The sequence below is a fragment of the Crinia signifera genome, chromosome 2 (assembly GCF_055691185.1).
Source record: "Crinia signifera chromosome 2, ASM5569118v1, whole genome shotgun sequence".
Taxonomy (NCBI): Eukaryota; Metazoa; Chordata; class Amphibia; order Anura; family Myobatrachidae; genus Crinia; species Crinia signifera.
The window spans coordinates 158,759,202-158,831,290 of NC_139218.1; positions in this window are offsets into that span (position 1 = coordinate 158,759,202).

Genomic DNA, 72,089 nt, shown 5'->3' on the forward strand with positions numbered 1-72,089 from the left:
AATGCCCATTTTTGTGGGGCCAGAAAGGTGCGTCTTTAAAAGGCGATTTCTACGATACCCCACTTTTGCGCGTCGGACCGTGACTTTTTCCGGAAACGCTGAAAAACCGCAATTTTCAGGAGAAACGAGACGTACATCCTCCCCCTCTGCCGCCCACCCACCCAACTGACAGCCAGCCAGCAGACAAGCACAGAGAGTTCCGTGGGTCTGTCTGTGATGTCATAAAGGGCCTGCTGATCAATGGCCAGCTCTCTGATTGGCTGCTGTGTTTGATTGACAGATTGAATCTGGCAGCTGATTGGCTGTCTACCCTAAAGTGCATTACACACCCCTGATGGTACCACTGGCTAAGACTCCACCTCAGCTCATTGATTAATTATAAATTTAGAACAAATGATGGATGAAAGCAGGCAGGCCGGCCATTTTTTTCACACTCATTGGACTTGTTTAATGCAATGCACCTTTGTATATTCACATGCATTCGCTTCATGCTGTAACCACTGTGCATACAAATTTGGAAACATGGCATACAGTGTATCATTTGCTGTCTAAGTCATGTTTCCCATATTTTCCATTGCAAGATACAAGCCGGTTTGAGTGTTTGGGGCACATTTTAGCTAAAATCATCCTACGGGGCCTAACTGCTTATGCCAAAGCCTGCCTATTTTGAATGGCGTAGTGGTCAATGCAACCTCCAAAAAAATCAGGACTTACTACCCCAATGACCTGCTAACTCACCCCTGAAATACTTACTTATTCACACTATTTTGTTCATTTGACTTGTTTCTAATTTGAAATGCCCATTTTTGTGGGGCCAGAAAGGTGCGTCTTTAAAAGGCGATTTCTACGATACCCCACTTTTGCGCGTCGGACCGCGACTTTTTCCGGAAACGCCGAAAAACCGCAATTTTCAGGAGAAACGAGACGTACATCCTCCCCCTCTGCCGCCCACCCACCCAACTGACAGCCAGCCAGCAGACAAGCACAGAGAGTTCCGTGGGTCTGTCTGTGATGTCATAAAGGGCCTGCTGATCAATGGCCAGCTCTCTGATTGGCTGCTGTGTTTGATTGACAGATTGAATCTGGCAGCTGATTGGTTGTCTACCCTAAAGTGCATTACACACCCCTGATGGTACCACTGGCTAAGACTCCACCTCAGCTCATTGATTAATTATAAATTTAAAACAAATGATGGATGAAAGCAGGCAGGCCGGCCATTTTTTTCACGCTCATTGGACTTGTTTAATGCAATGCACCTTTGTATATTCACATGCATTCGCTTCATGCTGTAACCACTGTGCATAAAAATTTGGAAACATGGCATACAGTGTATCATTTGCTGTCTAAGTCATGTTTCCCATATTTTCCATTGCAAGATACAAGCCGGTTTGAGTGTTTGGGGCACATTTTAGCTAAAATCATCCTACGGGGCCTAACTGCTTATGCCAAAGCCTGCCTATTTTGAATGGCGTAGTGGTCAATGCAACCTCCAAAAAAATCAGGACTTACTACCCCAATAACCTGCTAACTCACCCCTGAAATACTTACTTATTCACACTATTTTGTTCATTTGACTTGTTTCTAATTTGAAATGCCCATTTTTGTGGGGCCAGAAAGGTGCGTCTTTAAAAGGCGATTTCTACGATACCCCACTTTTGCGCGTCGGACCGCGACTTTTTCCGGAAACGCCGAAAAACCGCAATTTTCAGGAGAAACGAGACGTACATCCTCCCCCTCTGCCGCCCACCCACCCAACTGACAGCCAGCCAGCAGACAAGCACAGAGAGTTCCGTGGGTCTGTCTGTGATGTCATAAAGGGCCTGCTGATCAATGGCCAGCTCTCTGATTGGCTGATGTGTTTGATTGACAGATTGAATCTGGCAGCTGATTGGCTGTCTACCCTAAAGTGCATTACACACCCCTGATGGTACCACTGGCTAAGACTCCACCTCAGCTCATTGATTAATTATAAATTTAGAACAAATGATGGATGAAAGCAGGCAGGCCGGCCATTTTTTTCACGCTCATTGGACTTGTTTAATGCAATGCACCTTTGTATATTCACATGCATTCGCTTCATGCTGTAACCACTGTGCATAAAAATTTGGAAACATGGCATACAGTGTATCATTTGCTGTCTAAGTCATGTTTCCCATATTTTCCATTGCAAGATACAAGCCGGTTTGAGTGTTTGGGGCACATTTTAGCTAAAATCATCCTACGGGGCCTAACTGCTTATGCTAAAGCCTGCCTATTTTGAATGGCGTAGTGGTCACTGCAACCTCCAAAAAAATCAGGACTTACTACCCCAATAACCTGCTAACTCACCCCTGAAATACTTACTTATTCACACTATTTTGTTCATTTGACTTGTTTCTAATTTGAAATGCCCATTTTTGTGGGGCCAGAAAGGTGCGTCTTTAAAAGGCGATTTCTACGATACCCCACTTTTGCGCGTCGGACCGCGACTTTTTCCGGAAACGCAGAAAAACCGCAATTTTCAGGAGAAACGAGACGTACATCCACCCCCTCTGCCGCCCACCCACCCAACTGACAGCCAGCCAGCAGACAAGCACAGAGAGTTCCGTGGGTCTGTCTGTGATGTCATAAAGGGCCTGCTGATCAATGGCCAGCTCTCTGATTGGCTGCTGTGTTTGATTGACAGATTGAATCTGGCAGCTGATTGGCTGTCTACCCTAAAGTGCATTACACACCCCTGATGGTACCACTGGCTAAGACTCCACCTCAGCTCATTGATTAATTATAAATTTAGAACAAATGATGGATGAAAGCAGGCAGGCCGGCCATTTTTTTCACGCTCATTGGACTTGTTTAATGCAATGCACCTGTGTATATTCACATGCATTCACTTCATGCTGTAACCACTGTGCATAAAAATTTGGAAACATGGCATACAGTGTATCATTTGCTGTCTAAGTCATGTTTCCCATATTTTCCATTGCAAGATACAAGCCGGTTTGAGTGTTTGGGGCACATTTTAGCTAAAATCATCCTACGGGGCCTAACTGCTTATGCTAAAGCCTGCCTATTTTGAATGGCGTAGTGGTCACTGCAACCTCCAAAAAAATCAGGACTTACTACCCCAATAACCTGCTAACTCACCCCTGAAATACTTACTTATTCACACTATTTTGTTCATTTGACTTGTTTCTAATTTGAAATGCCCATTTTTGTGGGGCCAGAAAGGTGCGTCTTTAAAAGGCGATTTCTACGATACCCCACTTTTGCGTGTCGGACCGCGACTTTTTCCGGAAACGCCGAAAAAACGCAATTTTCAGGAGAAACGAGACGTACATCCTCCCCCTCTGCCGCCCACCCACCCAACTGACAGCCAGCCAGCAGACAAGCACAGAGAGTTCCGTGGGTCTGTCTGTGATGTCATAAAGTGCCTGCTGATCAATGGCCAGCTCTCTGATTGGCTGCTGTGTTTGATTGACAGATTGAATCTGGCAGCTGATTGGCTGTCTACCCTAAAGTGCATTACACACCCCTGATGGTACCACTGGCTAAGACTCCACCTCAGCTCATTGATTAATTATAAATTTAGAACAAATGATGGATGAAAGCAGGCAGGCCGGCCATTTTTTTCACGCTCATTGGACTTGTTTAATGCAATGCACCTTTGTATATTCACATGCATTCGCTTCATGCTGTAACCACTGTGCATAAAAATTTGGAAACATGGCATACAGTGTATCATTTGCTGTCTAAGTCATGTTTCCCATATTTTCCATTGCAAGATACAAGCCGGTTTGAGTGTTTGGGGCACATTTTAGCTAAAATCATCCTACGGGGCCTAACTGCTTATGCTAAAGCCTGCCTATTTTGAATGGCGTAGTGGTCACTGCAACCTCCAAAAAAATCAGGACTTACTACCCCAATAACCTGCTAACTCACCCCTGAAATACTTACTTATTCACACTATTTTGTTCATTTGACTTGTTTCTAATTTGAAATGCCCATTTTTGTGGGGCCAGAAAGGTGCGTCTTTAAAAGGCGATTTCTACGATACCCCACTTTTGCGCGACGGACCGCGACTTTTTCCGGAAACGCAGAAAAACCGCAATTTTCAGGAGAAACGAGACGTACATCCACCCCCTCTGCCGCCCACCCACCCAACTGACAGCCAGCCAGCAGACAAGCACAGAGAGTTCCGTGGGTCTGTCTGTGATGTCATAAAGGGCCTGCTGATCAATGGCCAGCTCTCTGATTGGCTGCTGTGTTTGATTGACAGATTGAATCTGGCAGCTGATTGGCTGTCTACCCTAAAGTGCATTACACACCCCTGATGGTACCACTGGCTAAGACTCCACCTCAGCTCATTGATTAATTATAAATTTAGAACAAATGATGGATGAAAGCAGGCAGGCCGGCCATTTTTTTCACGCTCATTGGACTTGTTTAATGCAATGCACCTGTGTATATTCACATGCATTCACTTCATGCTGTAACCACTGTGCATAAAAATTTGGAAACATGGCATACAGTGTATCATTTGCTGTCTAAGTCATGTTTCCCATATTTTCCATTGCAAGATACAAGCCGGTTTGAGTGTTTGGGGCACATTTTAGCTAAAATCATCCTACGGGGCCTAACTGCTTATGCTAAAGCCTGCCTATTTTGAATGGCGTAGTGGTCACTGCAACCTCCAAAAAAATCAGGACTTACTACCCCAATAACCTGCTAACTCACCCCTGAAATACTTACTTATTCACACTATTTTGTTCATTTGACTTGTTTCTAATTTGAAATGCCCATTTTTGTGGGGCCAGAAAGGTGCGTCTTTAAAAGGCGATTTCTACGATACCCCACTTTTGCGCGTCGGACCGCGACTTTTTCTGGAAACGCTGAAAAACCGCAATTTTCAGGAGAAACGAGACGTACATCCTCCCCCTCTGCCGCCCACCCACCCAACTGACAGCCAGCCAGCAGACAAGCACAGAGAGTTCCGTGGGTCTGTCTGTGATGTCATAAAGGGCCTGCTGATCAATGGCCAGCTCTCTGATTGGCTGCTGTGTTTGATTGACAGATTGAATCTGGCAGCTGATTGGCTGTCTACCCTAAAGTGCATTACACACCCCTGATGGTACCACTGGCTAAGACTCCACCTCAGCTCATTGATTAATTATAAATTTAGAACAAATGATGGATGAAAGCAGGCAGGCCGGCCATTTTTTTCACGCTCATTGGACTTGTTTAATGCAATGCACCTTTGTATATTCACATGCATTCGCTTCATGCTGTAACCACTGTGCATAAAAATTTGGAAACATGGCATACAGTGTATCATTTGCAGTCTAAGTCATGTTTCCCATATTTTCCATTGCAAGATACAAGCCGGTTTGAGTGTTTGGGGCACATTTTAGCTAAAATCATCCTACGGGGCCTAACTGCTTATGCCAAAGCCTGCCTATTTTGAATGGCGTAGTGGTCACTGCAACCTCCAAAAAAATCAGGACTTACTACCCCAATAACCTGCTAACTCACCCCTGAAATACTTACTTATTCACACTATTTTGTTCATTTGACTTGTTTCTAATTTGAAATGCCCATTTTTGTGGGGCCAGAAAGGTGCGTCTTTAAAAGGCGATTTCTACGATACCCCACTTTTGCGCGTCGGACCGCGACTTTTTCCGGAAACGCCGAAAAACCGCAATTTTCAGGAGAAACGAGACGTACATCCTCCCCCTCTGCCGCCCACCCACCCAACTGACAGCCAGCCAGCAGACAAGCACAGAGAGTTCCGTGGGTCTGTCTGTGATGTCATAAAGGGCCTGCTGATCAATGGCCAGCTCTCTGATTGGCTGCTGTGTTTGATTGACAGATTGAATCTGGCAGCTGATTGGCTGTCTACCCTAAAGTGCATTACACACCCCTGATGGTACCACTGGCTAAGACTCCACCTCAGCTCATTGATTAATTATAAATTTAGAACAAATGATGGATGAAAGCAGGCAGGCCGGCCATTTTTTTCACGCTCATTGGACTTGTTTAATGCAATGCACCTGTGTATATTCACATGCATTCACTTCATGCTGTAACCACTGTGCATAAAAATTTGGAAACATGGCATACAGTGTATCATTTGCTGTCTAAGTCATGTTTCCCATATTTTCCATTGCAAGATACAAGCCGGTTTGAGTGTTTGGGGCACATTTTAGCTAAAATCATCCTACGGGGCCTAACTGCTTATGCTAAAGCCTGCCTATTTTGAATGGCGTAGTGGTCACTGCAACCTCCAAAAAAATCAGGACTTACTACCCCAATAACCTGCTAACTCACCCCTGAAATACTTACTTATTCACACTATTTTGTTCATTTGACTTGTTTCTAATTTGAAATGCCCATTTTTGTGGGGCCAGAAAGGTGCGTCTTTAAAAGGCGATTTCTACGATACCCCACTTTTGCGCGTCGGACCGCTACTTTTTCCGGAAACGCTGAAAAACCGCAATTTTCAGGAGAAACGAGACGTACATCCTCCCCCTCTGCCGCCCACCCACCCAACTGACAGCCAGCCAGCAGACAAGCACAGAGAGTTCCGTGGGTCTGTCTGTGATGTCATAAAGGGCCTGCTGATCAATGGCCAGCTCTCTGATTGGCTGCTGTGTTTGATTGACAGATTGAATCTGGCAGCTGATTGGCTGTCTACCCTAAAGTGCATTACACACCCCTGATGGTACCACTGGCTAAGACTCCACCTCAGCTCATTGATTAATTATAAATTTAGAACAAATGATGGATGAAAGCAGGCAGGCCGGCCATTTTTTTCACGCTCATTGGACTTGTTTAATGCAATGCACCTTTGTATATTCACATGCATTCGCTTCATGCTGTAACCACTGTGCATAAAAATTTGGAAACATGGCATACAGTGTATCATTTGCTGTCTAAGTCATGTTTCCCATATTTTCCATTGCAAGATACAAGCCGGTTTGAGTGTTTGGGGCACATTTTAGCTAAAATCATCCTACGGGGCCTAACTGCTTATGCCAAAGCCTGCCTATTTTGAATGGCGTAGTGGTCAATGCAACCTCCAAAAAAATCAGGACTTACTACCCCAATAACCTGCTAACTCACCCCTGAAATACTTACTTATTCACACTATTTTGTTCATTTGACTTGTTTCTAATTTGAAATGCCCATTTTTGTGGGGCCAGAAAGGTGCGTCTTTAAAAGGCGATTTCTACGATACCCCACTTTTGCGAGTCGGACCGCGACTTTTTCCGGAAACGCCGAAAAACCGCAATTTTCAGGAGAAACGAGACGTACATCCTCCCCCTCTGCCGCCCACCCACCCAACTGACAGCCAGCCAGCAGACAAGCACAGAGAGTTCCGTGGGTCTGTCTGTGATGTCATAAAGGGCCTGCTGATCAATGGCCAGCTCTCTGATTGGCTGCTGTGTTTGATTGACAGATTGAATCTGGCAGCTGATTGGCTGTCTACCCTAAAGTGCATTACACACCCCTGATGGTATCACTGGCTAAGACTCCACCTCAGCTCATTGATTAATTATAAATTTAGAACAAATGATGGATGAAAGCAGGCAGGCCAGCCATTTTTTTCACGCTCATTGGACTTGTTTAATGTAATGCACCTTTGTATATTCACATGCATTCGCTTCATGCTGTAACCACTGTGCATAAAAATTTGGAAACATGGCATACAGTGTATCATTTGCTGTCTAAGTCATGTTTCCCATATTTTCCATTGCAAGATACAAGCCGGTTTGAGTGTTTGGGGCACATTTTAGCTAAAATCATCCTACGGGGCCTAACTGCTTATGCCAAAGCCTGCCTATTTTGAATGGCGTAGTGGTCACTGCAACCTCCAAAAAAATCAGGACTTACTACCCCAATAACCTGCTAACTCACCCCTGAAATACTTACTTATTCACACTATTTTGTTCATTTGACTTGTTTCTAATTTGAAATGCCCATTTTTGTGGGGCCAGAAAGGTGCGTCTTTAAAAGGCGATTTCTACGATACCCCACTTTTGCGCGTCGGACCGCGACTTTTTCCGGAAACGCCGAAAAACCGCAATTTTCAGGAGAAACGAGACGTACATCCTCCCCCTCTGCCGCCCACCCACCCAACTGACAGCCAGCCAGCAGACAAGCACAGAGAGTTCCGTGGGTCTGTCTGTGATGTCATAAAGGGCCTGCTGATCAATGGCCAGCTCTCTGATTGGCTGCTGTGTTTGATTGACAGATTGAATCTGGCAGCTGATTGGCTGTCTACCCTAAAGTGCATTACACACCCCTGATGGTACCACTGGCTAAGACTCCACCTCAGCTCATTGATTAATTATAAATTTAGAACAAATGATGGATGAAAGCAGGCAGGCCGGCCATTTTTTTCACGCTCATTGGACTTGTTTAATGCAATGCACCTGTGTATATTCACATGCATTCGCTTCATGCTGTAACCACTGTGCATAAAAATTTGGAAACATGGCATACAGTGTATCATTTGCTGTCTAAGTCATGTTTCCCATATTTTCCATTGCAAGATACAAGCCGGTTTGAGTGTTTGGGGCACATTTTAGCTAAAATCATCCTACGGGGCCTAAATGCTTATGCTAAAGCCTGCCTATTTTGAATGGCGTAGTGGTCACTGCAACCTCCAAAAAAATCAGGACTTACTACCCCAATAACCTGCTAACTCACCCCTGAAATACTTACTTATTCACACTATTTTGTTCATTTGACTTGTTTCTAATTTGAAATGCCCATTTTTGTGGGGCCAGAAAGGTGCGTCTTTAAAAGGCGATTTCTACGATACCCCACTTTTGCGCGTCGGACCGCGACTTTTTCCGGAAACGCTGAAAAACCGCAATTTTCAGGAGAAACGAGACGTACATCCTCCCCCTCTGCCGCCCACCCACCCAACTGACAGCCAGCCAGCAGACAAGCACAGAGAGTTCCGTGGGTCTTTCTGTGATGTCATAAAGGGCCTGCTGATCAATGGCCAGCTCTCTGATTGGCTGCTGTGTTTGATTGACAGATTGAATCTGGCAGCTGATTGGCTGTCTACCCTAAAGTGCATTACACACCCCTGATGGTACCACTGGCTAAGACTCCACCTCAGCTCATTGATTAATTATAAATTTAGAACAAATGATGGATGAAAGCAGGCAGGCCGGCCATTTTTTTCACGCTCATTGGACTTGTTTAATGCAATGCACCTTTGTATATTCACATGCATTCGCTTCATGCTGTAACCACTGTGCATAAAAATTTGGAAACATGGCATACAGTGTATCATTTGCTGTCTAAGTCATGTTTCCCATATTTTCCATTGCAAGATACAAGCCGGTTTGAGTGTTTGGGGCACATTTTAGCTAAAATCATCCTACGGGGCCTAACTGCTTATGCCAAAGCCTGCCTATTTTGAATGGCGTAGTGGTCACTGCAACCTCCAAAAAAATCAGGACTTACTACCCCAATAACCTGCTAACTCACCCCTGAAATACTTACTTATTCACACTATTTTGTTCATTTGACTTGTTTCTAATTTGAAATGCCCATTTTTGTGGGGCCAGAAAGGTGCGTCTTTAAAAGGCGATTTCTACGATACCCCACTTTTGCGCGTCGGACCGCGACTTTTTCCGGAAACGCCGAAAAACCGCAATTTTCAGGAGAAACGAGACGTACATCCTCCCCCTCTGCCGCCCACCCACCCAACTGACAGCCAGCCAGCAGACAAGCACAGAGAGTTCCGTGGGTCTGTCTGTGATGTCATAAAGGGCCTGCTGATCAATGGCCAGCTCTCTGATTGGCTGCTGTGTTTGATTGACAGATTGAATCTGGCAGCTGATTGGCTGTCTACCCTAAAGTGCATTACACACCCCTGATGGTACCACTGGCTAAGACTCCACCTCAGCTCATTGATTAATTATAAATTTAGAACAAATGATGGATGAAAGCAGGCAGGCCGGCCATTTTTTTCACGCTCATTGGACTTGTTTAATGCAATGCACCTGTGTATATTCACATGCATTCACTTCATGCTGTAACCACTGTGCATAAAAATTTGGAAACATGGCATACAGTGTATCATTTGCTGTCTAAGTCATGTTTCCCATATTTTCCATTGCAAGATACAAGCCGGTTTGAGTGTTTGGGGCACATTTTAGCTAAAATCATCCTACGGGGCCTAACTGCTTATGCCAAAGCCTGCCTATTTTGAATGGCGTAGTGGTCACTACAACCTCCAAAAAAATCAGGACTTACTACCCCAATAACCTGCTAACTCACCCCTGAAATACTTACTTATTCACACTATTTTGTTCATTTGACTTGTTTCTAATTTGAAATGCCCATTTTTGTGGGGCCAGAAAGGTGCGTCTTTAAAAGGCGATTTCTACGATACCCCACTTTTGCGCGTCGGACCGCGACTTTTTCCGGAAACGCCGAAAAACCGCAATTTTCAGGAGAAACGAGACGTACATCCTCCCCCTCTGCCGCCCACCCACCCAACTGACAGCCAGCCAGCAGACAAGCACAGAGAGTTCCGTGGGTCTGTCTGTGATGTCATAAAGGGCCTGCTGATCAATGGCCAGCTCTCTGATTGGCTGCTGTGTTTGATTGACAGATTGAATCTGGCAGCTGATTGGCTGTCTACCCTAAAGTGCATTACACACCCCTGATGGTACCACTGGCTAAGACTCCACCTCAGCTCATTGATTAATTATAAATTTAGAACAAATGATGGATGAAAGCAGGCAGGCCGGCCATTTTTTTCACGCTCATTGGACTTGTTTAATGCAATGCACCTTTGTATATTCACATGCATTCGCTTCATGCTGTAACCACTGTGCATAAAAATTTGGTAACATGGCATACAGTGTATCATTTGCTGTCTAAGTCATGTTTCCCATATTTTCCATTGCAAGATACAAGCCGGTTTGAGTGTTTGGGGCACATTTTAGCTAAAATCATCCTACGGGGCCTAACTGCTTATGCCAAAGCCTGCCTATTTTGAATGGCGTAGTGGTCAATGCAACCTCCAAAAAAATCAGGACTTACTACCCCAATAACCTGCTAACTCACCCCTGAAATACTTACTTATTCACACTATTTTGTTCATTTGACTTGTTTCTAATTTGAAATGCCCATTTTTGTGGGGCCAGAAAGGTGCGTCTTTAAAAGGCGATTTCTACGATACCCCACTTTTGCGCGTCGGACCGCGACTTTTTCCGGAAACGCCGAAAAACCGCAATTTTCAGGAGAAACGAGACGTACATCCTCCCCCTCTGCCGCCCACCCACCCAACTGACAGCCAGCCAGCAGACAAGCACAGAGAGTTCCGTGGGTCTGTCTGTGATGTCATAAAGGGCCTGCTGATCAATGGCCAGCTCTCTGATTGGCTGCTGTGTTTGATTGACAGATTGAATCTGGCAGCTGATTGGCTGTCTACCCTAAAGTGCATTACACACCCCTGATGGTACCACTGGCTAAGACTCCACCTCAGCTCATTGATTAATTATAAATTTAGAACAAATGATGGATGAAAGCAGGCAGGCCGGCCATTTTTTTCACGCTCATTGGACTTGTTTAATGCAATGCACCTGTGTATATTCACATGCATTCACTTCATGCTGTAACCACTGTGCATAAAAATTTGGAAACATGGCATACAGTGTATCATTTGCTGTCTAAGTCATGTTTCCCATATTTTCCATTGCAAGATACAAGCCGGTTTGAGTGTTTGGGGCACATTTTAGCTAAAATCATCCTACGGGGCCTAAATGCTTATGCTAAAGCCTGCCTATTTTGAATGGCGTAGTGGTCACTGCAACCTCCAAAAAAATCAGGACTTACTACCCCAATAACCTGCTAACTCACCCCTGAAATACTTACTTATTCACACTATTTTGTTCATTTGACTTGTTTCTAATTTGAAATGCCCATTTTTGTGGGGCCAGAAAGGTGCGTCTTTAAAAGGCGATTTCTACGATACCCCACTTTTGCGCGTCGGACCGCGACTTTTTCCGGAAACGCTGAAAAACCGCAATTTTCAGGAGAAACGAGACGTACATCCTCCCCCTCTGCCGCCCACCCACCCAACTGACAGCCAGCCAGCAGACAAGCACAGAGAGTTCCGTGGGTCTGTCTGTGATGTCATAAAGGGCCTGCTGATCAATGGCCAGCTCTCTGATTGGCTGCTGTGTTTGATTGACAGATTGAATCTGGCAGCTGATTGGCTGTCTACCCTAAAGTGCATTACACACCCCTGATGGTACCACTGGCTAAGACTCCACCTCAGCTCATTGATTAATTATAAATTTAGAACAAATGATGGATGAAAGCAGGCAGGCCGGCCATTTTTTTCACGCTCATTGGACTTGTTTAATGCAATGCACCTTTGTATATTCACATGCATTCGCTTCATGCTGTAACCACTGTGCATAAAAATTTGGAAACATGGCATACAGTGTATCATTTGCTGTCTAAGTCATGTTTCCCATATTTTCCATTGCAAGATACAAGCCGGTTTGAGTGTTTGGGGCACATTTTAGCTAAAATCATCCTACGGGGCCTAACTGCTTATGCCAAAGCCTGCCTATTTTGAATGGCGTAGTGGTCACTGCAACCTCCAAAAAAATCAGGACTTACTACCCCAATAACCTGCTAACTCACCCCTGAAATACTTACTTATTCACACTATTTTGTTCATTTGACTTGTTTCTAATTTGAAATGCCCATTTTTGTGGGGCCAGAAAGGTGCGTCTTTAAAAGGCGATTTCTACGATACCCCACTTTTGCGCGTCGGACCGCGACTTTTTCCGGAAACGCCGAAAAACCGCAATTTTCAGGAGAAACGAGACGTACATCCTCCCCCTCTGCCGCCCACCCACCCAACTGACAGCCAGCCAGCAGACAAGCACAGAGAGTTCCGTGGGTCTGTCTGTGATGTCATAAAGGGCCTGCTGATCAATGGCCAGCTCTCTGATTGGCTGCTGTGTTTGATTGACAGATTGAATCTGGCAGCTGATTGGCTGTCTACCCTAAAGTGCATTACACACCCCTGATGGTACCACTGGCTAAGACTCCACCTCAGCTCATTGATTAATTATAAATTTAGAACAAATGATGGATGAAAGCAGGCAGGCCGGCCATTTTTTTCACGCTCATTGGACTTGTTTAATGCAATGCACCTGTGTATATTCACATGCATTCACTTCATGCTGTAACCACTGTGCATAAAAATTTGGAAACATGGCATACAGTGTATCATTTGCTGTCTAAGTCATGTTTCCCATATTTTCCATTGCAAGATACAAGCCGGTTTGAGTGTTTGGGGCACATTTTAGCTAAAATCATCCTACGGGGCCTAAATGCTTATGCTAAAGCCTGCCTATTTTGAATGGCGTAGTGGTCACTGCAACCTCCAAAAAAATCAGGACTTACTACCCCAATAACCTGCTAACTCACCCCTGAAATACTTACTTATTCACACTATTTTGTTCATTTGACTTGTTTCTAATTTGAAATGCCCATTTTTGTGGGGCCAGAAAGGTGCGTCTTTAAAAGGCGATTTCTACGATACCCCACTTTTGCGCGTCGGACCGCGACTTTTTCCGGAAACGCTGAAAAACCGCAATTTTCAGGAGAAACGAGACGTACATCCTCCCCCTCTGCCGCCCACCCACCCAACTGACAGCCAGCCAGCAGACAAGCACAGAGAGTTCCGTGGGTCTGTCTGTGATGTCATAAAGGGCCTGCTGATCAATGGCCAGCTCTCTGATTGGCTGCTGTGTTTGATTGACAGATTGAATCTGGCAGCTGATTGGCTGTCTACCCTAAAGTGCATTACACACCCCTGATGGTACCACTGGCTAAGACTCCACCTCAGCTCATTGATTAATTATAAATTTAGAACAAATGATGGATGAAAGCAGGCAGGCCGGCCATTTTTTTCACGCTCATTGGACTTGTTTAATGCAATGCACCTTTGTATATTCACATGCATTCGCTTCATGCTGTAACCACTGTGCATAAAAATTTGGAAACATGGCATACAGTGTATCATTTGCTGTCTAAGTCATGTTTCCCATATTTTCCATTGCAAGATACAAGCCGGTTTGAGTGTTTGGGGCACATTTTAGCTAAAATCATCCTACGGGGCCTAACTGCTTATGCCAAAGCCTGCCTATTTTGAATGGCGTAGTGGTCACTGCAACCTCCAAAAAAATCAGGACTTACTACCCCAATAACCTGCTAACTCACCCCTGAAATACTTACTTATTCACACTATTTTGTTCATTTGACTTGTTTCTAATTTGAAATGCCCATTTTTGTGGGGCCAGAAAGGTGCGTCTTTAAAAGGCGATTTCTACGATACCCCACTTTTGCGCGTCGGACCGCGACTTTTTCCGGAAACGCCGAAAAACCGCAATTTTCAGGAGAAACGAGACGTACATCCTCCCCCTCTGCCGCCCACCCACCCAACTGACAGCCAGCCAGCAGACAAGCACAGAGAGTTCCGTGGGTCTGTCTGTGATGTCATAAAGGGCCTGCTGATCAATGGCCAGCTCTCTGATTGGCTGCTGTGTTTGATTGACAGATTGAATCTGGCAGCTGATTGGCTGTCTACCCTAAAGTGCATTACACACCCCTGATGGTACCACTGGCTAAGACTCCACCTCAGCTCATTGATTAATTATAAATTTAGAACAAATGATGGATGAAAGCAGGCAGGCCGGCCATTTTTTTCACGCTCATTGGACTTGTTTAATGCAATGCACCTTTGTATATTCACATGCATTTGCTTCATGCTGTAACCACTGTGCATAAAAATTTGGAAACATGGCATACAGTGTATCATTTGCTGTCTAAGTCATGTTTCCCATATTTTCCATTGCAAGATACAAGCCGGTTTGAGTGTTTGGGGCACATTTTAGCTAAAATCATCCTACGGGGCCTAACTGCTTATGCCAAAGCCTGCCTATTTTGAATGGCGTAGTGGTCAATGCAACCTCCAAAAAAATCAGGACTTACTACCCCAATAACCTGCTAACTCACCCCTGAAATACTTACTTATTCACACTATTTTGTTCATTTGACTTGTTTCTAATTTGAAATGCCCATTTTTGTGGGGCCAGAAAGGTGCGTCTTTAAAAGGCGATTTCTACGATACCCCACTTTTGCGCGTCGGACCGCGACTTTTTCCGGAAACGCCGAAAAACCGCAATTTTCAGGAGAAACGAGACGTACATCCTCCCCCTCTGCCGCCCACCCACCCAACTGACAGCCAGCCAGCAGACAAGCACAGAGAGTTCCGTGGGTCTGTCTGTGATGTCATAAAGGGCCTGCTGATCAATGGCCAGCTCTCTGATTGGCTGCTGTGTTTGATTGACAGATTGAATCTGGCAGCTGATTGGCTGTCTACCCTAAAGTGCATTACACACCCCTGATGGTACCACTGGCTAAGACTCCACCTCAGCTCATTGATTAATTATAAATTTAGAACAAATGATGGATGAAAGCAGGCAGGCCGGCCATTTTTTTCACGCTCATTGGACTTGTTTAATGCAATGCACCTTTGTATATTCACATGCATTCGCTTCATGCTGTAACCACTGTGCATAAAAATTTGGAAACATGGCATACAGTGTATCATTTGCTGTCTAAGTCATGTTTCCCATATTTTCCATTGCAAGATACAAGCCGGTTTGAGTGTTTGGGGCACATTTTAGCTAAAATCATCCTACGGGGCCTAACTGCTTATGCCAAAGCCTGCCTATTTTGAATGGCGTAGTGGTCAATGCAACCTCCAAAAAAATCAGGACTTACTACCCCAATAACCTGCTAAATCACCCCTGAAATACTTACTTATTCACACTATTTTGTTCATTTGACTTGTTTCTAATTTGAAATGCCCATTTTTGTGGGGCCAGAAAGGTGCGTCTTTAAAAGGCGATTTCTACGATACCCCACTTTTGCGCGTCGGACCGCGACTTTTTCCGGAAACGCCGAAAAACCGCAATTTTCAGGAGAAACGAGACGTACATCCTCCCCCTCTGCCGCCCACCCACCCAACTGACAGCCAGCCAGCAGACAAGCACAGAGAGTTCCGTGGGTCTGTCTGTGATGTCATAAAGGGCCTGCTGATCAATGGCCAGCTCTCTGATTGGCTGCTGTGTTTGATTGACAGATTGAATCTGGCAGCTGATTGGCTGTCTACCCTAAAGTGCATTACACACCCCTGATGGTACCACTGGCTAAGACTCCACCTCAGCTCATTGATTAATTATAAATTTAGAACAAATGATGGATGAAAGCAGGCAGGCCGGCCATTTTTTTCACGCTCATTGGACTTGTTTAATGCAATGCACCTGTGTATATTCACATGCATTCACTTCATGCTGTAACCACTGTGCATAAAAATTTGGAAACATGGCATACAGTGTATCATTTGCTGTCTAAGTCATGTTTCCCATATTTTCCATTGCAAGATACAAGCCGGTTTGAGTGTTTGGGGCACATTTTAGCTAAAATCATCCTACGGGGCCTAAATGCTTATGCTAAAGCCTGCCTATTTTGAATGGCGTAGTGGTCACTGCAACCTCCAAAAAAATCAGGACTTACTACCCCAATAACCTGCTAACTCACCCCTGAAATACTTACTTATTCACACTATTTTGTTCATTTGACTTGTTTCTAATTTGAAATGCCCATTTTTGTGGGGCCAGAAAGGTGCGTCTTTAAAATGCGATTTCTACGATACCCCACTTTTGCGCGTCGGACCGTGACTTTTTCCGGAAACGCTGAAAAACCGCAATTTTCAGGAGAAACGAGACGTACATCCTCCCCCTCTGCCGCCCACCCACCCAACTGACAGCCAGCCAGCAGACAAGCACAGAGAGTTCCGTGGGTCTGTCTGTGATGTCATAAAGGGCCTGCTGATCAATGGCCAGCTCTCTGATTGGCTGCTGTGTTTGATTGACAGATTGAATCTGGCAGCTGATTGGCTGTCTACCCTAAAGTGCATTACACACCCCTGATGGTACCACTAGCTAAGACTCCACCTCAGCTCATTGATTAATTATAAATTTAGAACAAATGATGGATGAAAGCAGGCAGGCCCGCCATTTTTTTCACGCTCATTGGACTTGTTTAATGCAATGCACCTTTGTATATTCACATGCATTCGCTTCATGCTGTAACCACTGTGCATAAAAATTTGGAAACATGGCATACAGTGTATCATTTGCTGTCTAAGTCATGTTTCCCATATTTTCCATTGCAAGATACAAGCCGGTTTGAGTGTTTGGGGCACATTTTAGCTAAAATCATCCTACGGGGCCTAAATGCTTATGCTAAAGCCTGCCTATTTTGAATGGCGTAGTGGTTACTGCAACCTCCAAAAAAATCAGGACTTACTACCCCAATAACCTGCTAACTCACCCCTGAAATACTTACTTATTCACACTATTTTGTTCATTTGACTTGTTTCTAATTTGAAATGCCCATTTTTGTGGGGCCAGAAAGGTGCGTCTTTAAAAGGCGATTTCTACGATACCCCACTTTTGCGCGTCGGACCGCGACTTTTTCCGGAAACGCTGAAAAACCGCAATTTTCAGGAGAAACGAGACGTACATCCTCCCCCTCTGCCGCCCACCCACCCAACTGACAGCCAGCCAGCAGACAAGCACAGAGAGTTCCGTGGGTCTGTCTGTGATGTCATAAAGGGCCTGCTGATCAATGGCCAGCTCTCTGATTGGCTGCTGTGTTTGATTGACAGATTGAATCTGGCAGCTGATTGGCTGTCTACCCTAAAGTGCATTACACACCCCTGATGGTACCACTGGCTAAGACTCCACCTCAGCTCATTGATTAATTATAAATTTAGAACAAATGATGGATGAAAGCAGGCAGGCCGGCCATTTTTTTCACACTCATTGGACTTGTTTAATGCAATGCACCTTTGTATATTCACATGCATTCGCTTCATGCTGTAACCACTGTGCATACAAATTTGGAAACATGGCATACAGTGTATCATTTGCTGTCTAAGTCATGTTTCCCATATTTTCCATTGCAAGATACAAGCCGGTTTGAGTGTTTGGGGCACATTTTAGCTAAAATCATCCTACGGGGCCTAACTGCTTATGCCAAAGCCTGCCTATTTTGAATGGCGTAGTGGTCAATGCAACCTCCAAAAAAATCAGGACTTACTACCCCAATGACCTGCTAACTCACCCCTGAAATACTTACTTATTCACACTATTTTGTTCATTTGACTTGTTTCTAATTTGAAATGCCCATTTTTGTGGGGCCAGAAAGGTGCGTCTTTAAAAGGCGATTTCTACGATACCCCACTTTTGCGCGTCGGACCGCGACTTTTTCCGGAAACGCCGAAAAACCGCAATTTTCAGGAGAAACGAGACGTACATCCTCCCCCTCTGCCGCCCACCCACCCAACTGACAGCCAGCCAGCAGACAAGCACAGAGAGTTCCGTGGGTCTGTCTGTGATGTCATAAAGGGCCTGCTGATCAATGGCCAGCTCTCTGATTGGCTGCTGTGTTTGATTGACAGATTGAATCTGGCAGCTGATTGGCTGTCTACCCTAAAGTGCATTACACACCCCTGATGGTACCACTGGCTAAGACTCCACCTCAGCTCATTGATTAATTATAAATTTAGAACAAATGATGGATGAAAGCAGGCAGGCCGGCCATTTTTTTCACGCTCATTGGACTTGTTTAATGCAATGCACCTTTGTATATTCACATGCATTCGCTTCATGCTGTAACCACTGTGCATAAAAATTTGGAAACATGGCATACAGTGTATCATTTGCTGTCTAAGTCATGTTTCCCATATTTTCCATTGCAAGATACAAGCCGGTTTGAGTGTTTGGGGAACATTTTAGCTAAAATCATCCTACGGGGCCTAACTGCTTATGCTAAAGCCTGCCTATTTTAAATGGCGTAGTGGTCACTGCAACCTCCAAAAAAATCAGGACTTACTACCCCAATAACCTGCTAACTCACCCCTGAAATACTTACTTATTCACACTATTTTGTTCATTTGACTTGTTTCTAATTTGAAATGCCCATTTTTGTGGGGCCAGAAAGGTGCGTCTTTAAAAGGCGATTTCTACGATACCCCACTTTTGCGCGTCGGACCGCGACTTTTTCCGGAAACGCCGAAAAACCGCAATTTTCAGGAGAAACGAGACGTACATCCTCCCCCTCTGCCGCCCACCCACCCAACTGACAGCCAGCCAGCAGACAAGCACAGAGAGTTCCGTGGGTCTGTCTGTGATGTCATAAAGGGCCTGCTGATCAATGGCCAGCTCTCTGATTGGCTGCTGTGTTTGATTGACAGATTGAATCTGGCAGCTGATTGGCTGTCTACCCTAAAGTGCATTACACACCCCTGATGGTACCACTGGCTAAGACTCCACCTCAGCTCATTGATTAATTATAAATTTAGAACAAATGATGGATGAAAGCAGGCAGGCCGGCCATTTTTTTCACGCTCATTGGACTTGTTTAATGCAATGCACCTGTGTATATTCACATGCATTCGCTTCATGCTGTAACCACTGTGCATAAAAATTTGGAAACATGGCATACAGTGTATCATTTGCTGTCTAAGTCATGTTTCCCATATTTTCCATTGCAAGATACAAGCCGGTTTGAGTGTTTGGGGCACATTTTAGCTAAAATCATCCTACGGGGCCTAAATGCTTATGCTAAAGCCTGCCTATTTTGAATGGCGTAGTGGTCACTGCAACCTCCAAAAAAATCAGGACTTACTACCCCAATAACCTGCTAACTCACCCCTGAAATACTTACTTATTCACACTATTTTGTTCATTTGACTTGTTTCTAATTTGAAATGCCCATTTTTGTGGGGCCAGAAAGGTGCGTCTTTAAAAGGCGATTTCTACGATACCCCACTTTTGCGCGTCGGACCGTGACTTTTTCCGGAAACGCTGAAAAACCGCAATTTTCAGGAGAAACGAGACGTACATCCTCCCCCTCTGCCGCCCACCCACCCAACTGACAGCCAGCCAGCAGACAAGCACAGAGAGTTCCGTGGGTCTGTCTGTGATGTCATAAAGGGCCTGCTGATCAATGGCCAGCTCTCTGATTGGCTGATGTGTTTGATTGACAGATTGAATCTGGCAGCTGATTGGCTGTCTACCCTAAAGTGCATTACACACCCCTGATGGTACCACTGGCTAAGACTCCACCTCAGCTCATTGATTAATTATAAATTTAGAACAAATGATGGATGAAAGCAGGCAGGCCGGCCATTTTTTTCACACTCATTGGACTTGTTTAATGCAATGCACCTTTGTATATTCACATGCATTCGCTTCATGCTGTAACCACTGTGCATACAAATTTGGAAACATGGCATACAGTGTATCATTTGCTGTCTAAGTCATGTTTCCCATATTTTCCATTGCAAGATACAAGCCGGTTTGAGTGTTTGGGGCACATTTTAGCTAAAATCATCCTACGGGGCCTAACTGCTTATGCCAAAGCCTGCCTATTTTGAATGGCGTAGTGGTCAATGCAACCTCCAAAAAAATCAGGACTTACTACCCCAATGACCTGCTAACTCACCCCTGAAATACTTACTTATTCACACTATTTTGTTCATTTGACTTGTTTCTAATTTGAAATGCCCATTTTTGTGGGACCAGAAAGGTGCGTCTTTAAAAGGCGATTTCTACGATACCCCACTTTTGCGCGTCGGACCGCGACTTTTTCCGGAAACGCCGAAAAACCGCAATTTTCAGGAGAAACGAGACGTACATCCTCCCCCTCTGCCGCCCACCCACCCAACTGACAGCCAGCCAGCAGACAAGCACAGAGAGTTCCGTGGGTCTGTCTGTGATGTCATAAAGGGCCTGCTGATCAATGGCCAGCTCTCTGATTGGCTGCTGTGTTTGATTGACAGATTGAATCTGGCAGCTGATTGGTTGTCTACCCTAAAGTGCATTACACACCCCTGATGGTACCACTGGCTAAGACTCCACCTCAGCTCATTGATTAATTATAAATTTAAAACAAATGATGGATGAAAGCAGGCAGGCCCAGAGGCAGAACTCTGGGAGGCAATGGAGTCATCTGCCGCCGGGCTCCTGCTCCCAAGGGGGCACCTCTCCTCTACCTGGAAGTTTAAATCAGTTATTTAAAAGACATTGCTTCTGTGGCTGAGTTCTGGAACATATGTTATCTATCTATCTATCTATCTATCTATCTATCTATCTATCTATCTATCTATCTGAACAGAAATATTTTATATGTAGGGTTGTATGTGTGTGGGGGGGCACCAATATATATCTTGCCTCCGGGCAACTGCAACGAACTTACGCCACTGGGCAGGCCGGCCATTTTTTTCACGCTCATTGGACTTGTTTAATGCAATGCACCTTTGTATATTCACATGCATTCGCTTCATGCTGTAACCACTGTGCATAAAAATTTGGAAACATGGCATACAGTGTATCATTTGCTGTCTAAGTCATGTTTCCCATATTTTCCATTGCAAGATACAAGCCGGTTTGAGTGTTTGGGGAACATTTTAGCTAAAATCATCCTACGGGGCCTAACTGCTTATGCTAAAGCCTGCCTATTTTAAATGGCGTAGTGGTCACTGCAACCTCCAAAAAAATCAGGACTTACTACCCCAATAACCTGCTAACTCACCCCTGAAATACTTACTTATTCACACTATTTTGTTCATTTGACTTGTTTCTAATTTGAAATGCCCATTTTTGTGGGGCCAGAAAGGTGCGTCTTTAAAAGGCGATTTCTACGATACCCCACTTTTGCGCGTCGGACCGCGACTTTTTCCGGAAACGCCGAAAAACCGCAATTTTCAGGAGAAACGAGACGTACATCCTCCCCCTCTGCCGCCCACCCACCCAACTGACAGCCAGCCAGCAGACAAGCACAGAGAGTTCCGTGGGTCTGTCTGTGATGTCATAAAGGGCCTGCTGATCAATGGCCAGCTATCTGATTGGCTGCTGTGTTTGATTGACAGATTGAATCTGGCAGCTGATTGGCTGTCTACCCTAAAGTGCATTACACACCCCTGATGGTACCACTGGCTAAGACTCCACCTCAGCTCATTGATTAATTATAAATTTAGAACAAATGATGGATGAAAACAGGCAGGCCGGCCATTTTTTTCACGCTCATTGGACTTGTTTAATGCAATGCACCTTTGTATATTCACATGCATTCGCTTCATGCTGTAACCACTGTGCATAAAAATTTGGAAACATGGCATACAGTGTATCATTTGCTGTCTAAGTCATGTTTCCCATATTTTCCATTGCAAGATACAAGCCGGTTTGAGTGTTTGGGGCACATTTTAGCTAAAATCATCCTACGGGGCCTAACTGCTTATGCTAAAGCCTGCCTATTTTGAATGGCGTAGTGGTCACTGCAACCTCCAAAAAAATCAGGACTTACTACCCCAATAACCTGCTAACTCACCCCTGAAATACTTACTTATTCACACTATTTTGTTCATTTGACTTGTTTCTAATTTGAAATGCCCATTTTTGTGGGGCCAGAAAGGTGCGTCTTTAAAAGGCGATTTCTACGATACCCCACTTTTGCGCGTCGGACCGCGACTTTTTCCGGAAACGCCGAAAAACCGCAATTTTCAGGAGAAACGAGACGTACATCCTCCCCCTCTGCCGCCCACCCACCCAACTGACAGCCAGCCAGCAGACAAGCACAGAGAGTTCCGTGGGTCTGTCTGTGATGTCATAAAGGGCCTGCTGATCAATGGCCAGCTCTCTGATTGGCTGCTGTGTTTGATTGACAGATTGAATCTGGCAGCTGATTGGCTGTCTACCCTAAAGTGCATTACACACCCCTGATGGTACCACTGGCTAAGACTCCACCTCAGCTCATTGATTAATTATAAATTTAGAACAAATGATGGATGAAAACAGGCAGGCCGGCCATTTTTTTCACGCTCATTGGACTTGTTTAATGCAATGCACCTTTGTATATTCACATGCATTCGCTTCATGCTGTAACCACTGTGCATAAAAATTTGGAAACATGGCATACAGTGTATCATTTGCTGTCTAAGTCATGTTTCCCATATTTTCCATTGCAAGATACAAGCCGGTTTGAGTGTTTGGGGCACATTTTAGCTAAAATCATCCTACGGGGCCTAACTGCTTATGCTAAAGCCTGCCTATTTTGAATGGCGTAGTGGTCACTGCAACCTCCAAAAAAATCAGGACTTACTACCCCAATAACCTGCTAACTCACCCCTGAAATACTTACTTATTCACACTATTTTGTTCATTTGACTTGTTTCTAATTTGAAATGCCCATTTTTGTGGGGCCAGAAAGGTGCGTCTTTAAAAGGCGATTTCTACGATACCCCACTTTTGCGCGTCGGACCGCGACTTTTTCCGGAAACGCCGAAAAACCGCAATTTTCAGGAGAAACGAGACGTACATCCTCCCCCTCTGCCGCCCACCCACCCAACTGACAGCCAGCCAGCAGACAAGCACAGAGAGTTCCGTGGGTCTGTCTGTGATGTCATAAAGGGCCTGCTGATCAATGGCCAGCTCTCTGATTGGCTGCTGTGTTTGATTGACAGATTGAATCTGGCAGCTGATTGGCTGTCTACCCTAAAGTGCATTACACACCCCTGATGGTACCACTGGCTAAGACTCCACCTCAGCTCATTGATTAATTATAAATTTAGAACAAATGATGGATGAAAGCGGGCAGGCCGGCCATTTTTTTCACGCTCATTGGACTTGTTTAATGCAATGCACCTGTGTATATTCACATGCATTCACTTCATGCTGTAACCACTGTGCATAAAAATTTGGAAACATGGCATACAGTGTATCATTTGCTGTCTAAGTCATGTTTCCCATATTTTCCATTGCAAGATACAAGCCGGTTTGAGTGTTTGGGGCACATTTTAGCTAAAATCATCCTACGGGGTCTAACTGCTTATGCTAAAGCCTGCCTATTTTGAATGGCGTAGTGGTCACTGCAACTTCCAAAAAAATCAGGACTTACTACCCCAATAACCTGCTAACTCACCCCTGAAATACTTACTTATTCACACTATTTTGTTCATTTGACTTGTTTCTAATTTGAAATGCCCATTTTTGTGGGGCCAGAAAGGTGCGTCTTTAAAAGGCGATTTCTACGATACCCCACTTTTGCGCGTCGGACCGCGACTTTTTCCGGAAACGCTGAAAAACCGCAATTTTCAGGAGAAACGAGACGTACATCCTCCCCCTCTGCCGCCCACCCACCCAACTGACAGCCAGCCAGCAGACAAGCACAGAGAGTTCCGTGGGTCTGTCTGTGATGTCATAAAGGGCCTGCTGATCAATGGCCAGCTCTCTGATTGGCTGCTGTGTTTGATTGACAGATTGAATCTGGCAGCTGATTGGCTGTCTACCCTAAAGTGCATTACACACCCCTGATGGTACCACTGGCTAAGACTCCACCTCAGCTCATTGATTAATTATAAATTTAGAACAAATGATGGATGAAAGCAGGCAGGCCGGCCATTTTTTTCACGCTCATTGGACTTGTTTATCGCAATGCACCTTTGTATATTCACATGCATTCGCTTCATGCTGTAACCACTGTGCATAAAAATTTGGAAACATGGCATACAGTGTATCATTTGCTGTCTAAGTCATGTTTCCCATATTTTCCATTGCAAGATACAAGCCGGTTTGAGTGTTTGGGGCACATTTTAGCTAAAATCATCCTACGGGGCCTAACTGCTTATGCCAAAGCCTGCCTATTTTGAATGGCGTAGTGGTCAATGCAACCTCCAAAAAAATCAGGACTTACTACCCCAATAACCTGCTAACTCACCCCTGAAATACTTACTTATTCACACTATTTTGTTCATTTGACTTGTTTCTAATTTGAAATGCCCATTTTTGTGGGGCCAGAAAGGTGCGTCTTTAAAAGGCGATTTCTACGATACCCCACTTTTGCGCGTCGGACCGCGACTTTTTCCGGAAACGCAGAAAAAACGCAATTTTCAGGAGAAACGAGACGTACATCCTCCCCCTCTGCCGCCCACCCACCCAACTGACAGCCAGCCAGCAGACAAGCACAGAGAGTTCCGTGGGTCTGTCTGTGATGTCATAAAGGGCCTGCTGATCAATGGCCAGCTCTCTGATTGGCTGCTGTGTTTGATTGACAGATTGAATCTGGCAGCTGATTGGCTGCCTACCCTAAAGTGCATTACACACCCCTGATGGTACCACTGGCTAAGACTCCACCTCAGCTCATTGATTAATTATAAATTTAGAACAAATGATGGATGAAAGCAGGCAGGCCGGCCATTTTTTTCACGCTCATTGGACTTGTTTAATGCAATGCACCTGTGTATATTCACATGCATTCACTTCATGCTGTAACCACTGTGCATAAAAATTTGGAAACATGGCATACAGTGTATCATTTGCTGTCTAAGTCATGTTTCCCATATTTTCCATTGCAAGATACAAGCCGGTTTGAGTGTTTGGGGCACATTTTAGCTAAAATCATCCTACGGGGCCTAACTGCTTATGCTAAAGCCTGCCTATTTTGAATGGCGTAGTGGTCACTGCAACCTCCAAAAAAATCAGGACTTACTACCCCAATAACCTGCTAACTCACCCCTGAAATACTTACTTATTCACACTATTTTGTTCATTTGACTTGTTTCTAATTTGAAATGCCCATTTTTGTGGGGCCAGAAAGGTGCGTCTTTAAAAGGCGATTTCTACGATACCCCACTTTTGCGTGTCGGACCGCGACTTTTTCCGGAAACGCCGAAAAACCGCAATTTTCAGGAGAAACGAGACGTACATCCTCCCCCTCTGCCGCCCACCCACCCAACTGACAGCCAGCCAGCAGACAAGCACAGAGAGTTCCGTGGGTCTGTCTGTGATGTCATAAAGGGCCTGCTGATCAATGGCCAGCTCTCTGATTGGCTGCTGTGTTTGATTGACAGATTGAATCTGGCAGCTGATTGGCTGTCTACCCTAAAGTGCATTACACACCCCTGATGGTACCACTGGCTAAGACTCCACCTCAGCTCATTGATTAATTATAAATTTAGAACAAATGATGGATGAAAGCAGGCAGGCCGGCCATTTTTTTCACGCTCATTGGACTTGTTTAATACAATGCACCTTTGTATATTCACATGCATTCGCTTCATGCTGTAACCACTGTGCATAAAAATTTGGAAACATGGCATACAGTGTATCATTTGCTGTCTAAGTCATGTTTCCCATATTTTCCATTGCAAGATACAAGCCGGTTTGAGTGTTTGGGGCACATTTTAGCTAAAATCATCCTACGGGGCCTAACTGCTTATGCTAAAGCCTGCCTATTTTGAATGGCGTAGTGGTCACTGCAACCTCCAAAAAAATCAGGACTTACTACCCCAATAACCTGCTAACTCACCCCTGAAATACTTACTTATTCACACTATTTTGTTCATTTGACTTGTTTCTAATTTGAAATGCCCATTTTTGTGGGGCCAGAAAGGTGCGTCTTTAAAAGGCGATTTCTACGATACCCCACTTTTGCGTGTCGGACCGCGACTTTTTCCGGAAACGCCGAAAAACCGCAATTTTCAGGAGAAACGAGACGTACATCCTCCCCCTCTGCCGCCCACCCACCCAACTGACAGCCAGCCAGCAGACAAGCACAGAGAGTTCCGTGGGTCTGTCTGTGATGTCATAAAGGGCCTGCTGATCAATGGCCAGCTCTCTGATTGGCTGCTGTGTTTGATTGACAGATTGAATCTGGCAGCTGATTGGCTGTCTACCCTAAAGTGCATTACACACCCCTGATGGTACCACTGGCTAAGACTCCACCTCAGCTCATTGATTAATTATAAATTTAGAACAAATGATGGATGAAAGCAGGCAGGCCGGCCATTTTTTTCACGCTCATTGGACTTGTTTAATACAATGCACCTTTGTATATTCACATGCATTCGCTTCATGCTGTAACCACTGTGCATAAAAATTTGGAAACATGGCATACAGTGTATCATTTGCTGTCTAAGTCATGTTTCCCATATTTTCCATTGCAAGATACAAGCCGGTTTGAGTGTTTGGGGCACATTTTAGCTAAAATCATCCTACGGGGCCTAACTGCTTATGCCAAAGCCTGCCTATTTTGAATGGCGTAGTGGTCAATGCAACCTCCAAAAAAATCAGGACTTACTACCCCAATAACCTGCTAACTCACCCCTGAAATACTTACTTATTCACACTATTTTGTTCATTTGACTTGTTTCTAATTTGAAATGCCCATTTTTGTGGGGCCAGAAAGGTGCGTCTTTAAAAGGCGATTTCTACGATACCCCACTTTTGCGCGTCGGACCGCGACTTTTTCCGGAAACGCCAAAAAACCGCAATTTTCAGGAGAAACGAGACGTACATCCTCCCCCTCTGCCGCCCACCCACCCAACTGACAGCCAGCCAGCAGACAAGCACAGAGAGTTCCGTGGGTCTGTCTGTGATGTCATAAAGGGCCTGCTGATCAATGGCCAGCTCTCTGATTGGCTGATGTGTTTGATTGACAGATTGAATCTGGCAGCTGATTGGCTGTCTACCCTAAAGTGCATTACACACCCCTGATGGTACCACTGGCTAAGACTCCACCTCAGCTCATTGATTAATTATAAATTTAGAACAAATGATGGATGAAAGCAGGCAGGCCGGCCATTTTTTTCACGCTCATTGGACTTGTTTAATGCAATGCACCTGTGTATATTCACATGCATTCACTTCATGCTGTAACCACTGTGCATAAAAATTTGGAAACATGGCATACAGTGTATCATTTGCTGTCTAAGTCATGTTTCCCATATTTTCCATTGCAAGATACAAGCCGGTTTGAGTGTTTGGGGCACATTTTAGCTAAAATCATCCTACGGGGCCTAAATGCTTATGCTAAAGCCTGCCTATTTTGAATGGCGTAGTGGTCACTGCAACCTCCAAAAAAATCAGGACTTACTACCCCAATAACCTGCTAACTCACCCCTGAAATACTTACTTATTCACACTATTTTGTTCATTTGACTTGTTTCTAATTTGAAATGCCCATTTTTGTGGGGCCAGAAAGGTGCGTCTTTAAAAGGCGATTTCTACGATACCCCACTTTTGCGTGTCGGACCGCGACTTTTTCCGGAAACGCCGAAAAACCGCAATTTTCAGGAGAAACGAGACGTACATCCTCCCCCTCTGCCGCCCACCCACCCAACTGACAGCCAGCCAGCAGACAAGCACAGAGAGTTCCGTGGGTCTGTCTGTGATGTCATAAAGGGCCTGCTGATCAATGGCCAGCTCTCTGATTGGCTGCTGTGTTTGATTGACAGATTGAATCTGGCAGCTGATTGGCTGTCTACCCTAAAGTGCATTACACACCCCTGATGGTACCACTGGCTAAGACTCCACCTCAGCTCATTGATTAATTATAAATTTAGAACAAATGATGGATGAAAGCAGGCAGGCCGGCCATTTTTTTCACGCTCATTGGACTTGTTTAATGCAATGCACCTTTGTATATTCACATGCATTCGCTTCATGCTGTAACCACTGTGCATAAAAATTTGGAAACATGGCATACAGTGTATCATTTGCTGTCTAAGTCATGTTTCCCATATTTTCCATTGCAAGATACAAGCCGGTTTGAGTGTTTGGGGCACATTTTAGCTAAAATCATCCTACGGGGCCTAACTGCTTATGCCAAAGCCTGCCTATTTTGAATGGCGTAGTGGTCACTGCAACCTCCAAAAAAATCAGGACTTACTACCCCAATAACCTGCTAACTCACCCCTGAAATACTTACTTATTCACACTATTTTGTTCATTTGACTTGTTTCTAATTTGAAATGCCCATTTTTGTGGGGCCAGAAAGGTGCGTCTTTAAAAGGCGATTTCTACGATACCCCACTTTTGCGCGTCGGACCGCGACTTTTTCCGGAAACGCCGAAAAACCGCAATTTTCAGGAGAAACGAGACGTACATCCTCCCCCTCTGCCGCCCACCCACCCAACTGACAGCCAGCCAGCAGACAAGCACAGAGAGTTCCGTGGGTCTGTCTATGATGTCATAAAGGGCCTGCTGATCAATGGCCAGCTCTCTGATTGGCTGCTGTGTTTGATTGACAGATTGAATCTGGCAGCTGATTGGCTGTCTACCCTAAAGTGCATTACACACCCCTGATGGTACCACTGGCTAAGACTCCACCTCAGCTCATTGATTAATTATAAATTTAGAACAAATGATGGATGAAAGCAGGCGGGCCGGCCATTTTTTTCACGCTCATTGGACTTGTTTAATGCAATGCACCTTTGTATATTCACATGCATTCGCTTCATGCTGTAACCACTGTGCATAAAAATTTGGAAACATGGCATACAGTGTATCATTTGCTGTCTAAGTCATGTTTCCCATATTTTCCATTGCAAGATACAAGCCGGTTTGAGTGTTTGGGGCACATTTTAGCTAAAATCATCCTACGGGGCCTAACTGCTTATGCCAAAGCCTGCCTATTTTGAATGGCGTAGTGGTCAATGCAACCTCCAAAAAAATCAGGACTTACTACCCCAATAACCTGCTAACTCACCCCTGAAATACTTACTTATTCACACTATTTTGTTCATTTGACTTGTTTCTAATTTGAAATGCCCATTTTTGTGGGGCCAGAAAGGTGCGTCTTTAAAAGGCGATTTCTACGATACCCCACTTTTGCGCGTCGGACCGCGACTTTTTCCGGAAACGCCGAAAAACCGCAATTTTCAGGAGAAACGAGACGTACATCCTCCCCCTCTGCCGCCCACCCACCCAACTGACAGCCAGCCAGCAGACAAGCACAGAGAGTTCCGTGGGTCTGTCTGTGTTGTCATAAAGGGCCTGCTGATCAATGGCCAGCTCTCTGATTGGCTGCTGTGTTTGATTGACAGATTGAATCTGGCAGCTGATTGGCTGTCTACCCTAAAGTGCATTACACACCCCTGATGGTACCACTGGCTAAGACTCCACCTCAGCTCATTGATTAATTATAAATTTAGAACAAATGATGGATGAAAGCAGGCAGGCCGGCCATTTTTTTCACGCTCATTGGACTTGTTTAATGCAATGCACCTGTGTATATTCACATGCATTCACTTCATGCTGTAACCACTGTGCATAAAAATTTGGAAACATGGCATACAGTGTATCATTTGCTGTCTAAGTCATGTTTCCCATATTTTCCATTGCAAGATACAAGCCGGTTTGAGTGTTTGGGGCACATTTTAGCTAAAATCATCCTACGGGGCCTAAATGCTTATGCTAAAGCCTGCCTATTTTGAATGGCGTAGTGGTCACTGCAACCTCCAAAAAAATCAGGACTTACTACCCCAATAACCTGCTAACTCACCCCTGAAATTCTTACTTATTCACACTATTTTGTTCATTTGACTTGTTTCTAATTTGAAATGCCCATTTTTGTGGGGCCAGAAAGGTGCGTCTTTAAAAGGCGATTTCTACGATACCCCAATTTTGCGCGTCGGACCGCGACTTTTTCCGGAAACGCTGAAAAACCGCAATTTTCAGGAGAAACGAGACGTACATCCTCCCCCTCTGCCGCCCACCCACCCAACTGACAGCCAGCCAGCAGACAAGCACAGAGAGTTCCGTGGGTCTGTCTGTGATGTCATAAAGGGCCTGCTGATCAATGGCCAGCTCTCTGATTGGCTGCTGTGTTTGATTGACAGATTGAATCTGGCAGCTGATTGGCTGTCTACCCTAAAGTGCATTACACACCCCTGATGGTACCACTGGCTAAGACTCCACCTCAGCTCATTGATTAATTATAAATTTAGAACAAATGATGGATGAAAGCAGGCAGGCCGGACATTTTTTTCACGCTCATTGGACTTGTTTAATGCAATGCACCTTTGTATATTCACATGCATTCGCTTCATGCTGTAACCACTGTGCATAAAAATTTGGAAACATGGCATACAGTGTATCATTTGCTGTCTAAGTCATGTTTCCCATATTTTCCATTGCAAGATACAAGCCGGTTTGAGTGTTTGGGGCACATTTTAGCTAAAATCATCCTACGGGCCCTAACTGCTTATGCTAAAGCCTGCCTATTTTGAATGGCGTAGTGGTCACTGCAACCTCCAAAAAAATCAGGACTTACTACCCCAATAACCTGCTAACTCACCCCTGAAATACTTACTTATTCACACTATTTTGTTCATTTGACTTGTTTCTAATTTGAAATGCCCATTTTTGTGGGGCCAGAAAGGTGCGTCTTTAAAAGGCGATTTCTACGATACCCCACTTTTGCGCGTCGGACCGCGACTTTTTCCGGAAACGCCGAAAAACCGCAATTTTCAGGAGAAACGAGACGTACATCCTCCCCCTCTGCCGCCCACCCACCCAACTGACAGCCAGCCAGCAGACAAGCACAGAGAGTTCCGTGGGTCTGTCTGTGATGTCATAAAGGGCCTGCTGATCAATGGCCAGCTCTCTGATTGGCTGCTGTGTTTGATTGACAGATTGAATCTGGCAGCTGATTGGCTGTCTACCCTAAAGTGCATTACACACCCCTGATGGTACCACTGGCTGACTCCACCTCAGCTCATTGATTAATTATAAATTTAGAACAAATGATGGATGAAAACAGGCAGGCCGGCCATTTTTTTCACGCTCATTGGACTTGTTTAATGCAATGCACCTTTGTATATTCACATGCATTCGCTTCATGCTGTAACCACTGTGCATAAAAATTTGGAAACATGGCATACAGTGTATCATTTGCTGTCTAAGTCATTTTTCCCATATTTTCCATTGCAAGATACAAGCCGGTTTGAGTGTTTGGGGCACATTTTAGCTAAAATCATCCTACGGGGCCTAACTGCTTATGCTAAAGCCTGCCTATTTTGAATGGCGTAGTGGTCACTGCAACCTCCAAAAAAATCAGGACTTACTTCCCCAATAACCTGCTAACTCACCCCTGAAATACTTACTTATTCACACTATTTTGTTCATTTGACTTGTTTCTAATTTGAAATGCCCATTTTTGTGGGGCCAGAAAGGTGCGTCTTTAAAAGGCGATTTCTACGATACCCCACTTTTGCGCGTCGGACCGCGACTTTTTCCGGAAACGCCGAAAAAACGCAATTTTCAGGAGAAACGAGACGTATATCCTCCCCCTCTGCCGCCCACCCACCCAACTGACAGCCAGTCAGCAGACAAGCACAGAGAGTTCCGTGGGTCTGTCTGTGATGTCATAAAGGGCCTGCTGATCAATGGCCAGCTCTCTGATTGGCTGCTGTGTTTGATTGACAGATTGAATCTGGCAGCTGATTGGCTGTCTACCCTAAAGTGCATTACACACCCCTGATGGTACCACTGGCTAAGACTCCACCTCAGCTCATTGATTAATTATAAATTTAGAACAAATGATGGATGAAAGCAGGCAGGCCGGCCATTTTTTTCACGCTCATTGGACTTGTTTAATGCAATGCACCTGTGTATATTCACATGCATTCACTTCATGCTGTAACCACTGTGCATAAAAATTTGGAAACATGGCATACAGTGTATCATTTGCTGTCTAAGTCATGTTTCCCATATTTTCCATTGCAAGATACAAGCCGGTTTGAGTGTTTGGGGCACATTTTAGCTAAAATCATCCTACGGGGCCTAACTGCTTATGCTAAAGCCTGCCTATTTTGAATGGCGTAGTGGTCACTGCAACCTCCAAAAAAATCAGGACTTACTACCCCAATAACCTGCTAACTCACCCCTGAAATACTTACTTATTCACACTATTTTGTTCATTTGACTTGTTTCTAATTTGAAATGCCCATTTTTGTGGGGCCAGAAAGGTGCGTCTTTAAAAGGCGATTTCTACGATACCCCACTTTTGCGTGTCGGACCGCGACTTTTTCCGGAAACGCCGAAAAACCGCAATTTTCAGGAGAAACGAGACGTACATCCTCCCCCTCTGCCGCCCACCCACCCAACTGACAGCCAGCCAGCAGACAAGCACAGAGAGTTCCGTGGGTCTGTCTGTGATGTCATAAAGGGCCTGCTGATCAATGGCCAGCTCTCTGATTGGCTGCTGTGTTTGATTGACAGATTGAATCTGGCAGCTGATTGGCTGTCTACCCTAAAGTGCATTACACACCCCTGATGGTACCACTGGCTAAGACTCCACCTCAGCTCATTGATTAATTATAAATTTAGAACAAATGATGGATGAAAGCAGGCAGGCCGGCCATTTTTTTCACGCTCATTGGACTTGTTTAATACAATGCACCTTTGTATATTCACATGCATTCGCTTCATGCTGTAACCACTGTGCATAAAAATTTGGAAACATGGCATACAGTGTATCATTTGCTGTCTAAGTCATGTTTCCCATATTTTCCATTGCAAGATACAAGCCGGTTTGAGTGTTTGGGGCACATTTTAGCTAAAATCATCCTACGGGGCCTAACTGCTTATGCCAAAGCCTGCCTATTTTGAATGGCGTAGTGGTCAATGCAACCTCCAAAAAAATCAGGACTTACTACCCCAATAACCTGCTAACTCACCCCTGAAATACTTACTTATTCACACTATTTTGTTCATTTGACTTGTTTCTAATTTGAAATGCCCATTTTTGTGGGGCCAGAAAGGTGCGTCTTTAAAAGGCGATTTCTACGATACCCCACTTTTGCGCGTCGGACCGCGACTTTTTCCGGAAACGCCGAAAAACCGCAATTTTCAGGAGAAACGAGACGTACATCCTCCCCCTCTGCCGCCCACCCACCCAACTGACAGCCAGCCAGCAGACAAGCACAGAGAGTTCCGTGGGTCTGTCTGTGATGTCATAAAGGGCCTGCTGATCAATGGCCAGCTCTCTGATTGGCTGATGTGTTTGATTGACAGATTGAATCTGGCAGCTGATTGGCTGTCTACCCTAAAGTGCATTACACACCCCTGATGGTACCACTGGCTAAGACTCCACCTCAGCTCATTGATTAATTATAAATTTAGAACAAATGATGGATGAAAGCAGGCAGGCCGGCCATTTTTTTCACGCTCATTGGACTTGTTTAATGCAATGCACCTGTGTATATTCACATGCATTCACTTCATGCTGTAACCACTGTGCATAAAAATTTGGAAACATGGCATACAGTGTATCATTTGCTGTCTAAGTCATGTTTCCCATATTTTCCATTGCAAGATACAAGCCGGTTTGAGTGTTTGGGGCACATTTTAGCTAAAATCATCCTACGGGGCCTAAATGCTTATGCTAAAGCCTGCCTATTTTGAATGGCGTAGTGGTCACTGCAACCTCCAAAAAAATCAGGACTTACTACCCCAATAACCTGCTAACTCACCCCTGAAATACTTACTTATTCACACTATTTTGTTCATTTGACTTGTTTCTAATTTGAAATGCCCATTTTTGTGGGGCCAGAAAGGTGCGTCTTTAAAAGGCGATTTCTACGATACCCCACTTTTGCGTGTCGGACCGCGACTTTTTCCGGAAACGCCGAAAAACCGCAATTTTCAGGAGAAACGAGACGTACATCCTCCCCCTCTGCCGCCCACCCACCCAACTGACAGCCAGCCAGCAGACAAGCACAGAGAGTTCCGTGGGTCTGTCTGTGATGTCATAAAGGGCCTGCTGATCAATGGCCAGCTCTCTGATTGGCTGCTGTGTTTGATTGACAGATTGAATCTGGCAGCTGATTGGCTGTCTACCCTAAAGTGCATTACACACCCCTGATGGTACCACTGGCTAAGACTCCACCTCAGCTCATTGATTAATTATAAATTTAGAACAAATGATGGATGAAAGCAGGCAGGCCGGCCATTTTTTTCACGCTCATTGGACTTGTTTAATGCAATGCACCTTTGTATATTCACATGCATTCGCTTCATGCTGTAACCACTGTGCATAAAAATTTGGAAACATGGCATACAGTGTATCATTTGCTGTCTAAGTCATGTTTCCCATATTTTCCATTGCAAGATACAAGCCGGTTTGAGTGTTTGGGGCACATTTTAGCTAAAATCATCCTACGGGGCCTAACTGCTTATGCCAAAGCCTGCCTATTTTGAATGGCGTAGTGGTCACTGCAACCTCCAAAAAAATCAGGACTTACTACCCCAATAACCTGCTAACTCACCCCTGAAATACTTACTTATTCACACTATTTTGTTCATTTGACTTGTTTCTAATTTGAAATGCCCATTTTTGTGGGGCCAGAAAGGTGCGTCTTTAAAAGGCGATTTCTACGATACCCCACTTTTGCGCGTCGGACCGCGACTTTTTCCGGAAACGCCGAAAAACCGCAATTTTCAGGAGAAACGAGACGTACATCCTCCTTCTCTGCCGCCCACCCACCCAACTGACAGCCAGCCAGCAGACAAGCACAGAGAGTTCCGTGGGTCTGTCTATGATGTCATAAAGGGCCTGCTGATCAATGGCCAGCTCTCTGATTGGCTGCTGTGTTTGATTGACAGATTGAATCTGGCAGCTGATTGGCTGTCTACCCTAAAGTGCATTACACACCCCTGATGGTACCACTGGCTAAGACTCCACCTCAGCTCATTGATTAATTATAAATTTAGAACAAATGATGGATGAAAGCAGGCGGGCCGGCCATTTTTTTCACGCTCATTGGACTTGTTTAATGCAATGCACCTTTGTATATTCACATGCATTCGCTTCATGCTGTAACCACTGTGCATAAAAATTTGGAAACATGGCATACAGTGTATCATTTGCTGTCTAAGTCATGTTTCCCATATTTTCCATTGCAAGATACAAGCCGGTTTGAGTGTTTGGGGCACATTTTAGCTAAAATCATCCTACGGGGCCTAACTGCTTATGCCAAAGCCTGCCTATTTTGAATGGCGTAGTGGTCAATGCAACCTCCAAAAAAATCAGGACTTACTACCCCAATAACCTGCTAACTCACCCCTGAAATACTTACTTATTCACACTATTTTGTTCATTTGACTTGTTTCTAATTTGAAATGCCCATTTTTGTGGGGCCAGAAAGGTGCGTCTTTAAAAGGCGATTTCTACGATACCCCACTTTTGCGCGTCGGACCGCGACTTTTTCCGGAAACGCCGAAAAACCGCAATTTTCAGGAGAAACGAGACGTACATCCTCCCCCTCTGCCGCCCACCCACCCAACTGACAGCCAGCCAGCAGACAAGCACAGAGAGTTCCGTGGGTCTGTCTGTGTTGTCATAAAGGGCCTGCTGATCAATGGCCAGCTCTCTGATTGGCTGCTGTGTTTGATTGACAGATTGAATCTGGCAGCTGATTGGCTGTCTACCCTAAAGTGCATTACACACCCCTGATGGTACCACTGGCTAAGACTCCACCTCAGCTCATTGATTAATTATAAATTTAGAACAAATGATGGATGAAAGCAGGCAGGCCGGCCATTTTTTTCACGCTCATTGGACTTGTTTAATGCAATGCACCTGTGTATATTCACATGCATTCACTTCATGCTGTAACCACTGTGCATAAAAATTTGGAAACATGGCATACAGTGTATCATTTGCTGTCTAAGTCATGTTTCCCATATTTTCCATTGCAAGATACAAGCCGGTTTGAGTGTTTGGGGCACATTTTAGCTAAAATCATCCTACGGGGCCTAAATGCTTATGCTAAAGCCTGCCTATTTTGAATGGCGTAGTGGTCACTGCAACCTCCAAAAAAATCAGGACTTACTACCCCAATAACCTGCTAACTCACCCCTGAAATTCTTACTTATTCACACTATTTTGTTCATTTGACTTGTTTCTAATTTGAAATGCCCATTTTTGTGGGGCCAGAAAGGTGCGTCTTTAAAAGGCGATTTCTACGATACCCCAATTTTGCGCGTCGGACCGCGACTTTTTCCGGAAACGCTGAAAAACCGCAATTTTCAGGAGAAACGAGACGTACATCCTCCCCCTCTGCCGCCCACCCACCCAACTGACAGCCAGCCAGCAGACAAGCACAGAGAGTTCCGTGGGTCTGTCTGTGATGTCATAAAGGGCCTGCTGATCAATGGCCAGCTCTCTGATTGGCTGCTGTGTTTGATTGACAGATTGAATCTGGCAGCTGATTGGCTGTCTACCCTAAAGTGCATTACACACCCCTGATGGTACCACTGGCTAAGACTCCACCTCAGCTCATTGATTAATTATAAATTTAGAACAAATGATGGATGAAAGCAGGCAGGCCGGACATTTTTTTCACGCTCATTGGACTTGTTTAATGCAATGCACCTTTGTATATTCACATGCATTCGCTTCATGCTGTAACCACTGTGCATAAAAATTTGGAAACATGGCATACAGTGTATCATTTGCTGTCTAAGTCATGTTTCCCATATTTTCCATTGCAAGATACAAGCCGGTTTGAGTGTTTGGGGCACATTTTAGCTAAAATCATCCTACGGGGCCTAACTGCTTATGCTAAAGCCTGCCTATTTTGAATGGCGTAGTGGTCACTGCAACCTCCAAAAAAATCAGGACTTACTACCCCAATAACCTGCTAACTCACCCCTGAAATACTTACTTATTCACACTATTTTGTTCATTTGACTTGTTTCTAATTTGAAATGCCCATTTTTGTGGGGCCAGAAAGGTGCGTCTTTAAAAGGCGATTTCTACGATACCCCACTTTTGCGTGTCGGACCGCGACTTTTTCCGGAAACGCCGAAAAACCGCAATTTTCAGGAGAAACGAGACGTACATCCTCCCCCTCTGCCGCCCACCCACCCAACTGACAGCCAGCCAGCAGACAAGCACAGAGAGTTCCGTGGGTCTGTCTGTGATGTCATAAAGGGCCTGCTGATCAATGGCCAGCTCTCTGATTGGCTGCTGTGTTTGATTGACAGATTGAATCTGGCAGCTGATTGGCTGTCTACCCTAAAGTGCATTACACACCCCTGATGGTACCACTGGCTAAGACTCCACCTCAGCTCATTGATTAATTATAAATTTAGAACAAATGATGGATGAAAGCAGGCAGGCCGGCCATTTTTTTCACGCTCATTGGACTTGTTTAATACAATGCACCTTTGTATATTCACATGCATTCGCTTCATGCTGTAACCACTGTGCATAAAAATTTGGAAACATGGCATACAGTGTATCATTTGCTGTCTAAGTCATGTTTCCCATATTTTCCATTGCAAGATACAAGCCGGTTTGAGTGTTTGGGGCACATTTTAGCTAAAATCATCCTACGGGGCCTAACTGCTTATGCCAAAGCCTGCCTATTTTGAATGGCGTAGTGGTCAATGCAACCTCCAAAAAAATCAGGACTTACTACCCCAATAACCTGCTAACTCACCCCTGAAATACTTACTTATTCACACTATTTTGTTCATTTGACTTGTTTCTAATTTGAAATGCCCATTTTTGTGGGGCCAGAAAGGTGCGTCTTTAAAAGGCGATTTCTACGATACCCCACTTTTGCGCGTCGGACCGCGACTTTTTCCGGAAACGCCGAAAAACCGCAATTTTCAGGAGAAACGAGACGTACATCCTCCCCCTCTGCCGCCCACCCACCCAACTGACAGCCAGCCAGCAGACAAGCACAGAGAGTTCCGTGGGTCTGTCTGTGATGTCATAAAGGGCCTGCTGATCAATGGCCAGCTCTCTGATTGGCTGATGTGTTTGATTGACAGATTGAATCTGGCAGCTGATTGGCTGTCTACCCTAAAGTGCATTACACACCCCTGATGGTACCACTGGCTAAGACTCCACCTCAGCTCATTGATTAATTATAAATTTAGAACAAATGATGGATGAAAGCAGGCAGGCCGGCCATTTTTTTCACGCTCATTGGACTTGTTTAATGCAATGCACCTGTGTATATTCACATGCATTCACTTCATGCTGTAACCACTGTGCATAAAAATTTGGAAACATGGCATACAGTGTATCATTTGCTGTCTAAGTCATGTTTCCCATATTTTCCATTGCAAGATACAAGCCGGTTTGAGTGTTTGGGGCACATTTTAGCTAAAATCATCCTACGGGGCCTAAATGCTTATGCTAAAGCCTGCCTATTTTGAATGGCGTAGTGGTCACTGCAACCTCCAAAAAAATCAGGACTTACTACCCCAATAACCTGCTAACTCACCCCTGAAATACTTACTTATTCACACTATTTTGTTCATTTGACTTGTTTCTAATTTGAAATGCCCATTTTTGTGGGGCCAGAAAGGTGCGTCTTTAAAAGGCGATTTCTACGATACCCCACTTTTGCGTGTCGGACCGCGACTTTTTCCGGAAACGCCGAAAAACCGCAATTTTCAGGAGAAACGAGACGTACATCCTCCCCCTCTGCCGCCCACCCACCCAACTGACAGCCAGCCAGCAGACAAGCACAGAGAGTTCCGTGGGTCTGTCTGTGATGTCATAAAGGGCCTGCTGATCAATGGCCAGCTCTCTGATTGGCTGCTGTGTTTGATTGACAGATTGAATCTGGCAGCTGATTGGCTGTCTACCCTAAAGTGCATTACACACCCCTGATGGTACCACTGGCTAAGACTCCACCTCAGCTCATTGATTAATTATAAATTTAGAACAAATGATGGATGAAAGCAGGCAGGCCGGCCATTTTTTTCACGCTCATTGGACTTGTTTAATGCAATGCACCTTTGTATATTCACATGCATTCGCTTCATGCTGTAACCACTGTGCATAAAAATTTGGAAACATGGCATACAGTGTATCATTTGCTGTCTAAGTCATGTTTCCCATATTTTCCATTGCAAGATACAAGCCGGTTTGAGTGTTTGGGGCACATTTTAGCTAAAATCATCCTACGGGGCCTAACTGCTTATGCCAAAGCCTGCCTATTTTGAATGGCGTAGTGGTCACTGCAACCTCCAAAAAAATCAGGACTTACTACCCCAATAACCTGCTAACTCACCCCTGAAATACTTACTTATTCACACTATTTTGTTCATTTGACTTGTTTCTAATTTGAAATGCCCATTTTTGTGGGGCCAGAAAGGTGCGTCTTTAAAAGGCGATTTCTACGATACCCCACTTTTGCGCGTCGGACCGCGACTTTTTCCGGAAACGCCGAAAAACCGCAATTTTCAGGAGAAACGAGACGTACATCCTCCCCCTCTGCCGCCCACCCACCCAACTGACAGCCAGCCAGCAGACAAGCACAGAGAGTTCCGTGGGTCTGTCTGTGATGTCATAAAGGGCCTGCTGATCAATGGCCAGCTCTCTGATTGGCTGATGTGTTTGATTGACAGATTGAATCTGGCAGCTGATTGGCTGTCTACCCTAAAGTGCATTACACACCCCTGATGGTACCACTGGCTAAGACTCCACCTCAGCTCATTGATTAATTATAAATTTAGAACAAATGATGGATGAAAGCAGGCAGGCCGGCCATTTTTTTCACGCTCATTGGACTTGTTTAATGCAATGCACCTGTGTATATTCACATGCATTCACTTCATGCTGTAACCACTGTGCATAAAAATTTGGAAACATGGCATACAGTGTATCATTTGCTGTCTAAGTCATGTTTCCCATATTTTCCATTGCAAGATACAAGCCGGTTTGAGTGTTTGGGGCACATTTTAGCTAAAATCATCCTACGGGGCCTAAATGCTTATGCTAAAGCCTGCCTATTTTGAATGGCGTAGTGGTCACTGCAACCTCCAAAAAAATCAGGACTTACTACCCCAATAACCTGCTAACTCACCCCTGAAATACTTACTTATTCACACTATTTTGTTCATTTGACTTGTTTCTAATTTGAAATGCCCATTTTTGTGGGGCCAGAAAGGTGCGTCTTTAAAAGGCGATTTCTACGATACCCCACTTTTGCGTGTCGGACCGCGACTTTTTCCGGAAACGCCGAAAAACCGCAATTTTCAGGAGAAACGAGACGTACATCCTCCCCCTCTGCCGCCCACCCACCCAACTGACAGCCAGCCAGCAGACAAGCACAGAGAGTTCCGTGGGTCTGTCTGTGATGTCATAAAGGGCCTGCTGATCAATGGCCAGCTCTCTGATTGGCTGCTGTGTTTGATTGACAGATTGAATCTGGCAGCTGATTGGCTGTCTACCCTAAAGTGCATTACACACCCCTGATGGTACCACTGGCTAAGACTCCACCTCAGCTCATTGATTAATTATAAATTTAGAACAAATGATGGATGAAAGCAGGCAGGCCGGCCATTTTTTTCACGCTCATTGGACTTGTTTAATGCAATGCACCTTTGTATATTCACATGCATTCGCTTCATGCTGTAACCACTGTGCATAAAAATTTGGAAACATGGCATACAGTGTATCATTTGCTGTCTAAGTCATGTTTCCCATATTTTCCATTGCAAGATACAAGCCGGTTTGAGTGTTTGGGGCACATTTTAGCTAAAATCATCCTACGGGGCCTAACTGCTTATGCCAAAGCCTGCCTATTTTGAATGGCGTAGTGGTCACTGCAACCTCCAAAAAAATCAGGACTTACTACCCCAATAACCTGCTAACTCACCCCTGAAATACTTACTTATTCACACTATTTTGTTCATTTGACTTGTTTCTAATTTGAAATGCCCATTTTTGTGGGGCCAGAAAGGTGCGTCTTTAAAAGGCGATTTCTACGATACCCCACTTTTGCGCGTCGGACCGCGACTTTTTCCGGAAACGCCGAAAAACCGCAATTTTCAGGAGAAACGAGACGTACATCCTCCCCCTCTGCCGCCCACCCACCCAACTGACAGCCAGCCAGCAGACAAGCACAGAGAGTTCCGTGGGTCTGTCTATGATGTCATAAAGGGCCTGCTGATCAATGGCCAGCTCTCTGATTGGCTGCTGTGTTTGATTGACAGATTGAATCTGGCAGCTGATTGGCTGTCTACCCTAAAGTGCATTACACACCCCTGATGGTACCACTGGCTAAGACTCCACCTCAGCTCATTGATTAATTATAAATTTAGAACAAATGATGGATGAAAGCAGGCGGGCCGGCCATTTTTTTCACGCTCATTGGACTTGTTTAATGCAATGCACCTTTGTATATTCACATGCATTCGCTTCATGCTGTAACCACTGTGCATAAAAATTTGGAAACATGGCATACAGTGTATCATTTGCTGTCTAAGTCATGTTTCCCATATTTTCCATTGCAAGATACAAGCCGGTTTGAGTGTTTGGGGCACATTTTAGCTAAAATCATCCTACGGGGCCTAACTGCTTATGCCAAAGCCTGCCTATTTTGAATGGCGTAGTGGTCAATGCAACCTCCAAAAAAATCAGGACTTACTACCCCAATAACCTGCTAACTCACCCCTGAAATACTTACTTATTCACACTATTTTGTTCATTTGACTTGTTTCTAATTTGAAATGCCCATTTTTGTGGGGCCAGAAAGGTGCGTCTTTAAAAGGCGATTTCTACGATACCCCACTTTTGCGCGTCGGACCGCGACTTTTTCCGGAAACGCCGAAAAACCGCAATTTTCAGGAGAAACGAGACGTACATCCTCCCCCTCTGCCGCCCACCCACCCAACTGACAGCCAGCCAGCAGACAAGCACAGAGAGTTCCGTGGGTCTGTCTGTGTTGTCATAAAGGGCCTGCTGATCAATGGCCAGCTCTCTGATTGGCTGCTGTGTTTGATTGACAGATTGAATCTGGCAGCTGATTGGCTGTCTACCCTAAAGTGCATTACACACCCCTGATGGTACCACTGGCTAAGACTCCACCTCAGCTCATTGATTAATTATAAATTTAGAACAAATGATGGATGAAAGCAGGCAGGCCGGCCATTTTTTTCACGCTCATTGGACTTGTTTAATGCAATGCACCTGTGTATATTCACATGCATTCACTTCATGCTGTAACCACTGTGCATAAAAATTTGGAAACATGGCATACAGTGTATCATTTGCTGTCTAAATCATGTTTCCTATATTTTCCATTGCAAGATACAAGCCGGTTTGAGTGTTTGGGGCACATTTTAGCTAAAATCATCCTACGGGGCCTAAATGCTTATGCTAAAGCCTGCCTATTTTGAATGGCGTAGTGGTCACTGCAACCTCCAAAAAAATCAGGACTTACTACCCCAATAACCTGCTAACTCACCCCTGAAATTCTTACTTATTCACACTATTTTGTTCATTTGACTTGTTTCTAATTTGAAATGCCCATTTTTGTGGGGCCAGAAAGGTGCGTCTTTAAAAGGCGATTTCTACGATACCCCAATTTTGCGCGTCGGACCGCGACTTTTTCCGGAAACGCTGAAAAACCGCAATTTTCAGGAGAAACGAGACGTACATCCTCCCCCTCTGCCGCCCACCCACCCAACTGACAGCCAGCCAGCAGACAAGCACAGAGAGTTCCGTGGGTCTGTCTGTGATGTCATAAAGGGCCTGCTGATCAATGGCCAGCTCTCTGATTGGCTGCTGTGTTTGATTGACAGATTGAATCTGGCAGCTGATTGGCTGTCTACCCTAAAGTGCATTACACACCCCTGATGGTACCACTGGCTAAGACTCCACCTCAGCTCATTGATTAATTATAAATTTAGAACAAATGATGGATGAAAGCAGGCAGGCCGGACATTTTTTTCACGCTCATTGGACTTGTTTAATGCAATGCACCTTTGTATATTCACATGCATTCGCTTCATGCTGTAACCACTGTGCATAAAAATTTGGAAACATGGCATACAGTGTATCATTTGCTGTCTAAGTCATGTTTCCCATATTTTCCATTGCAAGATACAAGCCGGTTTGAGTGTTTGGGGCACATTTTAGCTAAAATCATCCTACGGGCCCTAACTGCTTATGCTAAAGCCTGCCTATTTTGAATGGCGTAGTGGTCACTGCAACCTCCAAAAAAATCAGGACTTACTACCCCAATAACCTGCTAACTCACCCCTGAAATACTTACTTATTCACACTATTTTGTTCATTTGACTTGTTTCTAATTTGAAATGCCCATTTTTGTGGGGCCAGAAAGGTGCGTCTTTAAAAGGCGATTTCTACGATACCCCACTTTTGCGCGTCGGACCGCGACTTTTTCCGGAAACGCCGAAAAACCGCAATTTTCAGGAGAAACGAGACGTACATCCTCCCCCTCTGCCGCCCACCCACCCAACTGACAGCCAGCCAGCAGACAAGCACAGAGAGTTCCGTGGGTCTGTCTGTGATGTCATAAAGGGCCTGCTGATCAATGGCCAGCTCTCTGATTGGCTGCTGTGTTTGATTGACAGATTGAATCTGGCAGCTGATTGGCTGTCTACCCTAAAGTGCATTACACACCCCTGATGGTACCACTGGCTGACTCCACCTCAGCTCATTGATTAATTATAAATTTAGAACAAATGATGGATGAAAACAGGCAGGCCGGCCATTTTTTTCACGCTCATTGGACTTGTTTAATGCAATGCACCTTTGTATATTCACATGCATTCGCTTCATGCTGTAACCACTGTGCATAAAAATTTGGAAACATGGCATACAGTGTATCATTTGCTGTCTAAGTCATTTTTCCCATATTTTCCATTGCAAGATACAAGCCGGTTTGAGTGTTTGGGGCACATTTTAGCTAAAATCATCCTACGGGGCCTAACTGCTTATGCTAAAGCCTGCCTATTTTGAATGGCGTAGTGGTCACTGCAACCTCCAAAAAAATCAGGACTTACTTCCCCAATAACCTGCTAACTCACCCCTGAAATACTTACTTATTCACACTATTTTGTTCATTTGACTTGTTTCTAATTTGAAATGCCCATTTTTGTGGGGCCAGAAAGGTGCGTCTTTAAAAGGCGATTTCTACGATACCCCACTTTTGCGCGTCGGACCGCGACTTTTTCCGGAAACGCCGAAAAAACGCAATTTTCAGGAGAAACGAGACGTATATCCTCCCCCTCTGCCGCCCACCCACCCAACTGACAGCCAGTCAGCAGACAAGCACAGAGAGTTCCGTGGGTCTGTCTGTGATGTCATAAAGGGCCTGCTGATCAATGGCCAGCTCTCTGATTGGCTGCTGTGTTTGATTGACAGATTGAATCTGGCAGCTGATTGGCTGTCTACCCTAAAGTGCATTACACACCCCTGATGGTACCACTGGCTAAGACTCCACCTCAGCTCATTGATTAATTATAAATTTAGAACAAATGATGGATGAAAGCAGGCAGGCCGGCCATTTTTTTCACGCTCATTGGACTTGTTTAATGCAATGCACCTGTGTATATTCACATGCATTCACTTCATGCTGTAACCACTGTGCATAAAAATTTGGAAACATGGCATACAGTGTATCATTTGCTGTCTAAGTCATGTTTCCCATATTTTCCATTGCAAGATACAAGCCGGTTTGAGTGTTTGGGGCACATTTTAGCTAAAATCATCCTACGGGGCCTAAATGCTTATGCTAAAGCCTGCCTATTTTGAATGGCGTAGTGGTCACTGCAACCTCCAAAAAAATCAGGACTTACTACCCCAATAACCTGCTAACTCACCCCTGAAATACTTACTTATTCACACTATTTTGTTCATTTGACTTGTTTCTAATTTGAAATGCCCATTTTTGTGGGGCCAGAAAGGTGCGTCTTTAAAAGGCGATTTCTACGATACCCCACTTTTGCGCGTCGGACCGCTACTTTTTCCGGAAACGCTGAAAAAACGCAATTTTCAGGAGAAACGAGACGTACATCCTCCCCCTCTGCCGCCCACCCACCCAACTGACAGCCAGCCAGCAGACAAGCACAGAGAGTTCCGTGGGTCTGTCTGTGATGTCATAAAGGGCCTGCTGATCAATGGCCAGCTCTCTGATTGGCTGCTGTGTTTGATTGACAGATTGAATCTGGCAGCTGATTGGCTGTCTACCCTAAAGTGCATTACACACCCCTGATGGTACCACTGGCTAAGACTCCACCTCAGCTCATTGATTAATTATAAATTTAGAACAAATGATGGATGAAAGCAGGCAGGCCGGCCATTTTTTTCACGCTCATTGGACTTGTTTAATGCAATGCACCTTTGTATATTCACATGCATTCGCTTCATGCTGTAACCACTGTGCATAAAAATTTGGAAACATGGCATACAGTGTATCATTTGCTGTCTAAGTCATGTTTCCCATATTTTCCATTGCAAGATACAAGCCGGTTTGAGTGTTTGGGGCACATTTTAGCTAAAATCATCCTACGGGGCCTAACTGCTTATGCTAAAGCCTGCCTATTTTGAATGGCGTAGTGGTCACTGCAACCTCCAAAAAAATCAGGACTTACTACCCCAATAACCTGCTAACTCACCCCTGAAATACTTACTTATTCACACTATTTTGTTCATTTGACTTGTTTCTAATTTGAAATGCCCATTTTTGTGGGGCCAGAAAGGTGCGTCTTTAAAAGGCGATTTCTACGATACCCCACTTTTGCGCGTCGGACCGCGACTTTTTCCGGAAACGCTGAAAAACCGCAATTTTCAGGAGAAACGAGACGTACATCCTCCCCCTCTGCCGCCCACCCACCCAACTGACAGCCAGCCAGCAGACAAGCACAGAGAGTTCCGTGGGTCTGTCTGTGATGTCATAAAGGGCCTGCTGATCAATGGCCAGCTCTCTGATTGGCTGCTGTGTTTGATTGACAGATTGAATCTGGCAGCTGATTGGCTGTCTACCCTAAAGTGCATTACACACCCCTGATGGTACCACTGGCTAAGACTCCACCTCAGCTCATTGATTAATTATAAATTTAGAACAAATGATGGATGAAAGCAGGCAGGCCGGCCATTTTTTTCACGCTCATTGGACTTGTTTAATGCAATGCACCTTTGTATATTCACATGCATTCGCTTCATGCTGTAACCACTGTGCATAAAAATTTGGAAACATGGCATACAGTGTATCATTTGCTGTCTAAGTCATGTTTCCCATATTTTCCATTGCAAGATACAAGCCGGTTTGAGTGTTTGGGGCACATTTTAGCTAAAATCATCCTACGGGGCCTAACTGCTTATGCCAAAGCCTGCCTATTTTGAATGGCGTAGTGGTCACTGCAACCTCCAAAAAAATCAGGACTTACTACCCCAATAACCTGCTAACTCACCCCTGAAATACTTACTTATTCACACTATTTTGTTCATTTGACTTGTTTCTAATTTGAAATGCCCATTTTTGTGGGGCCAGAAAGGTGCGTCTTCAAAAGGCGATTTCTACGATACCCCACTTTTGCGCGTCGGACCGCGACTTTTTCCGGAAACGCCGAAAAACCGCAATTTTCAGGAGAAACGAGACGTACATCCTCCCCCTCTGCCGCCCACCCACCCAACTGACAGCCAGCCAGCAGACAAGCACAGAGAGTTCCGTGGGTCTGTCTGTGATGTCATAAAGGGCCTGCTGATCAATGGCCAGCTCTCTGATTGGCTGCTGTGTTTGATTGACAGATTGAATCTGGCAGCTGATTGGCTGTCTACCCTAAAGTGCATTACACACCCCTGATGGTACCACTGGCTAAGACTCCACCTCAGCTCATTGATTAATTATAAATTTAGAACAAATGATGGATGAAAGCAGGCAGGCCGGCCATTTTTTTCACGCTCATTGGACTTGTTTAATGCAATGCACCTTTGTATATTCACATGCATTCGCTTCATGCTGTAACCACTGTGCATAAAAATTTGGAAACATGGCATACAGTGTATCATTTGCTGTCTAAGTCATGTTTCCCATATTTTCCATTGCAAGATACAAGCCGGTTTGAGTGTTTGGGGCACATTTTAGCTAAAATCATCCTACGGGGCCTAACTGCTTATGCCAAAGCCTGCCTATTTTGAATGGCGTAGTGGTCACTGCAACCTCCAAAAAAATCAGGACTTACTACCCCAATAACCTGCTAACTCACCCCTGAAATACTTACTTATTCACACTATTTTGTTCATTTGACTTGTTTCTAATTTGAAATGCCCATTTTTGTGGGGCCAGAAAGGTGCGTCTTTAAAAGGCGATTTCTACGATACCCCACTTTTGCGCGTCGGACCGCGACTTTTTCCGGAAACGCCGAAAAACCGCAATTTTCAGGAGAAACGAGACGTACATCCTCCCCCTCTGCCGCCCACCCACCCAACTGACAGCCAGCCAGCAGACAAGCACAGAGAGTTCCGTGGGTCTGTCTGTGATGTCATAAAGGGCCTGCTGATCAATGGCCAGCTCTCTGATTGGCTGCTGTGTTTGATTGATAATTGAATCTGGCAGCTGATTGGCTGTCTACCCTAAAGTGCATTACACACCCCTGATGGTACCACTGGCTAAGACTCCACCTCAGCTCATTGATTAATTATAAATTTAGAACAAATGATGGATGAAAGCAGGCAGGCCGGCCATTTTTTTCACGCTCATTGGACTTGTTTAATGCAATGCACCTGTGTATATTCACATGCATTCACTTCATGCTGTAACCACTGTGCATAAAAATTTGGAAACATGGCATACAGTGTATCATTTGCTGTCTAAGTCATGTTTCCCATATTTTCCATTGCAAGATACAAGCCGGTTTGAGTGTTTGGGGCACATTTTAGCTAAAATCATCCTACGGGGCCTAACTGCTTATGCTAAAGCCTGCCTATTTTGAATGGCGTAGTGGTCACTGCAACCTCCAAAAAAATCAGGACTTACTACCCCAATAACCTGCTAACTCACCCCTGAAATACTTACTTATTAACACTATTTTGTTCATTTGACTTGTTTCTAATTTGAAATGCCCATTTTTGTGGGGCCAGAAAGGTGTGTCTTTAAAAGGCGATTTCTACGATACCCCACTTTTGCGCGTCGGACCGCGACTTTTTCCGGAAACGCCGAAAAACCGCAATTTTCAGGAGAAACGAGACGTACATCCTCCCCCTCTGCCGCCCACCCACCCAACTGACAGCCAGCCAGCAGACAAGCACAGAGAGTTCCGTGGGTCTGTCTGTGATGTCATAAAGGGCCTGCTGATCAATGGCCAGCTCTCTGATTGTCTGCTGTGTTTGATTGACAGATTGAATCTGGCAGCTGATTGGCTGTCTACCCTAAAGTGCATTACACACCCCTGATGGTACCACTGGCTAAGACTCCACCTCAGCTCATTGATTAATTATAAATTTAGAACAAATGATGGATGAAAGCAGGCAGGCCGGCCATTTTTTTCACGCTCATTGGACTTGTTTAATGCAATGCACCTTTGTATATTCACATGCATTCGCTTCATGCTGTAACCACTGTGCATAAAAATTTGGAAACATGGCATACAGTGTATCATTTGCTGTCTAAGTCATGTTTCCCATATTTTCCATTGCAAGATACAAGCCGGTTTGAGTGTTTGGGGCACATTTTAGCTAAAATCATCCTACGGGGCCTAACTGCTTATGCCAAAGCCTGCCTATTTTGAATGGCGTAGTGGTCACTGCAACCTCCAAAAAAATCAGGACTTACTACCCCAATAACCTGCTAACTCACCCCTGAAATACTTACTTATTCACACTCTTTTGTTCATTTGACTTGTTTCTAATTTGAAATGCCCATTTTTGTGGGGCCAGAAAGGTGCGTCTTTAAAAGGCGATTTCTACGATACCCCACTTTTGCGCGTCGGACCGCGACTTTTTCCGGAAACGCAGAAAAACCGCAATTTTCAGGAGAAACGAGACGTACATCCTCCCCCTCTGCCGCCCACCCACCCAACTGACAGCCAGCCAGCAGACAAGCACAGAGAGTTCCGTGGGTCTGTCTGTGATGTCATAAAGGGCCTGCTGATCAATGGCCAGCTCTCTGATTGGCTGCTGTGTTTGATTGACAGATTGAATCTGGCAGCTGATTGGCTGTCTACCCTAAAGTGCATTACACACCCCTGATGGTACCACTGGCTAAGACTCCACCTCAGCTCATTGATTAATTATAAATTTAGAACAAATGATGGATGAAAGCAGGCAGGCCGGCCATTTTTTTCACGCTCATTGGACTTGTTTAATGCAATGCACCTGTGTATATTCACATGCATTCACTTCATGCTGTAACCACTGTGCATAAAAATTTGGAAACATGGCATACAGTGTATCATTTGCTGTCTAAGTCATGTTTCCCATATTTTCCATTGCAAGATACAAGCCGGTTTGAGTGTTTGGGGCACATTTTAGCTAAAATCATCCTACGAGGCCTAACTGCTTATGCTAAAGCCTGCCTATTTTGAATGGCGTAGTGGTCACTGCAACCTCCAAAAAAATCAGGACTTACTACCCCAATAACCTGCTAACTCACCCCTGAAATACTTACTTATTCACACTATTTTGTTCATTTGACTTGTTTCTAATTTGAAATGCCCATTTTTGTGGGGCCAGAAAGGTGCGCCTTTAAAAGGCGATTTCTACGATACCCCACTTTTGCACGTCGGACCGCGACTTTTTCCGGAAACGCCGAAAAACCGCAATTTTCAGGAGAAACGAGACGTACATCCTCCCCCTCTGCCGCCCACCCACCCAACTGACAGCCAGCCAGCAGACAAGCACAGAGAGTTCCGTGGGTCTGTCTGTGATGTCATAAAGGGCCTGCTGATCAATGGCCAGCTCTCTGATTGGCTGCTGTGTTTGATTGACAGATTGAATCTGGCAGCTGATTGGCTGTCTACCCTAAAGTGCATTACACACCCCTGATGGTACCACTGGCTAAGACTCCACCTCAGCTCATTGATTAATTATAAATTTAGAACAAATGATGGATGAAAGCAGGCAGGCCGGCCATTTTTTTCACGCTCATTGGACTTGTTTAATGCAATGCACCTGTGTATATTCACATGCATTCACTTCATGCTGTAACCACTGTGCATAAAAATTTGGAAACATGGCATACAGTGTATCATTTGCTGTCTAAGTCATGTTTCCCATATTTTCCATTGCAAGATACAAGCCGGTTTGAGTGTTTGGGGCACATTTTAGCTAAAATCATCCTACGGGGCCTAACTGCTTATGCTAAAGCCTGCCTATTTTGAATGGCGTAGTGGTCACTGCAACCTCCAAAAAAATCAGGACTTACTACCCCAATAACCTGCTAACTCACCCCTGAAATACTTACTTATTCACACTATTTTGTTCATTTGACTTGTTTCTAATTTGAAATGCCCATTTTTGTGGGGCCAGAAAGGTGCGTCTTTAAAAGGCGATTTCTACGATACCCCACTTTTGCACGTCGGACCGCGACTTTTTCCGGAAACGCCGAAAAACCGCAATTTTCAGGAGAAACGAGACGTACATCCTCCCCCTCTGCCGCCCACCCACCCAACTGACAGCCAGCCAGCAGACAAGCACAGAGAGTTCCGTGGGTCTGTCTGTGATGTCATAAAGGGCCTGCTGATCAATGGCCAGCTCTCTGATTGGCTGCTGTGTTTGATTGACAGATTGAATCTGGCAGCTGATTGGCTGTCTACCCTAAAGTGCATTACACACCCCTGATGGTACCACTGGCTAAGACTCCACCTCAGCTCATTGATTAATTATAAATTTAGAACAAATGATGGATGAAAGCAGGCAGGCCGGCCATTTTTTTCACGCTCATTGGACTTGTTTAATGCAATGCACCTGTGTATATTCACATGCATTCACTTCATGCTGTAACCACTGTGCATAAAAATTTGGAAACATGGCATACAGTGTATCATTTGCTGTCTAAGTCATGTTTCCCATATTTTCCATTGCAAGATACAAGCCGGTTTGAGTGTTTGGGGCACATTTTAGCTAAAATCATCCTACGGGGCCTAAATGCTTATGCTAAAGCCTGCCTATTTTGAATGGCGTAGTGGTCACTGCAACCTCCAAAAAAATCAGGACTTACTACCCCAATAACCTGCTAACTCACCCCTGAAATACTTACTTATTCACACTATTTTGTTCATTTGACTTGTTTCTAATTTGAAATGCCCATTTTTGTGGGGCCAGAAAGGTGCGTCTTTAAAAGGCGATTTCTACGATACCCCACTTTTGCGCGTCGGACCGCGACTATTTCCGGAAACGCTGAAAAACCGCAATTTTCAGGAGAAACGAGACGTACATCCTCCCCCTCTGCCGCCCACCCACCCAACTGACAGCCAGCCAGCAGACAAGCACAGAGAGTTCCGTGGGTCTGTCTGTGATGTCATAAAGGGCCTGCTGATCAATGGCCAGCTCTCTGATTGGCTGCTGTGTTTGATTGACAGATTGAATCTGGCAGCTGATTGGCTGTCTACCCTAAAGTGCATTGCACACCCCTGATGGTACCACTGGCTAAGACTCCACCTCAGCTCATTGATTAATTATAAATTTAGAACAAATGATGGATGAAAGCAGGCAGTCCGGCCATTTTTTTCACGCTCATTGGACTTGTTTAATGCAATGCACCTTTGTATATTCACATGCATTCGCTTCATGCTGTAACCACTGTGCATAAAAATTTGGAAACATGGCATACAGTGTATCATTTGCTGTCTAAGTCATGTTTCCCATATTTTCCATTGCAAGATACAAGCCGGTTTGAGTGTTTGGGGCACATTTTAGCTAAAATCATCCTACGGGGCCTAACTGCTTATGCCAAAGCCTGCCTATTTTGAATGGCGTAGTGGTCAATGCAACCTCCAAAAAAATCAGGACTTACTACCCCAATAACCTGCTAACTCACCCCTGAAATACTTACTTATTCACACTATTTTGTTCATTTGACTTGTTTCTAATTTGAAATGCCCATTTTTGTGGGGCCAGAAAGGTGCGTCTTTAAAAGGCGATTTCTACGATACCCCACTTTTGCGCGTCGGACCGCGACTTTTTCCGGAAACGCCGAAAAACCGCAATTTTCAGGAGAAACGAGACGTACATCCTCCCCCTCTGCCGCCCACCCACCCAACTGACAGCCAGCCAGCAGACAAGCACAGAGAGTTCCGTGGGTCTGTCTGTGATGTCATAAAGGGCCTGCTGATCAATGGCCAGCTCTCTGATTGGCTGCTGTGTTTGATTGACAGATTGAATCTGGCAGCTGATTGGCTGTCTACCCTAAAGTGCATTACACACCCCTGATGGTACCACTGGCTAAGACTCCACCTCAGCTCATTGATTAATTATAAATTTAGAACAAATGATGGATGAAAGCAGGCAGGCCGGCCATTTTTTTCACGCTCATTGGACTTGTTTAATGCAATGCACCTTTCTATATTCACATGCATTCGCTTCATGCTGTAACCACTGTGCATACAAATTTGGAAACATGGCATACAGTGTATCATTTGCTGTCTAAGTCATGTTTCCCATATTTTCCATTGCAAGATACAAGCCGGTTTGAGTGTTTGGGGCACATTTTAGCTAAAATCATCCTACGGGGCCTAACTGCTTATGCTAAAGCCTGCCTATTTTGAATGGCGTAGTGGTCACTGCAACCTCCAAAAAAATCAGGACTTACTACCCCAATAACCTGCTAACTCACCCCTGAAATACTTACTTATTCACACTATTTTGTTCATTTGACTTGTTTCTAATTTGAAATGCCCATTTTTGTGGGGCCAGAAAGGTGCGTCTTTAAAAGGCGATTTCTACGATACCCCACTTTTGCGCGTCGGACCGCGACTTTTTCCGAAAACGCCGAAAAACCGCAATTTTCAGGAGAAACGAGACGTACATCCACCCCCTCTGCCGCCCACCCACCCAACTGACAGCCAGCCAGCAGACAAGCACAGAGAGTTCCGTGGGTCTGTCTGTGATGTCATAAAGGGCCTGCTGATCAATGGCCAGCTCTCTGATTGTCTGCTGTGTTTGATTGACAGATTGAATCTGGCAGCTGATTGGCTGTCTACCCTAAAGTGCATTACACACCCCTGATGGTACCACTGGCTAAGACTCCACCTCAGCTCATTGATTAATTATAAATTTAGAACAAATGATGGATGAAAGCAGGCAGGCCGGCCATTTTTTTCACGCTCATTGGACTTGTTTAATGCAATGCACCTGTGTATATTCACATGCATTCACTTCATGCTGTAACCACTGTGCATAAAAATTTGGAAACATGGCATACAGTGTATCATTTGCTGTCTAAGTCATGTTTCCCATATTTTCCATTGCAAGATACAAGCCGGTTTGAGTGTTTGGGGCACATTTTAGCTAAAATCATCCTACGGGGCCTAACTGCTTATGCTAAAGCCTGCCTATTTTTAATGGCGTAGTGGTCACTGCAACCTCCAAAAAAATCAGGACTTACTACCCCAATAACCTGCTAACTCACCCCTGAAATACTTACTTATTCACACTATTTTGTTCATTTGACTTGTTTCTAATTTGAAATGCCCATTTTTGTGGGGCCAGAAAGGTGCGTCTTTAAAAGGCGATTTCTACGATACCCCACTTTTGCACGTCGGACCGCGACTTTTTCCGGAAACGCCGAAAAACCGCAATTTTCAGGAGAAACGAGACGTACATCCTCCCCCTCTGCCGCCCACCCACCCAACTGACAGCCAGCCAGCAGACAAGCACAGAGAGTTCCGTGGGTCTGTCTGTGATGTCATAAAGGGCCTGCTGATCAATGGCCAGCTCTCTGATTGGCTGCTGTGTTTGATTGACAGATTGAATCTGGCAGCTGATTGGCTGTCTACCCTAAAGTGCATTACACACCCCTGATGGTACCACTGGCTAAGATTCCACCTCAGCTCATTGATTAATTATAAATTTAGAACAAATGATGGATGAAAGCAGGCAGGCCGGCCATTTTTTTCACGCTCATTGGACTTGTTTAATGCAATGCACCTGTGTATATTCACATGCATTCACTTCATGCTGTAACCACTGTGCATAAAAATTTGGAAACATGGCATACAGTGTATCATTTGCTGTCTAAGTCATGTTTCCCATATTTTCCATTGCAAGATACAAGCCGGTTTGAGTGTTTGGGGCACATTTTAGCTAAAATCATCCTACGGGGCCTAAATGCTTATGCTAAAGCCTGCCTATTTTGAATGGCGTAGTGGTCACTGCAACCTCCAAAAAAATCAGGACTTACTACCCCAATAACCTGCTAACTCACCCCTGAAATACTTACTTATTCACACTATTTTGTTCATTTGACTTGTTTCTAATTTGAAATGCCCATTTTTGTGGGGCCAGAAAGGTGCGTCTTTAAAAGGCGATTTCTACGATACCCCACTTTTGCGCGTCGGACCGCGACTATTTCCGGAAACGCTGAAAAACCGCAATTTTCAGGAGAAACGAGACGTACATCCTCCCCCTCTGCCGCCCACCCACCCAACTGACAGCCAGCCAGCAGACAAGCACAGAGAGTTCCGTGGGTCTGTCTGTGATGTCATAAAGGGCCTGCTGATCAATGGCCAGCTCTCTGATTGGCTGCTGTGTTTGATTGACAGATTGAATCTGGCAGCTGATTGGCTGTCTACCCTAAAGTGCATTGCACACCCCTGATGGTACCACTGGCTAAGACTCCACCTCAGCTCATTGATTAATTATAAATTTAGAACAAATGATGGATGAAAGCAGGCAGTCCGGCCATTTTTTTCACGCTCATTGGACTTGTTTAATGCAATGCACCTTTGTATATTCACATGCATTCGCTTCATGCTGTAACCACTGTGCATAAAAATTTGGAAACATGGCATACAGTGTATCATTTGCTGTCTAAGTCATGTTTCCCATATTTTCCATTGCAAGATACAAGCCGGTTTGAGTGTTTGGGGCACATTTTAGCTAAAATCATCCTACGGGGCCTAACTGCTTATGCCAAAGCCTGCCTATTTTGAATGGCGTAGTGGTCAATGCAACCTCCAAAAAAATCAGGACTTACTACCCCAATAACCTGCTAACTCACCCCTGAAATACTTACTTATTCACACTATTTTGTTCATTTGACTTGTTTCTAATTTGAAATGCCCATTTTTGTGGGGCCAGAAAGGTGCGTCTTTAAAAGGCGATTTCTACGATACCCCACTTTTGCGCGTCGGACCGCGACTTTTTCCGGAAACGCCGAAAAACCGCAATTTTCAGGAGAAACGAGACGTACATCCTCCCCCTCTGCCGCCCACCCACCCAACTGACAGCCAGCCAGCAGACAAGCACAGAGAGTTCCGTGGGTCTGTCTGTGATGTCATAAAGGGCCTGCTGATCAATGGCCAGCTCTCTGATTGGCTGCTGTGTTTGATTGACAGATTGAATCTGGCAGCTGATTGGCTGTCTACCCTAAAGTGCATTACACACCCCTGATGGTACCACTGGCTAAGACTCCACCTCAGCTCATTGATTAATTATAAATTTAGAACAAATGATGGATGAAAGCAGGCAGGCCGGCCATTTTTTTCACGCTCATTGGACTTGTTTAATGCAATGCACCTTTGTATATTCACATGCATTCGCTTCATGCTGTAACCACTGTGCATAAAAATTTGGAAACATGGCATACAGTGTATCATTTGCTGTCTAAGTCATGTTTCCCATATTTTCCATTGCAAGATACAAGCCGGTTTGAGTGTTTGGGGCACATTTTAGCTAAAATCATCCTACGGGGCCTAACTGCTTATGCTAAAGCCTGCCTATTTTGAATGGCGTAGTGGTCACTGCAACCTCCAAAAAAATCAGGACTTACTACCCCAATAACCTGCTAACTCACCCCTGAAATACTTACTTATTCACACTATTTTGTTCATTTGACTTGTTTCTAATTTGAAATGCCCATTTTTGTGGGGCCAGAAAGGTGCTTCTTTAAAAGGCGATTTCTACGATACCCCACTTTTGCGCGTCGGACCGCGACTTTTTCCGGAAACGCCGAAAAACCGCAATTTTCAGGAGAAACGAGACGTACATCCACCCCCTCTGCCGCCCACCCACCCAACTGACAGCCAGCCAGCAGACAAGCACAGAGAGTTCCGTGGGTCTGTCTGTGATGTCATAAAGGGCCTGCTGATCAATGGCCAGCTCTCTGATTGGCTGCTGTGTTTGATTGACAGATTGAATCTGGCAGCTGATTGGCTGTCTACCCTAAAGTGCATTACACACCCCTGATGGTACCACTGGCTAAGACTCCACCTCAGCTCATTGATTAATTATAAATTTAGAACAAATGATGGATGAAAACAGGCAGGCCGGCCATTTTTTTCACGCTCATTGGACTTGTTTAATGCAATGCACCTTTGTATATTCACATGCATTCGCTTCATGCTGTAACCACTGTGCATACAAATTTGGAAACATGGCATACAGTGTATCATTTGCTGTCTAAGTCATGTTTCCCATATTTTCCATTGCAAGATACAAGCCGGTTTGAGTGTTTGGGGCACATTTTAGCTAAAATCATCCTACGGGGCCTAACTGCTTATGCTAAAGTCTGCCTATTTTGAATGGCGTAGTGGTCACTGCAACCTCCAAAAAAATCAGGACTTACTACCCCAATAACCTGCTAACTCACCCCTGAAATACTTACTTATTCACACTATTTTGTTCATTTGACTTGTTTCTAATTTGAAATGCCCATTTTTGTGGGGCCAGAAAGGTGCGTCTTTAAAAGGCGATTTCTACGATACCCCACTTTTGCGCGTCGGACCGCGACTTTTTCTGGAAACGCAGAAAAAACGCAATTTTCAGGAGAAACGAGACGTACATCCTCCCCCTCTGCCGCCCACCCACCCAACTGACAGCCAGCCAGCAGACAAGCACAGAGAGTTCCGTGGGTCTGTCTGTGATGTCATAAAGGGCCTGCTGATCAATGGCCAGCTCTCTGATTGGCTGCTGTGTTTGATTGACAGATTGAATCTGGCAGCTGATTGGCTGTCTACCCTAAAGTGCATTACACACCCCTGATGGTACCACTGGCTAAGACTCCACCTCAGCTCATTGATTAATTATAAATTTAGAACAAATGATGGATGAAAGCAGGCAGGCCGGCCATTTTTTTCACGCTCATTAGACTTGTTTAATGCAATGCACCTTTGTATATTCACATGCATTCGCTTCATGCTGTAACCACTGTGCATAAAAATTTGGAAACATGGCATACAGTGTATCATTTGCTGTCTAAGTCATGTTTCCCATATTTTCCATTGCAAGATACAAGCCGGTTTGAGTGTTTGGGGCACATTTTAGCTAAAATCATCCTACGGGGCCTAACTGCTTATGCTAAAGCCTGCCTATTTTGAATGGCGTGGTGGTCACTGCAACCTCCAAAAAAATCAGGACTTACTACCCCAATAACCTGCTAACTCACCCCTGAAATACTTACTTATTCACACTATTTTGTTCATTTGACTTGTTTCTAATTTGAAATGCCCATTTTTGTGGAGCCAGAAAGGTGCGTCTTTAAAAGGCGATTTCTACGATACCCCACTTTTGCGCGTCGGACCGCGACTTTTTTCCGGAAACGCCGAAAAACCGCAATTTTCAGGAGAAACGAGACGTACATCCTCCCCCTCTGCCGCCCACCCACCCAACTGACAGCCAGCCAGCAGACAAGCACAGAGAGTTCCATGGGTCTGTCTGTGATGTCATAAAGGGCCTGCTGATCAATGGCCAGCTCTCTGATTGGCTGCTGTGTTTGAATGACAGATTGAATCTGGCAGCTGATTGGCTGTCTACCCTAAAGTGCATTACACACCCCTGATGGTACCACTGGCTAAGACTCCACCTCAGCTCATTGATTAATTATAAATTTAGAACAAATGATGGATGAAAGCAGGCAGGCCGGCCATTTTTTTCACGCTCATTGGACTTGTTTAATGCAATGCACCTGTGTATATTCACATGCATTCACTTCATGCTGTAACCACTGTGCATAAAAATTTGGAAACATGGCATACAGTGTATCATTTGCTGTCTAAGTCATGTTTCCCATATTTTCCATTGCAAGATACAAGCCGGTTTGAGTGTTTGGGGCACATTTTAGCTAAAATCATCCTACGGGGCCTAACTGCTTATGCCAAAGCCTGCCTATTTTGAATGGCGTAGTGGTCACTGCAACCTCCAAAAAAATCAGGACTTACTACCCCAATAACCTGCTAACTCACCCCTGAAATACTTACTTATTCACACTATTTTGTTCATTTGACTTGTTTCTAATTTGAAATGCCCATTTTTGTGGGGCCAGAAAGGTGCGTCTTTAAAAGGCGATTTCTACGATACCCCACTTTTGCGCGTCGGACCGCGACTTTTTCCGGAAACGCCGAAAAACCGCAATTTTCAGTAGAAACGAGACGTACATCCTCCCCCTCTGCCGCCCACCCACCCAACTGACAGCCAGCCAGCAGACAAGCACAGAGAGTTCCGTGGGTCTGTCTGTGATGTCATAAAGGGCCTGCTGATCAATGGCCAGCTCTCTGATTGGCTGCTGTGTTTGATTGACAGATTGAATCTGGCAGCTGATTGGCTGTCTACCCTAAAGTGCATTACACACCCCTGATGGTACCACTGGCTAAGACTCCACCTCAGCTCATTGATTAATTATAAATTTAGAACAAATGATGGATGAAAGCAGGCAGGCCGGACATTTTTTTCACGCTCATTGGACTTGTTTAATGCAATGCACCTTTGTATATTCACATGCATTCGCTTCATGCTGTAACCACTGTGCATAAAAATTTGGAAACATGGCATACAGTGTATCATTTGCTGTCTAAGTCATGTTTCCCATATTTTCCATTGCTAAATACAAGCCGGTTTGAGTGTTTGGGGCACATTTTAGCTAAAATCATCCTACGGGCCCTAACTGCTTATGCTAAAGCCTGCCTATTTTGAATGGCGTAGTGGTCACTGCAACCTCCAAAAAAATCAGGACTTACTACCCCAATAACCTGCTAACTCACCCCTGAAATACTTACTTATTCACACTATTTTGTTCATTTGACTTGTTTCTAATTTGAAATGCCCATTTTTGTGGGGCCAGAAAGGTGCGTCTATAAAAGGCGATTTCTACGATACCCCACTTTTGCGCGTCGGACCGTGACTTTTTCCGGAAACGACGAAAAACCGCAATTTTCAGGAGAAACGAGACGTACATCCTCCCCCTCTGCCGCCCACCCACCCAACTGACAGCCAGCCAGCAGACAAGCACAGAGAGTTCCGTGGGTCTGTCTGTGATGTCATAAAGGGCCTGCTGATCAATGGCCAGCTCTCTGATTGGCTGCTGTGTTTGATTGACAGATTGAATCTGGCAGCTGATTGGCTGTCTACCCTAAAGTGCATTACACACCCCTGATGGTACCACTGGCTAAGACTCCACCTCAGCTCATTGATTAATTATAAATTTAGAACAAATGATGGATGAAAGCAGGCAGGCCGGCCATTTTTTTCACGCTCATTGGACTTGTTTAATGCAATGCACCTGTGTATATTCACATGCATTCACTTCATGCTGTAACCACTGTGCATAAAAATTTGGAAACATGGCATACAGTGTATCATTTGCTGTCTAAGTCATGTTTCCCATATTTTCCATTGCAAGATACAAGCCGGTTTGAGTGTTTGGGGCACATTTTAGCTAAAATCATCCTACGGGGCTTAAATGCTTATGCTAAAGCCTGCCTATTTTGAATGGCGTAGTGGTCACTGCAACCTCCAAAAAAATCAGGACTTACTACCCCAATAACCTGCTAACTCACCCCTGAAATACTTACTTATTCACACTATTTTGTTCATTTGACTTGTTTCTAATTTGAAATGCCCATTTTTGTGGGGCCAGAAAGGTGCGTCTTTAAAAGGCGATTTCTACGATACCCCACTTTTGCGCGTCGGACCGCGACTATTTCCGGAAACGCTGAAAAACCGCAATTTTCAGGAGAAACGAGACGTACATCCTCCCCCTCTGCCGCCCACCCACCCAACTGACAGCCAGCCAGCAGACAAGCACAGAGAGTTCCGTGGGTCTGTCTGTGATGTCATAAAGGGCCTGCTGATCAATGGCCAGCTCTCTGATTGGCTGCTGTGTTTGATTGACAGATTGAATCTGGCAGCTGATTGGCTGTCTACCCTAAAGTGCATTGCACACCCCTGATGGTACCACTGGCTAAGACTCCACCTCAGCTCATTGATTAATTATAAATTTAGAACAAATGATGGATGAAAGCAGGCAGTCCGGCCATTTTTTTCACGCTCATTGGACTTGTTTAATGCAATGCACCTTTGTATATTCACATGCATTCGCTTCATGCTGTAACCACTGTGCATAAAAATTTGGAAACATGGCATACAGTGTATCATTTGCTGTCTAAGTCATGTTTCCCATATTTTCCATTGCAAGATACAAGCCGGTTTGAGTGTTTGGGGCACATTTTAGCTAAAATCATCCTACGGGGCCTAACTGCTTATGCCAAAGCCTGCCTATTTTGAATGGCGTAGTGGTCAATGCAACCTCCAAAAAAATCAGGACTTACTACCCCAATAACCTGCTAACTCACCCCTGAAATACTTACTTATTCACACTATTTTGTTCATTTGACTTGTTTCTAATTTGAAATGCCCATTTTTGTGGGGCCAGAAAGGTGCGTCTTTAAAAGGCGATTTCTACGATACCCCACTTTTGCGCGTCGGACCGCGACTTTTTCCGGAAACGCCGAAAAACCGCAATTTTCAGGAGAAACGAGACGTACATCCTCCCCCTCTGCCGCCCACCCACCCAACTGACAGCCAGCCAGCAGACAAGCACAGAGAGTTCCGTGGGTCTGTCTGTGATGTCATAAAGGGCCTGCTGATCAATGGCCAGCTCTCTGATTGGCTGCTGTGTTTGATTGACAGATTGAATCTGGCAGCTGATTGGCTGTCTACCCTAAAGTGCATTACACACCCCTGATGGTACCACTGGCTAAGACTCCACCTCAGCTCATTGATTAATTATAAATTTAGAACAAATGATGGATGAAAGCAGGCAGGCCGGCCATTTTTTTCACGCTCATTGGACTTGTTTAATGCAATGCACCTTTGTATATTCACATGCATTCGCTTCATGCTGTAACCACTGTGCATAAAAATTTGGAAACATGGCATACAGTGTATCATTTGCTGTCTAAGTCATGTTTCCCATATTTTCCATTGCAAGATACAAGCCGGTTTGAGTGTTTGGGGCACATTTTAGCTAAAATCATCCTACGGGGCCTAACTGCTTATGCTAAAGCCTGCCTATTTTGAATGGCGTAGTGGTCACTGCAACCTCCAAAAAAATCAGGACTTACTACCCCGATAACCTGCTAACTCACCCCTGAAATACTTACTTATTCACACTATTTTGTTCATTTGACTTGTTTCTAATTTGAAATGCCCATTTTTGTGGGGCCAGAAAGGTGCGTCTTTAAAAGGCGATTTCTACGATACCCCACTTTTGCGCGTCGGACCGCGACTTTTTCCGGAAACGCCGAAAAACCGCAATTTTCAGGAGAAACGAGACGTACATCCTCCCCCTCTGCTGCCCACCCACCCAACTGACAGCCAGCCAGCAGACAAGCACAGAGAGTTCCGTGGGTCTGTCTGTGATGTCATAAAGGGCCTGCTGATCAATGGCCAGCTCTCTGATTGGCTGCTGTGTTTGATTGACAGATTGAATCTGGCAGCTGATTGGCTGTCTACCCTAAAGTGCATTACACACCCCTGATGGTACCACTGGCTAAGACTCCACCTCAGCTAATTGATTAATTATAAATTTAGAACAAATGATGGATGAAAACAGGCAGGCCGGCCATTTTTTTCACGCTCATTGGACTTGTTTAATGCAATGCACCTTTGTATATTCACATGCATTCGCTTCATGCTGTAACCACTGTGCATAAAAATTTGGAAACATGGCATACAGTGTATCATTTGCTGTCTAAGTCATGTTTCCCATATTTTCCATTGCAAGATACAAGCCGGTTTGAGTGTTTGGGGCACATTTTAGCTAAAATCATCCTACGGGGCCTAACTGCTTATGCTAAAGCCTGCCTATTTTTAATGGCGTAGTGGTCACTGCAACCTCCAAAAAAATCAGGACTTACTACCCCAATAACCTGCTAACTCACCCCTGAAATACTTACTTATTCACACTATTTTGTTCATTTGACTTGTTTCTAATTTGAAATGCCCATTTTTGTGGGGCCAGAAAGGTGCGTCTTTAAAAGGCGATTTCTACGATACCCCACTTTTGCACGTCGGACCGCGACTTTTTCCGGAAACGCCGAAAAACCGCAATTTTCAGGAGAAACGAGACGTACATCCTCCCCCTCTGCCGCCCACCCACCCAACTGACAGCCAGCCAGCAGACAAGCACAGAGAGTTCCGTGGGTCTGTCTGTGATGTCATAAAGGGCCTGCTGATCAATGGCCAGCTCTCTGATTGGCTGCTGTGTTTGATTGACAGATTGAATCTGGCAGCTGATTGGCTGTCTACCCTAAAGTGCATTACACACCCCTGATGGTACCACTGGCTAAGACTCCACCTCAGCTCATTGATTAATTATAAATTTAGAACAAATGATGGATGAAAGCAGGCAGGCCGGCCATTTTTTTCACGCTCATTGGACTTGTTTAATGCAATGCACCTGTGTATATTCACATGCATTCACTTCATGCTGTAACCACTGTGCATAAAAATTTGGAAACATGGCATACAGTGTATCATTTGCTGTCTAAGTCATGTTTCCCATATTTTCCATTGCAAGATACAAGCCGGTTTGAGTGTTTGGGGCACATTTTAGCTAAAATCATCCTACGGGGCCTAAATGCTTATGCTAAAGCCTGCCTATTTTGAATGGCGTAGTGGTCACTGCAACCTCCAAAAAAATCAGGACTTACTACCCCAATAACCTGCTAACTCACCCCTGAAATACTTACTTATTCACACTATTTTGTTCATTTGACTTGTTTCTAATTTGAAATGCCCATTTTTGTGGGGCCAGAAAGGTGCGTCTTTAAAAGGCGATTTCTACGATACCCCACTTTTGCGCGTCGGACCGCGACTATTTCCGGAAACGCTGAAAAACCGCAATTTTCAGGAGAAACGAGACGTACATCCTCCCCCTCTGCCGCCCACCCACCCAACTGACAGCCAGCCAGCAGACAAGCACAGAGAGTTCCGTGGGTCTGTCTGTGATGTCATAAAGGGCCTGCTGATCAATGGCCAGCTCTCTGATTGGCTGCTGTGTTTGATTGACAGATTGAATCTGGCAGCTGATTGGCTGTCTACCCTAAAGTGCATTGCACACCCCTGATGGTACCACTGGCTAAGACTCCACCTCAGCTCATTGATTAATTATAAATTTAGAACAAATGATGGATGAAAGCAGGCAGTCCGGCCATTTTTTTCACGCTCATTGGACTTGTTTAATGCAATGCACCTTTGTATATTCACATGCATTCGCTTCATGCTGTAACCACTGTGCATAAAAATTTGGAAACATGGCATACAGTGTATCATTTGCTGTCTAAGTCATGTTTCCCATATTTTCCATTGCAAGATACAAGCCGGTTTGAGTGTTTGGGGCACATTTTAGCTAAAATCATCCTACGGGGCCTAACTGCTTATGCCAAAGCCTGCCTATTTTGAATGGCGTAGTGGTCAATGCAACCTCCAAAAAAATCAGGACTTACTACCCCAATAACCTGCTAACTCACCCCTGAAATACTTACTTATTCACACTATTTTGTTCATTTGACTTGTTTCTAATTTGAAATGCCCATTTTTGTGGGGCCAGAAAGGTGCGTCTTTAAAAGGCGATTTCTACGATACCCCACTTTTGCGCGTCGGACCGCGACTTTTTCCGGAAACGCCGAAAAACCGCAATTTTCAGGAGAAACGAGACGTACATCCTCCCCCTCTGCCGCCCACCCACCCAACTGACAGCCAGCCAGCAGACAAGCACAGAGAGTTCCGTGGGTCTGTCTGTGATGTCATAAAGGGCCTGCTGATCAATGGCCAGCTCTCTGATTGGCTGCTGTGTTTGATTGACAGATTGAATCTGGCAGCTGATTGGCTGTCTACCCTAAAGTGCATTACACACCCCTGATGGTACCACTGGCTAAGACTCCACCTCAGCTCATTGATTAATTATAAATTTAGAACAAATGATGGATGAAAGCAGGCAGGCCGGCCATTTTTTTCACGCTCATTGGACTTGTTTAATGCAATGCACCTTTGTATATTCACATGCATTCGCTTCATGCTGTAACCACTGTGCATAAAAATTTGGAAACATGGCATACAGTGTATCATTTGCTGTCTAAGTCATGTTTCCCATATTTTCCATTGCAAGATACAAGCCGGTTTGAGTGTTTGGGGCACATTTTAGCTAAAATCATCCTACGGGGCCTAACTGCTTATGCTAAAGCCTGCCTATTTTGAATGGCGTAGTGGTCACTGCAACCTCCAAAAAAATCAGGACTTACTACCCCAATAACCTGCTAACTCACCCCTGAAATACTTACTTATTCACACTATTTTGTTCATTTGACTTGTTTCTAATTTGAAATGCCCATTTTTGTGGGGCCAGAAAGGTGCGTCTTTAAAAGGCGATTTCTACGATACCCCACTTTTGCGCGTCGGACCGCGACTTTTTCCGGAAACGCCGAAAAACCGCAATTTTCAGGAGAAACGAGACGTACATCCACCCCCTCTGCCGCCCACCCACCCAACTGACAGCCAGCCAGCGGACAAGCACAGAGAGTTCCGTGGGTCTGTCTGTGATGTCATAAAGGGCCTGCTGATCAATGGCCAGCTCTCTGATTGTCTGCTGTGTTTGATTGACAGATTGAATCTGGCAGCTGATTGGCTGTCTACCCTAAAGTGCATTACACACCCCTGATGGTACCACTGGCTAAGACTCCACCTCAGCTCATTGATTAATTATAAATTTAGAACAAATGATGGATGAAAGCAGGCAGGCCGGCCATTTTTTTCACGCTCATTGGACTTGTTTAATGCAATGCACCTGTGTATATTCACATGCATTCACTTCATGCTGTAACCACTGTGCATAAAAATTTGGAAACATGGCATACAGTGTATCATTTGCTGTCTAAGTCATGTTTCCCATATTTTCCATTGCAAGATACAAGCCGGTTTGAGTGTTTGGGGCACATTTTAGCTAAAATCATCCTACGGGGCCTAACTGCTTATGCTAAAGCCTGCCTATTTTGAATGGCGTAGTGGTCACTGCAACCTCCAAAAAAATCAGGACTTACTACCCCAATAACCTGCTAACTCACCCCTGAAATACTTACTTATTCACACTATTTTGTTCATTTGACTTGTTTCTAATTTGAAATGCCCATTTTTGTGGGGCCAGAAAGGTGCGTCTTTAAAAGGCGATTTCTACGATACCCCACTTTTGCGCGTCGGACCGCGACTTTTTCCGGAAACGCCGAAAAACCGCAATTTTCAGGAGAAACGAGACGTACATCCTCCCCCTCTGCCGCCCACCCACCCAACTGACAGCCAGCCAGCAGACAAGCACAGAGAGTTCCGTGGGTCTGTCTGTGATGTCATAAAGGGCCTGCTGATCAATGGCCAGCTCTCTGATTGGCTGCTGTGTTTGATTGACAGATTGAATCTGGCAGCTGATTGGCTGTCTACCCTAAAGTGCATTACACACCCCTGATGGTACCACTGGCTAAGACTCCACCTCAGCTCATTGATTAATTATAAATTTAGAACAAATGATGGATGAAAACAGGCAGGCCGGCCATTTTTTTCACGCTCATTGGACTTGTTTAATGCAATGCACCTTTGTATATTCACATGCATTCGCTTCATGCTGTAACCACTGTGCATAAAAATTTGGAAACATGGCATACAGTGTATCATTTGCTGTCTAAGTCATGTTTCCCATATTTTCCATTGCAAGATACAAGCCGGTTTGAGTGTTTGGGGCACATTTTAGCTAAAATCATCCTACGGGGCCTAACTGCTTATGCTAAAGTCTGCCTATTTTGAATGGCGTAGTGGTCACTGCAACCTCCAAAAAAATCAGGACTTACTACCCCAATAACCTGCTAACTCACCCCTGAAATACTTACTTATTCACACTATTTTGTTCATTTGACTTGTTTCTAATTTGAAATGCCCATTTTTGTGGGGCCAGAAAGGTGAGTCTTTAAAAGGCGATTTCTACGATACCCCACTTTTGCGCGTTGGACCGCGACTTTTTCCGGAAACGCAGAAAAAACGCAATTTTCAGGAGAAACGAGACGTACATCCTCCCCCTCTGCCGCCCACCCACCCAACTGACAGCCAGCCAGCAGACAAGCACAGAGAGTTCCGTGGGTCTGTCTGTGATGTCATAAAGGGCCTGCTGATCAATGGCCAGCTCTCTGATTGGCTGCTGTGTTTGATTGACAGATTGAATCTGGCAGCTGATTGGCTGTCTACCCTAAAGTGCATTACACACCCCTGATGGTACCACTGGCTAAGACTCCACCTCAGCTCATTGATTAATTATAAATTTAGAACAAATGATGGATGAAAGCAGGCAGGCCGGCCATTTTTTTCACGCTCATTGGACTTGTTTAATGCAATGCACCTTTGTATATTCACATGCATTCGCTTCATGCTGTAACCACTGTGCATAAAAATTTGGAAACATGGCATACAGTGTATCATTTGCTGTCTAAGTCATGTTTCCCATATTTTCCATTGCAAGATACAAGCCGGTTTGAGTGTTTGGGGCACATTTTAGCTAAAATCATCCTACGGGGCCTAACTGCTTATGCTAAAGCCTGCCTATTTTGAATGGCGTAGTGGTCACTGCAACCTCCAAAAAAATCAGGACTTACTACCCCAATAACCTGCTAACTCACCCCTGAAATACTTACTTATTCACACTATTTTGTTCATTTGACTTGTTTCTAATTTGAAATGCCCATTTTTGTGGGGCCAGAAAGGTGCGTCTTTAAAAGGCGATTTCTACGATACCCCACTTTTGCGCGTCGGACCGCGACTTTTTCCGGAAACGCCGAAAAACCGCAATTTTCAGGAGAAACGAGACGTACATCCACCCCCTCTGCCGCCCACCCACCCAACTGACAGCCAGCCAGCGGACAAGCACAGAGAGTTCCGTGGGTCTGTCTGTGATGTCATAAAGGGCCTGCTGATCAATGGCCAGCTCTCTGATTGTCTGCTGTGTTTGATTGACAGATTGAATCTGGCAGCTGATTGGCTGTCTACCCTAAAGTGCATTACACACCCCTGATGGTACCACTGGCTAAGACTCCACCTCAGCTCATTGATTAATTATAAATTTAGAACAAATGATGGATGAAAGCAGGCAGGCCGGCCATTTTTTTCACGCTCATTGGACTTGTTTAATGCAATGCACCTGTGTATATTCACATGCATTCACTTCATGCTGTAACCACTGTGCATAAAAATTTGGAAACATGGCATACAGTGTATCATTTGCTGTCTAAGTCATGTTTCCCATATTTTCCATTGCAAGATACAAGCCGGTTTGAGTGTTTGGGGCACATTTTAGCTAAAATCATCCTACGGGGCCTAACTGCTTATGCTAAAGCCTGCCTATTTTGAATGGCGTAGTGGTCACTGCAACCTCCAAAAAAATCAGGACTTACTACCCCAATAACCTGCTAACTTACCCCTGAAATACTTACTTATTCACACTATTTTGTTCATTTGACTTGTTTCTAATTTGAAATGCCCATTTTTGTGGGGCCAGAAAGGTGCGTCTTTAAAAGGCGATTTCTACGATACCCCACTTTTGCGCGTCGGACCGCGACTTTTTCCGGAAACGCCGAAAAACCGCAATTTTCAGGAGAAACGAGACGTACATCCTCCCCCTCTGCCGCCCACCCACCCAACTGACAGCCAGCCAGCAGACAAGCACAGAGAGTTCCGTGGGTCTGTCTGTGATGTCATAAAGGGCCTGCTGATCAATGGCCAGCTCTCTGATTGGCTGCTGTGTTTGATTGACAGATTGAATCTGGCAGCTGATTGGCTGTCTACCCTAAAGTGCATTACACACCCCTGATGGTACCACTGGCTAAGACTCCACCTCAGCTCATTGATTAATTATAAATTTAGAACAAATGATGGATGAAAGCAGGCAGGCCGGCCATTTTTTTCACGCTCATTGGACTTGTTTAATGCAATGCACCTTTGTATATTCACATGCATTCGCTTCATGCTGTAACCACTGTGCATAAAAATTTGGAAACATGGCATACAGTGTATCATTTGCTGTCTAAGTCATGTTTCCCATATTTTCCATTGCAAGATACAAGCCGGTTTGAGTGTTTGGGGCACATTTTAGCTAAAATCATCCTACGGGCCCTAACTGCTTATGCTAAAGCCTGCCTATTTTGAATGGCGTAGTGGTCACTGCAACCTCCAAAAAAATCAGGACTTACTTCCCCAATAACCTGCTAACTCACCCCTGAAATACTTACTTATTCACACTATTTTGTTCATTTGACTTGTTTCTAATTTGAAATGCCCATTTTTGTGGGGCCAGAAAGGTGCGTCTATAAAAGGCGATTTCTACGATACCCCACTTTTGCGCGTCGGACCGTGACTTTTTCCGGAAACGACGAAAAACCGCAATTTTCAGGAGAAACGAGACGTACATCCTCCCCCTCTGCCGCCCACCCACCCAACTGACAGCCAGCCAGCAGACAAGCACAGAGAGTTCCGTGGGTCTGTCTGTGATGTCATAAAGGGCCTGCTGATCAATGGCCAGCTCTCTGATTGGCTGCTGTGTTTGATTGACAGATTGAATCTGGCAGCTGATTGGCTGTCTACCCTAAAGTGCATTACACACCCCTGATGGTACCACTGGCTAAGACTCCACCTCAGCTCATTGATTAATTATAAATTTAGAACAAATGATGGATGAAAGCAGGCAGGCCGGCCATTTTTTTCACGCTCATTGGACTTGTTTAATGCAATGCACCTTTGTATATTCACATGCATTCGCTTCATGCTGTAACCACTGTGCATAAAAATTTGGAAACATGGCATACAGTGTATCATTTGCTGTCTAAGTCATGTTTCCCATATTTTCCATTGCAAGATACAAGCCGGTTTGAGTGTTTGGGGAACATTTTAGCTAAAATCATCCTACGGGGCCTAACTGCTTATGCTAAAGCCTGCCTATTTTGAATGGCGTAGTGGTCACTGCAACCTCCAAAAAAATCAGGACTTACTACCCCAATAACCTGCTAACTCACCCCTGAAATACTTACTTATTCACACTATTTTGTTCATTTGACTTGTTTCTAATTTGAAATGCCCATTTTTGTGGGGCCAGAAAGGTGCGTCTTTAAAAGGCGATTTCTACGATACCCCACTTTTGCGCGTCGGACCGCAACTTTTTCCGGAAACGCCGAAAAACCGCAATTTTCAGGAGAAACGAGACGTACATCCTCCCCCTCTGCCGTCCACCCACCCAACTGACAGCCAGCCAGCAGACAAGCACAGAGAGTTCCGTGGGTCTGTCTGTGATGTCATAAAGGGCCTGCTGATCAATGGCCAGCTCTCTGATTGGCTGCTGTGTTTGATTGACAGATTGAATCTGGCAGCTGATTGGCTGTCTACCCTAAAGTGCATTACACACCCCTGATGGTACCACTGGCTAAGACTCCACCTCAGCTCATTGATTAATTATAAATTTAGAACAAATGATGGATGAAAACAGGCAGGCCGGCCATTTTTTTCACGCTCATTGGACTTGTTTAATGCAATGCACCTGTGTATATTCACATGCATTCGCTTCATGCTGTAACCACTGTGCATAAAAATTTGGAAACATGGCATACAGTGTATCATTTGCTGTCTAAGTCATGTTTCCCATATTTTCCATTGCAAGATACAAGCCGGTTTGAGTGTTTGGGGCACATTTTAGCTAAAATCATCCTACGGGGCCTAACTGCTTATGCTAAAGCCTGCCTATTTTGAATGGCGTAGTGGTCACTGCAACCTCCAAAAAAATCAGGACTTACTACCCCAATAACCTGCTAACTCACCCCTGAAATACTTACTTATTCACACTATTTTGTTCATTTGACTTGTTTCTAATTTGAAATGCCCATTTTTGTGGGGCCAGAAAGGTGCGTCTTTAAAAGGCGATTTCTACGATACCCCACTTTTGCGCGTCGGACCGCGACTTTTTCCGGAAACGCCGAAAAACCGCAATTTTCAGGAGAAACGAGACGTACATCCTCCCCCTCTGCCGCCCACCCACCCAACTGACAGCCAGCCAGCAGACAAGCACAGAGAGTTCCGTGGGTCTGTCTGTGATGTCATAAAGGGCCTGCTGATCAATGGCCAGCTCTCTGATTGGCTGCTGTGTTTGAATGACAGATTGAATCTGGCAGCTGATTGGCTGTCTACCCTAAAGTGCATTACACACCCCTGATGGTACCACTGGCTAAGACTCCACCTCAGCTCATTGATTAATTATAAATTTAGAACAAATGATGGATGAAAGCAGGCAGGCCGGCCATTTTTTTCACGCTCATTGGACTTGTTTAATGCAATGCACCTGTGTATATTCACATGCATTCACTTCATGCTGTAACCACTGTGCATAAAAATTTGGAAACATGGCATACAGTGTATCATTTGCTGTCTAAGTCATGTTTCCCATATTTTCCATTGCAAGATACAAGCCGGTTTGAGTGTTTGGGGCACATTTTAGCTAAAATCATCCTACGGGGCCTAAATGCTTATGCTAAAGCCTGCCTATTTTGAATGGCGTAGTGGTCACTGCAACCTCCAAAAAAATCAGGACTTACTACCCCAATAACCTGCTAACTCACCCCTGAAATACTTACTTATTCACACTATTTTGTTCATTTGACTTGTTTCTAATTTGAAATGCCCATTTTTGTGGGGCCAGAAAGGTGCGTCTTTAAAAGGCGATTTCTGCGATACCCCACTTTTGCGCGTCGGACCGCGACTTTTTCCGGAAACGCTGAAAAACCGCAATTTTCAGGAGAAACGAGACGTACATCCTCCCCCTCTGCCGCCCACCCACCCAACTGACAGCCAGCCAGCAGACAAGCACAGAGAGTTCCGTGGGTCTGTCTGTGATGTCATAAAGGGCCTGCTGATCAATGGCCAGC